Source organism: Haliotis rubra, unplaced genomic scaffold (assembly GCF_003918875.1).
Source record: "Haliotis rubra isolate DU_JTF1 unplaced genomic scaffold, ASM391887v1 Scf577, whole genome shotgun sequence".
Taxonomy (NCBI): domain Eukaryota; kingdom Metazoa; phylum Mollusca; class Gastropoda; order Lepetellida; family Haliotidae; genus Haliotis; species Haliotis rubra.
In genome coordinates this window covers 591,225-662,538 of record NW_025767276.1, presented here as the reverse complement: position 1 = coordinate 662,538, position 71,314 = coordinate 591,225, and the positions used below count along the sequence as shown (strand labels likewise).

General features: G+C 39.0%; 2 protein-coding genes across 2 annotated transcripts; one reads left to right on the top strand and one right to left on the bottom strand.

Annotated features, from left to right (window-relative positions):
* Positions 1 to 11,983: 11,983 nt before the first annotated feature.
* Positions 11,984 to 15,429, bottom strand: LOC124254596 (C-type lectin APL-like). Its single transcript, XM_046688429.1, has 3 exons — positions 15,168 to 15,429; positions 13,651 to 13,863; positions 11,984 to 12,949 (listed from the first exon to the last, which is right to left on the bottom strand). Exons 1-3 carry the CDS (start codon positions 15,397 to 15,399, stop codon positions 12,732 to 12,734), a joined length of 663 nt encoding a protein of 220 aa, XP_046544385.1. The 5' UTR covers positions 15,400 to 15,429; the 3' UTR covers positions 11,984 to 12,731.
* A 22,704-nt stretch (positions 15,430 to 38,133) lies between these two features.
* Positions 38,134 to 67,258, top strand: LOC124254592. The gene is made up of 6 exons (XM_046688425.1): positions 38,134 to 38,214; positions 40,440 to 40,548; positions 41,175 to 41,299; positions 41,774 to 41,861; positions 42,801 to 42,925; positions 67,171 to 67,258. Exons 1-6 carry the CDS (start codon positions 38,181 to 38,183, stop codon positions 67,239 to 67,241), a joined length of 552 nt encoding a protein of 183 aa, XP_046544381.1. The 5' UTR covers positions 38,134 to 38,180; the 3' UTR covers positions 67,242 to 67,258.
* The last annotated feature ends 4,056 nt before the right edge of the window (positions 67,259 to 71,314 follow it).

The following is a 71,314-nucleotide window of genomic DNA, read 5'->3' as shown; positions in this document are numbered from 1 at the left end:
AAAAACGAAACAGACTCACTCACTCACTCTCATGTTATTATTAATATTTTTTTGTTATTCATCATTTTGAGTTGACGGTAGTGATATGCATCAATTGTTCTCATCAGTGATCATATCCGTTCCGGGGCGGTGGGGTGGCCTAATGGTTAAAGCGTCCGCTCGTCACGCCGAAGACCCGGGTTCGAATCCCCACATGGGTACAATGTGTGAAGCCCATTTCTGGTGTCCCCCGCCGTGATGTTGCTGGAATATTGCTAAAAGCGGCGTAAAACCAAACTCAGTCAGTCAGTCATATCCGTTCCTGAATGCAAACTCGCCCAACCGTACGTCTTGCACCGCTCGTTTCGTTGAATCTTAAAACGGAAAATTAAAACCATCGATTGACCAGGAACAATAAATTAGATAATTATAAATTGTAATTTGACAAAAAGTTGTCAGCATTATCAGCCACTGTTTCGTATTGTTTCCACAGTCGGTGATGGCGCAGATATGGACTCCGATTAAGTGCTCGTTCGAATTCGGAATGACAAATATAATGAACATGGAGAAAATATATGGAGAAGACACGAAATATATGTTACACGTATATGTTGTTTTCATGGATTAGTCCCGTAAGTTCGACCTTTCGGTCGAGGTGAAAATCCTTTGATGTTTGATGTTGTGACAACAGTGTTGTTTTAAGGGATTAAGACACTGGCTTTCTACAAAATGTGAAATGTGTTCACTCAGGAAACGATATGGCATGTGTACCAGTGAGTGAGTGAGTGACAGAAATATTTTTTTATTATTTTAAAGTGTCACATGATATGTTACAGGTAAAACAGTATTTCAGATGCCTAGATAACATATATCACCCAGCCATAACATTGGCTTACGAGACACTATTAAAACACATTAACTAAAAAAATGTACAATATACAGTCTGGACGATTGTGTTCGATTATGTTGATTACTTGTTAGTTATTTACTTTCTTACATAAAATTGCACGTTATAAGAATGTTGGAAATGACAGTTTTCATCGTCATTTCCACAACTTCACTTATGGCAAATGTACAATTTGACTACAAGTGTCTTCCGACGTCTCGTGTCGGAAGATGCCTATGTGTAAATGGTTATATGTACATCGTGAACAAGAGGGAAAAGGGGAAAGAGAGCAGATCAAGAGTTTCAACAGTGAACGATATAATTTATACATATATTTTATTCATGAAATATATACATAACATGAATCTTGACACAACAAGCCAACGGCTTATGTTAGTGCCGCTCCATCAAACATAACACAATACAATACAATAATTAGTTTCAAAGTTACAAAGTACAGAAACAATTATTTCCACAAAGGCATGAAATGCATAATATATATAATTCTGTTGCTTGAAGTTGATTACCAATTTTCAGATCTCTACATATTGGCCCAGGGTTTGGGTGGATATCGCCGCAGCATAAGAGTAAAATGATTATGTAAATTGAAAAGGATGGATTGTACAAGCTGAGAGATGAAAATAGGATTTATAAATGGTAGAATATTCCTAAATCATTTGCATGCAATTTCAAATAGAAAACACCACCCGCCCGTCAGTAAGTTACAAGATCAACTGGCATCGAACATTGTTGGTGAAGTAAGAACTACGATGGTACAGAGGGCGGTTAAAAGGTAAAATACATCAAATAATCTTGTAAAAGGCTGCATGCCATTTGTGGAAAGAAAAGGGACGTGTTATGACAAGGGTATACACATCTTCTTAAAATATTACTAAACAACAAAAGAACTTTCAACTTTATTCATATTATTTATATGGAACAATCTTCCAGTCACCCTCAGACGAACTGAGTCCCAGTCTCTTTTCAAGAACTTACTCACAACCTACTTCTTCAAGATGGCTTCTGAAAAGAATTCTTTCACACTTACTGTGTTTTTAACGATGTATGCAGCGCCGTTGAGCATCTGTGATGGAAACTAGGCGCTATACAATTATTATCAGTATTATTATTATTGTGTTTAACATATTAAAGATGAAAATGCAGCAGAGAGGGTTCGGGTGAACCTGGCACAGTCAGGCTGGTAAGGCTCATCATCCGCTCAGCGTCCTCGCCCCCTCTACACGCAGCCCAGACAGCGAATGGGACTTCTCCCAGGAAACGCTGCCTAGTCGAACCCACCAAGAACTTTCCGGAGAATATGAAGGCTCCCCAACACTGCAGCCTTCAGCATTACCCAGAGTGTCAGAAGGGCTGTGCTCCCAATGGAGAACCCAGGCACTCTCCTGATCTGCGCCAAGAGATCAGGAGGTACCAAACCAAGGGCACCGAGAACAATGGGGAGCCTGACGACAGTGTACTTGGGATGCAAGCGAGACATTTCAAAGGCGAGGTCCGCATATTTATCATGCTTTTTCTGAATCTTGCCAATCACGTTGCTGTCAAAAGGGACAGAAAATTCAATGATATAAATAAATTCATTGGTTTTATCAAACAGGACAAGATCAGGTTTGTTGGCAGGAATTCTTCTGAGGCTGTATATGGGCCTATTCCACACAAGTGTGAAAGCATCATTTTCCATGACGCCCTGGACATGTTCAGGGTCGTACCATGGATGGACCTCGGAGTCAAAGCCACAGGCATGGCGGAGACGGTAGCAAAAGCAACGAGCCATGCCATCATGTCGTTTAAGATATGCTGTTTGTGCCAAAGAAGGGCATCCACTGACAAGATGTTGGACAGTCTCTGTAAATTCATTACATAGTCGACATTTCATATTGATATTTTCTTTAAGAATCACATTTTGGCGATTGTGAGTGGGAAGTGACTGGTCCTGAGCAGCAAAAGGGAAGCCGTCAGTTTCACATTTAAGACCAGCCGACTTCATCCAGGCGAAGGAGTCGGTGGGATTGCTATTCTGTTCTACACACTGCATGTACACACGATGCAGTGGCTTCTCAGAAAGCTTCTCCACAAAAGACCGACTCTGGGCAGACTTGGTGAAGGACTTCACCTGGTTTACTCCCATCACTGTACCGTCCAGCAGTACATCGCCATCAACAAAATCAACCTCAAATTCCTTGCTTTCATCATGAGTCTTCACATGCATCACCAGAGGATCATCCGATAAATAAATATGTGCAAAAGTACACAATAAAATTCTATCATGAAGAGCCTCCACATTAATCAAACCCCGACCTCCAGAATTGATTGGCATGTATAAACGGTTAAGAGAGGAACGAAGGTGGTGGGCTCTGTTATAAGACATGATCCTTCTGGTCCGACGGTCAAGACTCTGGATGTCTTGTTTTGTCCACATTCGTGACCAACTCGTGTTATTCCGGGACAAGCCGAATAGCGACTCGTGCCCCTCTGGAAGGATTTCATATTGGCGCATGAACATCGGAACTACTTTAAACAAGAACAATAACTCAATCCCTGTTTGATTCCAATGTTTCTTAATATCACCGAAGCACATGTACATTGTATTGCTAGGTTGTTGTTTTGGGGGTTTGTTTACTTATTTATTTTAAAGAATTAAACCTCTTTGATACAACTAAAAGAAGGAGAAAAACATATTTGTTAAAGACATATTCTCATGTAATTATTACCAGCTGTTAACCATATATTTCCAATTAGGGTTCACTATTACAACTGGGAATTGTTTTATTGAATATGCCAATAAAGTTTAATAATTTCAGCTACATTAAATCCCAAAGCACATACTCAAGAATGACTTTAATATATTTCTCAAACTGAACATTCGTGTAATCTTGCTGTCATACCCCTGGTGGAATTTTAAATGAATTCGCTGAAAAAATATGAATGACCAAAGAAATAGTCAGACTAAAATATCCCCAGAGATGTGAAATATAAGCCCAATGTTTGAGATTAAAGTTGATTAGTTACATGCAGATATATGTCTAATGTTATTGTTTTGAAACTCGTAGCGATTTATAATTACATTTCATAAAATTGTTGGAAGCGCACCAACAATCTCCATAACAAGCCCGCAAGATCGTCAGAAATACACTCAGTTGGACCAATGAGAGCCGTTATGTCAACATACGCACGTGCGTGCTTTTGAATCTCTCACCGTCAATCGCATGATTCTTATTAAAAACTTCATAATATGCAGCAAAATCCTGTTAGCTACGTTCTTTGTACTTTCAATATGGCGATATATACTGTTCATGATTTTTTAAACAATGACATAATGCCATAAACGATTTAAGTACTCGGGATTATTTTTATCAAAGCACCGCGTTTTGATTGGTTTGTCGTATTTTCGCACATAACAAGCATCGAGAGGGGGGCGAGTCTTCTTGGAGTTTACGGAAAGGGGCGAGTGGTGACGAATGGTTTTGTCCAATCAACTACCCCAAAGGAATAGGAAAGGACTGGCACAGCAAAAGTATTGGTGGCTTTGACCTTGTTTCGAGCATTTAGCTCTGAGCTCCAGATTTTCTTTAAGCTAGATTTATACTCGGCCCGAAGTTTTTCTTGAATCTGGGCATTTTGGAGCTTGTCTGGAACTTGCATTCCAAGATAGGTGTAGGCCTGATCTTCCACAAGATGCTCAATAACTCCTCACCCCTGTAACTTGACCGATCCATCATTAACTACCTTGCCACGTTTCAAATGAAGAGTATTACATTTGTCGAGCCCAAATGTCATGGCAATACCATTAGAAAAGGACTCGACAAGGAGAACCTGCTCTTTCAAATTGGTATCTCCTTTGGCAAGGAGCTCGATGTCATCTATGTAAAGGAGATGAGTAAGTGGTGTTGGGGATCTGTGCTGAGGAGGTCCGGGATGGTAACCCTCCTCTTTATTGAGCAGAAAGCTCAAAGGATTTAGAGACAAACAAAAAAGCGAAGGACTGAAGGAGTCCCCCTGGAAAATTCCCCTTCTGATTGGAATAGATTCCGAAGTCTGCACCTGCCCTTGTGAGTACATCTCAAGTTGAGTCGACCAGCAACTCATTAAAGACTTGAGTAAATCAAGTTGTCGCTCCGGGAGGTCAATACAATGAAGAGACTTCAGAATCCATTAATGAGGGACAGAGTCGTATGCTTTTTTGTAGTCAATCCAGCACATGGAGAGGTTGCGGTGATATGTTTTAGCCTCTTCCAAAATCATTTTCTGTACAAGAAGTTGATCCTTGCACCCCCAACATCCCTTTCTTTCTCCCTTCTGTTCCCTGTAAATTATATCATTGGAAGAGCAGTAAGATGACACGAGGTTTGGATAGGGCGGAAGTTTTGGGGATCAGTCAAGTCTCCTTTCTTGGGGAGAAGTATTGTGCGACCTTTGCAGAACCATGGAGGAACATCACCTGTGTCCACGAGAGTATTGAAACAGTGTAGTAATGGTGTTTGTTCTTTTCCCATTTTTTCTTTCTTTCAGTCCAAACTTATATTTTTGCCTTAAGAGAATCGACAATTTGGAGAAATACCTTTTCTTTTGTTGTCTTGTACTGTAATTTTAATTTTCTCCAAATTGACTTTTGCCGTTTTGACATTGGACTTCCTGATGATCTTCTTTTCAGGCACAACTCTATCCAGGAAATGTATTTTCTAGTTTCCGTTAGTTTTACTTGAAACCGGTTTTTCTTTGGTGTAGTCTTCTTAGTATTAGATGTTTTTTCTTTGGAAACTGTGTGAAGTTCCTCCAAGGTTCGAGCAGCAGCGTAGACACAACAATAAACTTCATGTAATGAACAGTCCGCAGAAAGTTTCATAGAAATAATGTCATTTAATAATTTAATTTCATGTTTGGGAAAAGATACATTTGTTTGTTGAATTGGCCTCTGTTTTTCTAAAGGTATATCAGATATTTCATCATAAATAGAACGAAACACAATATACACAGGATTTTCTGAAAGATCTGCAACTGCAGAAGAGGAAGAGTGAGGGTCCAACATTTCGGGGCCAATTGGCTCTATGCCAGAAGAGTTGCCATCAGAAAGAGGAAAGAGGTTGACACGGACATCCATTAGAAGTTTTGGGTCTGCTGCCACTTGAGCATTCTGCTCATGCAAAGGTTCCTGACGGGCACCAGTTGTGGGTTGAACTGGCTCACGGCGTATGAGATTTTTAAGACGCCAGAATTGGTCGCGGAGATTTTGCTCCGTCAGGTAAGCATACATGGGCATGGCATTGTCCCAATGCAGCTTAAGCGACTTGCCATTGATGCGTGGATTATCAGGCCACCCTGTCGCTTTCGCACTCAAGTAGTGTGGATTTGAGATGGTTTGACCAAGATATTCTTGGCCGGGTTCTGTGCCTTCCCCTGGGGCAAGTCCCATCTCCAATATGGTTTGTTTCTTTACCGGAGGAAGGCTGACTGGGATGCGGAAGTGAAAGATTGAATTCTTCGGGGGTTCAGCCCTAACTGGGTGATGTACGTTCAGTACAGGGAATTTAATTCCCCTATCTAGGCCCACCACGAAGAGGCGTACATCATCAGGCCCTTGTTATTATTATTATTATTCCCGCAATTTGGAAAAACTGAAATTTTTGCCGATTTTCACGATTTGACGGTGCCTGTCTTTGAAAAATCTTCTTCTCCAGAACGGCATAGAGTAGCATCATGTTCCGATACGTCGTTGGAAATCCGATACCCTGGACTACTTCTTGGTTTGCTCAAGGCATGTCGATATCTTGAATGGTTTTGGAGTTATCGCCCTGAAGTTGGTGATTTTTCTAAGACGCATTTTCATAGGGTTAAGAAAAAGGTCTCAACTCTGCGAAAAAATCTATGTATTCCATTTTCCTAGTACCATCCTCTAGGTAATTGGATGGGAAACATTTTGCTTCACATCATGGTTATGAAAAACGTCACATCATGGTTATGAAAAATCAATAATAACGTCACCATTACGACACAAACACAGCCTTCGCGATTTTGCACATTTCCACACTTTTTTTACGGTGCCCGTGTTTAACAATCTGCTGCTCCTGAACGGCAAATAGTACAATAGTGTTCTATACATGGTTTTAAAGCCCACACTCCGGACTACTTAGGTTGTTCAATGCATGTCGATATCTTGAATAGTGTCGGAGTTATTGCCCTTGGAAGTTGGTCAATTTTTGGCGAAACGCATTTTTATAGGGTTCACAGCTCTGCGAAGACACAATGGATTTTCTTTTTGAAGGTCCCAAACTGTAGACAATAAAATGTGGAACAATTTTGCTTCACACTATTATTATGTAAAGTCAATAGTTACGCCACAATTACGCCCCAAACAGTGAGGGACATGAGGATTTCGCATTTTTTCAGTTGGGAGAAAATCTAACTCAAGGAAGCATGAGAAGTGTTGCTAGATTTTAATGTCGCTTCCTTCAGTCAGTTAGTTTGTTACTCATATTATTATTATTATTATTATTATTATTATTATTATTATTATTATTATATGCATTATGCATCATGTAGAGAATGCAAATTACTACCCCTATGAATGCACAAATAAAAATGAGATTTTACAGCGTCCTTGTTCACTTATTTTCGGGTGAACATTTTAGCATTAACTGTGCCGTTGTAAAAACATTCACTGCCCTTTGTCTGGAACAAGTCGACCTAAACGACATACCCCTCCAAACCGACCAGTTTGTTTTTACACCCATCCAAAGGTCGAACTTACGGGACCTAACCGTTTTCATACCCTAAACAATACAGACAGATTTGAAGTCACGACTTCTGAGGGCTTCATTAGTCCTTGGACAATAGGAACGGAATCCTTTGTGAAATATCATTAACAACTATATTTTCTTATAACTCTTTTCAGTCGAAGTGTCTTACGAAATTAAATAAAATGCTAAAATATGTTTTATTGTTTGATCTGTATTCTTGAAGTTGGTGAGTCAATAATGAAGTATACGACTTTTTAGATAACAACTTCTTGTTTATTCCCTTACACCGTCATCAAGCTATAAATGTTATAGCCCACCCCAAGGGTTATCGTTTCCTGAGACCATTCGAAAACAATGAAAAGTTGTCTGTCACCGAAAGTAATACTGTCTCGCGAAGTGCCGTGACCTAATTACGAGCCCTGTTGCTTTCTCGCGGCCATAACTGAAAGCGAGCAAGCGATGTCTCTTGACAGGTCTACTTGACCACTACACTACAGCGATGTCCCCTCTTGGCTAAATAAAATGTCACAGCACACGCACGCACACACGCACGCACACACTCATGTAGTTTACTTATACCTGTGGCGATGATTAACAATGTCTCTTTGTGTGACGGCCATTGTTATACACGGTTCATTGTTATAAACTCAAACGCGTCCGGATTCTCTTGAGTGCAGTACATCTTATCCTTGGAGGCATCAATATATTCTGAGAGGATGCTGTGACGTTTAAGTGTATGTCAATAACGTTGTAACATTACTAGAGGGAATTTTCACAGAATTCGCTTTCTAAAGATTCATTTCAAGTGTTGTATGGGGAAAGAAAGATTATGAATGACAATGACAGTCGGTTGTTTGTTGCCAGCATGAAAGGTTGTCAAGTATACCTTCTCCCAATAGTGTTCATACTTAATCATTAAACTCGATTCCTTCCTTTCCGGGCCTTTGTCACATTTCAAAACATAATGGTACAGTCAAATGGAAGAATCTACACAAGTGTTTATGCATGACTTCAAATAATAAAGTTTGTAATGTTATATTCAATATTAAAGTGCTAGTATATTCAGCAATATTCAAGCAGCATCACGGCTGAGGACAACAGAAACGGGCTTCAATTACCTGGGGAATCAAACCCGGGTGGTTATCTTGACGAACTAACGCTTTAGCCACGAGGCTACCCACCGCCCCTTCAAAAATGATGACAGCAGATGTTTATGGAAATATAAGAAAGGCCTGTCATGCATAAAGCGTGATAAGGGTCAAAGTCATTGTATAATTTACTGAGAAATATTTATCATTTCAATAAGAAATTCTAGGATGCGGACATTATGATATGCCATATGATCATATTGGGAAGTGCAATGGGTTGACGTAGGTGTTATTCAAGTTATTCCAAGAATGTGATTCAGAATGGAGGTCGAAGCGCAGGGACCCCGTTGTCTGAGGGTTGTGATACGACTGTATGGCTAGTGAGTGAGTTTAGTTTTATGCTGCACTCAGCAATATCCCAGCTATATGGTGGCAATCTGTAAATAATCGAGTCTGGACCAGACAATTCATTACTTACATACCTATTGACGGACCCTAATGGATGCTATATTGTCCATAGCTGACACGTCAACCTATTTGAATAAAGCTTTGCATTTGAGATTCGCATTTCGTTTTCTGTGCTTGTGTAGCAGGGCGCAGAGTCATCCACATGACATCCTTACCATGTCAGCTTGCTGACGGGGTTAACCTCTTTGGTCATGTGGACAAGGCGTCCGACCTCGGATCAGAAGGTACGTGGTTCGAATACCAGCACAGGACTCGAACATTTTATGGCCGCTGCATTTGCGCTCAACCTGGTTCTGAACACGTACATATGAAATTTGAGCAAAGTAAGTCTTAGTACCCTGCTATGCGGCCCGGGACGGGCCTTCTGTTGACTGAGCAGTATGTAGCAAGGTGTGGAGTCGGACGAGGACATTTCACGGCCGTTACACATGGAACAAAGTACCCGACGCTCCCGTAATTGACTTCATGCTGTTATGATGATCAGATGAACCGTTATGATTCAGTGAACAAATAACCTTGTTGAGGCTGCATGGCCTCAGCTCATATTGAGAACCGGGTGTGAACATATTGATTTTATCATCGATCCTAGACGTACGTCTTTTGGGGGGTGCACGTTTAAATGACCTGTTTAGACAATGAAACGTGCCTTTTCATCCGCCAATGGACACACAGAGAAATTGTTTATCTACGTTTCACCAAGAACAATAGTTTAATCTGAGAGAATAGAACAATAGTTTACTGTAACAATGTGATAGAACAGAACAATAGTTTACTGTAACAATGTGATAGAACAGAACAATAGTTTACTGTAACAATGTGATAGAACAGAACAATAGTTTACTGTAACAATGTGATAGAACAGAACAATAGTTTACTGTAACAATGTGATAGAACAGAACAATAGTTTACTGTAACAATGTGATAGAACAGAACAATAGTTTACTGTAACAATGTGATAGAACAGAACAATAGTTTACTGTAACAATGTGATAGAACAGAACAATAGTTTAATGTTAATGATAGAGCAATAGTTTAATGTTACAATGTGATAGAACAGAACAATAGTTTAATGTTAATGATAGAGCAATAGTTTAATGTTACAATGTGGCAGATGTGAATAATAGTTTAATGTTACAGTATGACAGAAGAGAAGAATACCACAATTGTACATGTGTACTGACAGAATAGTGCATATTTCAATGTCAGATATTATAGTAAAACAGTGCAAATCGTTGTTGATACAGACACCATACTTTCTCGGAAAATGTCCCTTCCAGCTGGACCACACCATTTTCATTACCTTCCGGGACATTCAATACACAACCTTTGGATATTAAATACACAACCTTTGGACAAGGGAACAACAAATACGCAATAAGCGGAATACCTGATACTCTGATATTACATGGCTGAGAAGAGTTCCTGAACACACACGACTTAATCATATCATCCACATAATATACACGTTTAAACGAAATTTAAACATTTGAAGGAAATAACATCATTTTGTATTATCCAAAAATTCTATACATGCTCAAATTTTTTTGCATATCATTTGACATTGAGTCACATTTTGATAAGTGATAAAACGTACATTCAAATTAGATGTACCACTTGGACTTGAAAAAAAATGTTATACAAACTTCATGGTGACTATGTAAAGTAACATTTGCGATGATAACTGCCCCGAAGCTATAGACCCTTAATGTTACAATTTGATGCAACAGAACAATAGATTAATGCTACGATGTGTAACAAGAGAACAAGTAATATTTGTGACGACAACAGCCCCGTAGCTATAGACCCTCAATGCTACAATGTGACAGGATAGAACAATAGATTAATGTCACAATGTGTCAAAAGAGAACAAGTAATATTTGTGACAACAGCTCCATAGCTATAGATCCTCAATGCTACAATGTGACAGGATAGAACAATAGATTAATGTCACAATGTGTCAAAAGAGAACAAGTATTATTTGTGACGACAACAGCTCCATAGCTATAGACCCTCAATGCTACAATGTGACAGAATAGAACAATAGATTAATGTCACAATGTGTCAAAAGAGAACAAGTAATATTTGTGACCACAGCTCCATAGCTATAGATCCTCAATGCTACAATGTGACAGGATAGAACAATAGATTAATGTCACAATGTGTCAAAAGAGAACAAGTAATATTTGTGACAACGGCTCCACAGCTATAGACCCTTAATGCTACAATGTGACAGGATAGAACAATAGATTAATGTCACAATGTGTCAAAAGAGAACAAGTATTATTTGTGACGACAACAGCTCCATAGCTATAGACCCTCAATGCTACAATGTGACAGAATAGAACAATAGATTAATGTCACAATGTGTCAAAAGAGAACAAGTAATATTTGTGACCACAGCTCCATAGCTATAGATCCTCAATGCTACAATGTGACAGGATAGAACAATAGATTAATGTCACAATGTGTCAAAAGAGAACAAGTAATATTTGTGACAACGGCTCCACAGCTATAGACCCTTAATGCTACAATGTGACAGAATAGAAAAATAGCTTGATGTCACAATGTGTCAAAAGAGAACAAGTAATATTTGTGACAACAGCTCCATAGCTATAGACCTTCAATGATACAATGTGACAGAATAGAACAATAGCTTAAAGTCACAATGTGTCAAAAGAGAACAAGTAATATTTGTGACAACAGCTCCATAGCTATAAATCCTTAATGCTACAATGTGACAGAATAGAACAATAGATTAATGTCACAATGTGTCAAAAGAGAACAAGTAATATTTGTGACAACAGCTCCATAGCTATAGACCTTCAATGCTACAATGTGACAGAATAGAACAATAGATTAATGTCACAATGTGTCAAAAGAGAACAAGTAATATTTGTGACAACAGCTCCATAGCTATAGACCCTCAATGCAACAATGTGACAGAATAGAACAATAGATTAATGTTACAATGTGTCTGAAGAGAACAAGTTTTATTTGTGACAACAGCCCCGAAGCTATAGACCCTCAGTGCTATAATGTGACAGAATAGAACAATAGCTTAATGTTACAATGTGTCAAAAGAGAACAAGTAATATTTGTGACAAAGGACTCTTAATATTACATTTTCATAGGATAGAATAGAATAGCGATAATTAACTGTTAGTGTTGGCGTCTATTCAGTGCTAATATACTGTTAAGTGTTGACGTCCATTTGTCCTTTGCCAATCACACATCAACGCCAGTTAACTGTTAGCTTCCAATGTTTAGCTTCCATGTTTGTTGTCTTATTGCTTTATTATATGTGCTCTCTGCCTCATAGCATTCATTAACCTCATGAAGGAGTAAGGATATACTCCGAAACGTTGTGTTCCTCATGATAAAGAAGTTGACATCTCTTCCTTACCCCTCTCGTTGTTTATAAAACAGTGTCAGGTATACTTAAACACATTGATTCCTAAACACGAAGTCTTTATTTGGTCGGGATCTGTCAGCAGGAATTGATAAATAGCTGTGAGGAGCTTGTCCCTTTTATCATCTAATGTAATAGCATAACGCACATTATTCAAGCGCTGAAACTTCGCACAACGCACTCCATTTCAAATGACAGTAGTTATTATGCATGGTCCAACCCGTAGGCTTGTATATAACGGCACACAGCTCTACGCCTAATAGATTGGGTTCCGCACCATCCCATGGTTGAACCGCAGCAACCGTTCCATCATACCACTTCCACGTGCTGTCACTGTACTTCAGGCCTGTCCAAACCCCTGTGGCATCTGAAATATTTGGTGCACTCATTAATGCCCTTAAATGCATTTAAAATTCTGAATGTAACACTTTCATTAGAACGGTTATCTCCATTTCCGATGCAGAATATACATGCAGGTTACCTTCCGTTACTGTCCCCACTCTGCCTTCTTCTACTTTGTTGACTTAATCCAAACGAATGTGATAATAAACTATTTAGATATAAAGACTAACTGTAACTGTATCATATACATCAAACAAGCTTTGTCAGGCTGGGATTTGGTTTTAAAAAAGTTTGAATTTTTTATCGATCTTTGGTATCTTTAGTAAAGTTATCTATTTTTTATGTTTAGGAAAGAGAGATTTAATGCAGCAGCACCATTGCTGTTTGTTGTTTAACGCCGCACTCAGCAATATCCCTACCATATGGACGCAGTATGTAAATATCGAGTCTGGACCACACAATCCAGTGATCAGAATCATGAACATTGATCTATGCAATCGGGATGGATAATGACTGACTGACTGACTGATGAATGAATGAATGAATGAATGAATGAATGAATGAATAGAAATGAATTAAACTGAAGTGAGATAATTACCTGTAAATAACTATTTTCAGAAAGTCTCTGATAGGCATGTAGAGTGGAATTATGATAGTGATAACATCACAAAAAGTAATGATGTATTCAACGTTTCTGTCATTGGGGAACGTGCAATAAATGTTTACCTGTTCCTAGATACTGTTTTACTTCCATGTATTTTTCCTGGGTTTTGAAACTTATCATTCGGTAAGCTTTTCCATTGAATGACTGTCCGGCGCATTCATCATAAGCGTTCTGCCAAGACATTTTTGTTGTTGTCAAGGTAACACAAACTGTCTCTGTTGTGAACAAGGTGGATCCCGGTGGGCACTTTATTACAGGGGTTACCGGTATTAAAGCTGAAATAAATGAACGAGAACGTGTGTTGAAGGCACAATTTCACACATTTTCGACAACATTTTGGCCTATATTATATATATTGGGGCATATGCGCTCACTTTAACTTCCTTTTTGATGCAATAACAGACGTAGTATCCCTTACGACTTGCCTAAAATCAATAATTGAAACTTCGAAGCGAACAGCTTCCAAACAGAGAACACTTGCCAAATATGGCATGTAAACAATTGCTCCTTACATCGAAAAATGTCGCACGCAGTGTTGTCGGTGTTTGCCGAACTGGTTTCAATCACAAGTTGCGCGTGTGTTTTTGCGACAGACATTAATTAGCGTCTGGGACTGAGTTCTGTGTCCAAAGGCGTTATAGGATGGCGCTCCAAGGGACATAACTCGATGGGGTTCGCCTGAAATAATGTTCGGCCGGAAGAGGACGCGAGAGTTGATTTTATGCAACGTAACATCACATAACATATTAATATGAACCTCACTAACAGAACTTCTTTATATAACAATTGCCTTTTCAACTTTGAATATAATTTAATCTTGCTTGTTTATTTTAAAGATGCAGGGGCGGTTGGGTAGCCTAGTGGTTACAGCATTCCCTCGTCACGCCGAAGACCCGGGTTCGATTCCCCACATGGGTGCAATGTGCGAAACCCTATTCTGGTGACGCCCGCCGTGATATTGCGGGAACATTGCTAAATGCAGCGTGACACACTCACCGCTTAACTACCCTCATATTCACAGATTTCAAGTATTAACTATCAACGATTTTCGTCACTAAATATAAACGTTAACGCCGATATACAATGTAGATACTTTCCCAGGAGTCGTCTAGACCCATTCTCTCAAAAGTAGCCCAGGCGGGGTAGCCTAGTGGTTAAAGCGTTGTTTGACAACGGTATAAGAATCCATACCGAAACGTCGCACCATATATAATAAAAGAAGTTGTTATCCATAAACAATCTTACTTTCTTATTAGTCACCAACTTCTAAATGCCACTCAAACAGATCATCTTATATTGTATTTTGTATCTATATATACTATTTATTATTATGCATCTGTTTCCTTTTTTTGTACATAAAATAATTGTACTTGCACTTGTAATTACATTTTATTTGAGGACAATACGACTGATTGATTGATATTGATTGAATGATGCTACAAGCGGCGTAAAACTCACCCACCCACTGACCCACTCATTCACTCACTCACTCACCCACTTACCCACCCACCCACTCACTCACTCACTCACACACCCATACACCCACCCAAACACTCACTCACTCACGTAATGGACTCACCTGGCTGGACGAAGTAGAGCGTCCCGTCACTAGGCACGAGTGATGTGGAGTCCTGCGTGTACACCACCGTGCTTGGACAACACTGCTGACTGGCCTCGTGGTAGAACACTGAGTTGCAGGGTAGATGACTGTCCAGACAGCGCATGACGCACCAAGTGGAGGTAGATGCTGTCGTGTAGGAGGAACATGGCACGCTGAGGTTGGTGAAGACGAGTGCGAGAAACACATCCATGTTCCGTGTAACCGACCAGCACTCACTGTATCAACCTGCAATGAAAATTGAATGACTTAACAGATTAAATCCTAGGGCTTTAGTAACTCAGAGATGTAATCTGTTCATTCATTAAGGCCTGCGTTTTATTATAGAAATCGTACTCTGATATTCAATATAATTCAAATGTTTTAATGTAAATAGGCCAAGGCCCAAGTACAAAACTCAACAAAATAATAATGATAGTAACAAAATGGTTAGGTACACCTTTTAAATACTTCCTCGCCTTAATGATTCTTTTACAAATTTCGCTAAGTTAATTAAGATATTTACTTTATCACAACTCTGATATGAGCGTATATGAAGGTGTATACCTGTGACGTCTCCGGAATAGATATGAAGTATACTATATATTAGTGTGCCTTTACCTATTTCAATTTAACCTGCATCTACATAACAAAGTATACACTTAATCCACGATACTTTAATGTCATGCCCCAACTATGATTTAAATATTCATGTATATAATGTGGGATGGCTCAATCAATCTCCCAAGGTCAATCTGAGAGTACATTGTTCAGTCCTCATGCCTCCTGCAGGCCTTTGATGTTGGCGCACATGTGAGTCATTATGTCCGTGAAATACTGGATGAAGGTGCGATTAAGACTCGTGGCTCTCTGCTGCGTTATGGAGATGTGTTGCTGCTGGGGGTATCAGTTAAATACGTGCACGGTAGGCATGGCGATATCGTCATTAAAGACAATATGTTGACCAGGAAACGTCACAGCCCTTTACCTTTAGCCTATACCCACCAACATCAAGCTTTAGGCATCTTTAGTCTCCACCCATCCATATACATATGGGTACTTGGATAGTCTAGTGGTTAAAGCGTCCGCTCGTCACGCTGAAGACCCGACATTTAGTCTAGACCCATGTATAGCAACATACATTGACCATTAGTCTACACACATGTATATCAACACACAGCTACCTTTAGTCTAGACCCATGTATATCAACACACAGCAACCATTAGTCTAGACCCATGTGTATGAACACACAGCTACCATTAGTCTAGACCAATGTGTATCAACATACAGCAACCATTAGTTTAGACCCATGTATATCAACATATACATCGAGCATTAGTCTAGACCCATGTATATCAACATACAGCGACCTTTAGTCTAGACCAATGTATATCAACACACAGCTACCATTAGTCTAGACCAATGTATATCAACATACATTGACCATTAGTCTAGACCAATGTATATCAACACACAGCTACCATTAGTCTAGACCAATGTATATCAACATACATTGGCCATTAGTCTAGACCCATGTATATCAACATACAGCAACCATTAGTCTAGACCAATGTGTATCAACATACAGCAACCATTAGTCTAGACCAATGTAAATCAACATATACATCGACCATTAGTCTAGACCCATGTATATCAACATACAGCGACCTTTAGTCTAGACCAATGTGTATCAACACACAGCTACTATTAGTCTAGACCAATGTATATCAACATATACATCGACCATTAGTCTAGACCCATGTACATCAACATACAGCGACCTTTAGTCTAGACCCATGTATTTCAACATACATTGGCCATTAGTCCTGACCCATGTATATCAACACACAACGACCATTAGTCTAGACCCATGTATATCAACACACAACGACCATAAGTCTAGACCCATGTATATCAACACACAGCTACCATTAGTCTAGACCAATGTGTATCAACATACAGCAACCATTAGTCTAGACCAATGTATATCAACATACATTGACCATTAGTCTAGACCCATGTATATCAACATACAGCAACCATTAGTCTAGACCCATGCATATCAACACACAACGACCATTAGTCTAGACCCATGTATATCAACATACAGTGACTATAAGTCTAGACCCATGTATATCAACATACAGCAACCATTAGTCTAGACCCATGCATATCAACACACAACGACCATTAGTCTAGACCCATGTATATCAACATACATCAACCATTAGTCTACACACATGTATATCAACATACAGCGACATTTAGTCTAGACCCATACATATCAACATACAGCAACCATTAGTCTACACACATGTATATCAACATACATTGACCATTAGTCTACACACATGTATATCAACATACAGCAACCATTAGTCTACACACATGTATATCAACATACAGCGACATTTAGTCTAGACCCATGTATATCAACATACAGCTACCTATAGTCTAGACCCATGTATATCAACATACATTGACCAATAGTCTACACACATGTATATCAACACACAACGACCATTTGTCTAGACCCATGTATATCAATTCCCGATCTAGATATTTTCTCATCTCATCTATATACAACCTTTCATCATCTATCATGATGAAGCAATTAGCTTGTACCTGCTTTGTTTTTGCATTAAAATTACCAGTGCTTATAACGAAGTCTCATTTTGAGTCAAAGTGACATACAAATAATGTCAATATCTTGAAACCTTTCTTCTCTTTAATTTCTAGAATTTTAACAATTCCTAACTCGATTTGTGTTTTGAGAACATCGTCCATCTGTAATACTGCTGAAACAAATGTGTTCTATTGATTTAGTCAAAATTGTACAATTGACTCTTATCTGTTTTGGGCAGATATTCCTATAGGATGTGGAAAGAGCGTCCGCTCGTCACGCTGAAGACCCGACATTTAGTCTAGACCCATGTATAGCAACATACATTGACCATTAGTCTACACACATGTATATCAACACACAGCTACCTTTAGTCTAGACCCATGTATATCAACACACAGCAACCATTAGTCTAGACCCATGTGTATGAACACACAGCTACCATTAGTCTAGACCAATGTGTATCAACATACAGCAACCATTAGTTTAGACCCATGTATATCAACATATGCATCGAGCATTAGTCTAGACCCATGTATATCAACATACAGCGACCTTTAGTCTAGACCAATGTATATCAACACACAGCTACCATTAGTCTAGACCAATGTATATCAACATACATTGACCATTAGTCTAGACCAATGTATATCAACACACAGCTACCATTAGTCTAGACCAATGTATATCAACATACATTGGCCATTAGTCTAGACCCATGTATATCAACATACAGCAACCATTAGTCTAGACCAATGTATATCAACACACAGCTACCATTAGTCTAGACCAATGTGTATCAACATACAGCAACCATTAGTCTAGACCAATGTATATCAACATATACATCGACCATTAGTCTAGACCCATGTATATCAACATACAGCGACCTTTAGTCTAGACCAATGTGTATCAACACACAGCTACTATTAGTCTAGACCAATGTATATCAACATATACATCGACCATTAGTCTAGACCCATGTACATCAACATACAGCGACCTTTAGTCTAGACCCATGTATATCAACATACATTGGCCATTAGTCCTGACCCATGTATATCAACACACAACGACCATTAGTCTAGACCCATGTATATCAACACACAACGACCATTAGTCTAGACCCATGTATATCAACACACAGCTACCATTAGTCTAGACCAATGTGTATCAACATACAGCAACCATTAGTCTAGACCAATGTATATCAACATATACATCGACCATTAGTCTAGACCCATGTACATCAACATACAACGACCATTAGTCTAGACCCATGTATATCAACATACATTGACCATTAGTCCTGACCCATGTATATCAACACACAACGACCATTAGTCTAGACCCATGTATATCAACACACAACGACCATTAGTCTAGACCCATGTATATCAACACACAACGACCATTAGTCTAGACCCATGTATATCAACATACATTGACCATTAGTCTAGACCCATGTATATCAACATACAGCAACCATTAGTCTAGACCCATGCATATCAACACACAACGACCATTAGTCTAGACCCATGTATATCAACATACAGTGACTATAAGTCTAGACCCATGTATATCAACATACAGCAACCATTAGTCTAGACCCATGCATATCAACACACAACGACCATTAGTCTAGACCCATGTATATCAACATACATCAACCATTAGTCTACACACATGTATATCAACATACAGCGACATTTAGTCTAGACCCATGCATATCAACATACAGCAACCATTAGTCTAGACACACATGTATATCAACATACATTGACCATTAGTCTACACACATGTATATCAACATACAGCAACCATTAGTCTACACACATGTATATCAACATACAGCGACATTTAGTCTAGACCCATGTATATCAACATACAGCTACCTATAGTCTAGACCCATGTATATCAACATACATTGACCAATAGTCTACACACATGTATATCAACACACAACGACCATTTGTCTAGACCCATGTATATCAATTCCCGATCTAGATATTTTCTCATCTCATCTATATACAACCTTTCATCATCTATCATGATGAAGCAATTAGCTTGTACCTGCTTTGTTTTTGCATTAAAATTACCAGTGCTTATAACGAAGTCTCATTTTGAGTCAAAGTGACATACAAATAATGTCAATATCTTGAAACCTTTCTTCTCTTTAATTTCTAGAATTTTAACAATTCCTAACTCGATTTGTGTTTTGAGAACATCGTCCATCTGTAATACTGCTGAAACAAATGTGTTCTATTGATTTAGTCAAAATTGTACAATTGACTCTTATCTGTTTTGGGCAGATATTCCTATAGGATGTGGAAAGGGTTTTGTCGCTTCTATTTACCAGAAAATCTCAGATACAACGCACTATCGATGTCATACTCAACAAAACATATCACTATATCCTCCTTTGACGGCCGCACCTCTCCAACCAGATTTTCAAGCGAATAATTGTCTATTGTTCTCGTAAACATTTTAACAATTTATGTTCATGTCATCTGACATTATGCCAACATCGGTTTGGAGGTGTATGTCCCCAATCCACTCAGATGTTTCAAGTTTCATTATTTCCAGAATTTCACCCACCTTGTGAAGAAACCTGGAAAAGAATAAAGGAACACTTGTACTTTCAAGTGTTCCCTTATTCGTTTCCACGAGTATATTTGGAGATGGCTCCAAATCGTGCCATCGATCTGATGTTTGTCACCGGAGAAGGACACTCGCACACAGGCTGCTCAGCAGGAATAAAATGTGCAAATAAAAACATCAGCATCTAACTTCATCAAGGTTATATCATGGGTGGCAAAACCAATAAAAAATACTAAAAATAAACCTTGAAAAATCATCTCGTTTCATGAGGCAAAGAAACTTGTTGAAAATCAACATTAAACAATGTCACATTATCTGCAGTTGTTCCTCATTCTGTTTTTCAATGCACATCAGTTTCTGTTAGAACTGATTTGACATGTATCAAATCAAATGAGTCTTTTAGCACAATTTCCATCCGTGATTCGCATTCGTCATTAACCCAAACTGTGAATCAATCTCAATTTGATGCTGATGAACCTGTCCCCAATTTACCAGAGACTACAGACCAGAATGAAAGATAAAAACTAAATAGAAAACAGACAACCAGGAAAAGTTCACCTTCAGAGATAATTGTCCATAACTCTTATGACGCCCTTGATCTGAACATAACCCGTTCGTCGGAGAGCAGTAGGAATCCTTCCTCCTCAAGACGAGAACGTTCACCTATTGAGCCAACATAACTCAATCGTCCCACATAAACCACTGGAATTGTAGAGGAATTGCTTAGGAATACCTTTAACGATTTACAGATTTTATTTTAAGATTTAAGAGATTTTACAGCTATGCGTCTACAGGAAACTTATCTTAGAGACAAAGACAAATCAAATGTGATATCAGAAAACATAATTTGTTGAACCACTTTTCCCATGGTTTAGCGATGATTGCAAACAGGCTAGAACATGTAGGGGAAATGCAGAAAACCTATTTCCGCCGACACCCAACAGTTTTAAAATTTCAAAATTGTAAAAATAAATAGTGTAAGGGCTGGACGGGCATTCAAACAAACTAAAGTTCTTGGAGACATTAAGTATCTAAAATATATTCATGCACACCAATAACAAATGTGTGGAATATATTTCAAAGAATTAAAGGTAAGGCCTCCAAAGCGATCATTCACAATCTCAAAGATTGTCATGATATATTAACAGATAAATCTGATATCGAAAATAGATTAGGTGAACCTTTAACCAAACATTCTTCATCATCGAATTATTATCCCAATTTTCAAATTTTTTTAACAATATCAGGAAAGGAAAATAAAATCAACATCAATTCAGATGATGGTGAAGATTACAATCTAGTACATGTATTTTCACTTCATGAGCTTAATATCACCCTTGAGAGGGCTCATATTACTGAAACTGGAGCCGATGTTATACATTATCCACTTCTGAAACACTTGCCTGAATCATGCCTCCAGGCACTTTTGGCTGCTTTGGATGATATTTGGACATCAGGGAATTGTCCGCCTCCGTGGTGAAACACAATTACCATTTCTATACCAAACCCCGGCCGATCATACAGATCCATCAAATTACCGTCATATATATTTCACTAGCTGCGTATGGTGAACAATCGATTAGTTTGGTGCTTGGAAATCTATCATCTCATTACTGATATGTGGTTTTCGAAAAAAAAAATAGAAGTTCCATTGATCACCTTGTGCGTTTAGACAGATTTATAAGAAATTCATTATAAATGAACAGCATCCCTTTTTATCACAGCTTGTGATACAACATGGCATTTTAAGAAATCTTAATGATTCCGGATTGATAGGTCGTTAGCCTCAGTTTGTATACTGCTTTATAACTGACGGACAATTTCAAGTCCATGTTTGATCAACCCTGTCAGATCATTGTAATAATGATCAGGGTGTTCCATAAGGCAGTATATTGTCTGTCACATTATCACATGTGATGCAAGATGATTGTCAAAATTAATGGTCTACAGTGATTTATCGATCTTCTTAAAAACCGTCAAAGTCAAAATAAATGACACCCCATTCACGTGCATGGGGCTACTGCGTTGTGCACGTGCATCCCATGCGTTGTGTTTTAGGGGCGGTAAAGAGAAATGGTGGCTTGTTCATAACATGTCTGTGTTTGAAAAGTTTGTTATTGCTTATATTTCCTATCAAAATTGAAAGATCAGGTACCCCTTCTTTTTGTAACAGTATATAATATCACCCAACTATCTTCAGTCTAATCCTCCTTGGCAAATAGTCAGACCTGAAGTAGATCTTCACTTACTACGCTAAGCAACTCTGACACAAATTAGTTTATCTATAAACAGCAATGTGTACAATTACGAGCTAAATAAGACACTCATCGTTCATTTTTTACAGACGGATCCAAGGATGGTTGCAAGGTTTCAAGTGCCACTGTCACTGGATCTAAAATCATGTCTTCCAGCATTCCTGATAACAGTTCTAACTCAGTTCAACTGCTGAAGACAAAGCGATCCAAATAGCCTTGAACTACATTCAGCTCCAATCTAAATATATGCAGTTTATAATCGACAAAGCCATCGACAGATCTGCTTTCTATTCCGCCTTTGCTTTTGTGTTAGCAATAATGCCGACATTACTTGGTAACCAACAAAAGATATTGTCGAATTGTTCATACACGTTTTACTCATGAATATTTATTAAAAGTAGATGATCTGAATTGTGTGTCTCTTGTGATGAAAGAAACACATTCAAGCACATTTTGCTTGACTGTATGGATTTCTCTCACAAGGGATATCTATTACCAATCATCTTCTTTGAAGGATCATTTTGTAAAGATCAGTCTTCATTTAGTTCTTGGTTTCTTAAAAGAAGTAAAATTATTTCATAAATCTTGAATTGTTATAAAAAAAATGTGTGATGTTATCACAAAAAGAAATAACTATTGATGGCAGTGACAATCAGGGGAGTAAGTAAGCGTAAAATTCCTTCTCCCTGACAGAGGCATTTTATTTCTCGATTGTAGTTAAGTTGTTAATATTGGGTAGTTTTGGATACAACCACTGAAGGCCAAAATGATGATATACATTCTCCCTGGAATGATGCAGGACGGTGAGGTACCGGAAGTCCCCTTGATCCGTTGTGGTCTTTGGTCGTTAATGGTCTCTAGCCTAGTTTTAAATTATGCTAAATAATAGTCTGAGAAAGTTATATTCTTAACATAGAATTGGTTTGTGTTATACCCAAACTGTGATACTGAACATACTCTTTTCCTGTCCTTTGTAGACAGGTTATCGACCCCGTCAGTATGTTTATTTACTTATCCCACCTTTCATGCCGATCGCCTCTACCTCTTTTATAAACATAAACCAGAAAGATTATTAGCATAAACGGAACCAGTTTCATTAAAATCTTTACCCGAATGCGCCAAACATTCAGAAACATGTATAAGGAACCATTTTGAGCATTGACATCACCAAGCACTAACCCACTAACTTCCTGTAACTACTTTAAAAGTGAGTGAGTGAGTTTAGTTTTACGACGCACTCAGCAATATTCCAGCTATATAGCAGCGGTCTGTAATAATCGAGTCTGGACTAGACAATCCAGAGATCGATCTGCGCAATTGGGAACCGATGACATGTGTCAACCAAGTCAGCTCACCTGACCACCCGGTCCCGTTAGTCGCCTCAGATTACGACAAGCATGGGTTACTGAAGACCAATTCTCACTTGGATCTTCACGCGTCAGCTACTTCAACAACAACTGTATCATGGCACTTGGTTTAAAAGCTTGTCGGTTACTTTGACTATCGTCAGAAACAGATATTGAATGACTACTGAAATTAAGTGAACATAAGAGCTGTGTGCCAAAAGAATAAAATAGGCAAGGTCTACTCCACCGGCACTCCACCCGCTTTTCACAACGTTAGGCTATTAGTAACCTAACCAAATGTACAAATTAAAACGTCAGCATCTAACTTCAGCAAGGTTATGTCCGGTTATGACCGAACCAATCACTATACTAAAGATTACACACGAAAAAAAAACATTTCGTTTTACGAGGCATAGAAACGTGTCGAAAACCAATCTCGAACAATGCGTCTCAATAAAATTTATTCTGCAAATCCCAATATACCAGAGACTTACTTTTGACCAGAAATGAAAGAAAAAGAAATAAATAAAAAACAGACCAGGAAAATTTCATCTTCAGAGATAGTTGTCCATAACTTCTTTAAAGCTATTGATATAGATATAACCCCATCCTCGCGGAGCAGTAGGAATCCTTCCTCCTCCCGACGAGAACGTTCACCTATTGAACCAACATGACTCAATCGTCCCACATAATCAGTTCGCATTGCAGAAGAATTAGGAATAACTTGAACAATTTACAGATTTTAATACAACATTTTACATCACCAGCAATGTGTCTTCAAGAAATGTATCTTAGCTACAAATGTGCTATGAGAAAACATAATTGGTTTAACTACTTTTCGCCTCCGGGTACACAACTCACTGACGGTTCTTCCATCTTGGTGAGACAGGACGTAATCCATAGCATTGTTCCAATTACTACCAATCTTCAAGCTGTTGCAGTCCGACTAACATTTCGCATTACTTTAACACCCTGCTCTTCGTTAATGAATTTGACTGGTCTATCTGTGATGACCTAGGTGGAAGTGACCATTTCCCTACTATGCGTAAGGCGACCATCCCTACCACCCCTCAATTGGAATTTTACCAAAGAAAACCGGCCATTATTTCAAACCCTTTGTTCTGAAACACTGAATAGGGACAGACATATTCCAGTCCCTATTCAGTTACTCTAAGAACAACTGAAAAGTATGGCTGATGAACTATTCCTATTTCTTCTATGAACCATCACATGGTTTCGTGATGATTGCAAACAGGCTAGTGGAAAGGCAGAAACGTATTTCCGCCGAAACCCAACAGTTAAAAATTTCAAAACTGTAAACATAAATGGTTCCAAGGCAAAATGAGCTGCTAAACAAAATAAACGCCAGTCCTCGACACATTAAAATCTAAAATAAATTCATGTAAACCAATATCAAAGGTGTGGAAAATGGTTCAAAGAGTTAAAGATAAGGGCTCCAAAACAAGCATTCACGTTATCAAAGATGGTTTTGATATATTAACAGATAAATCTGATGAATCGATAATTAGGTGAAACTTTAGCCAAACATTTTTCATCATCAAATTATTATCCTTATTTTCAGAAATTTCAACAAAATCATTAACGGAAGAAATCAACTTCTGTTGATGGTGAAGATTACAATGAAGTATTTTCACCTCATGAGCTCAATATCGCTCTTGAGCAATGTCATGATACTGAAACTGGAGACGATAATATACATAATCAACTCTTAAAACACTTGCCTGAAGAATGTCTCAAGACACTTGATGATATTTGGACATCAGGAAATTGTCCTCCTTCGTGATACGCAGTTGTCATGTCCATACCGAAAACCGACCGAATTCATACTGATCAAACAATCAAAAATAGAAAACAATAGATGTACCATTGACCACCTTGTGTGTATAGAAGTGTTTATAAAATATTCATCGTGAAGAAACAGCATACTGTATCTCATGTTTTCGACCTATTAAAAGCTCATGATTCAGCCTGGAAGCATGGCATTTTAGGAGCTATTCGGATTGAGGGGTCGTTCGCGTAAGTCTATATATCGTCCTATAACTGACAGACAATTTCCATGTTGGATCAATCCTATGATCATAATCAGGGTGTTCCACAAGGCAGTATCTCGTCGGTCCCATCATTCACCATTAAAATCAACAGCCTTTGCAAAGTATTGAACAACTCCTTTGATGTTCACTGTTTGTAGATGACTTCAACGTATCCCGTCAAGGCAAATATATACACACAATAGAAAGACAACTGTGCTTTGTCTCCATAAAATTAAAAAGTGGTCACTCGATAATGGTTTTACCTGGTCCATGGCGAAGACATATATTTTTGTACGAATTATAGATCACATAAAGTCCCCAACTGTCGTTAAAGGGTACTCCTATCAAAGTTTATGAGGAGACCAAGTTCTTGGATCTTATTTGTGACCGACATTTGAGGTTTTTACCCCGCATTAAACATCTTAACCTAGGTGCTTGACGGCTCTTGATCTCCTAAAGATTGTTGATAATTCGAAATCGGGGTGGGGACCAAACAACCCTTCTCCGGTTGTGTCCATCCCTCATTTGTTCTAAGTCATATTACGGTTCAATTGTATGCGGCATTTACAAAACTTAAACAGTAAACACCACCAAGAACTGAGGCTCTGTCTTGGTGCATTTAGAACATCTCCAATAGAGAATCTGTACGTTGAGGCCCTCACTTAAACAGCGCCGTTCTGTATTTAACTAAGTTACGTTCAAACCCATCCAGACCAGCATATAACTGGGTCTTTCATCCTCCTTATGAGGAACTATTTCTAAACAAACTCAAACTTGTACCTCCACTTGGGATTTGGATCAAACCTCATATTACAAAATGTAGTATCGACATGAATATAATTGAATATAATTTCTGAATCTACTCCCCTTGGCAAATAGTCAGACCTGAAGTAGATCTTCCACTTACTTAGGTTGAATTGTGTCAGATTTTTAAGACTATCTCTAAACAGGAACATGTACAATTGTGAGCTAAATATGACACACATCGTTCAAGTTTTACATATGGTGGCAAGGTTTCAAATGTCACTGGATCTAAAATCATATCTTTCAGCATTCCTGAGAACAGTTCTATATTTACTGCTGAAGCTAAAGCGATCCAAATAGCATTAGAATACATTCAGCTCCAATCTAGATATAAGCAGTTTATGATCTTCTCCGACTCTCTCGTCTGTCTTCAGGCACTTAATGGTTCATCTTCAAAACATCCTTTCATACTTGATATTTTAGAACTGTACAATGAACTCTTCACTGGTCAGTACTTTGTACGACTTTCTATACCAATATAAATACAGACATCGACAGATTGATTTCTCAAGACCTGCTTTCGATTCCGCCTTTGCTTTTGTGTCAGCAATAATGCCGACATGACTTGGTTACCAACAAAAGACATTGTCGAATTGGTTATACACGTTTTACTCGTGGATATTTATTAAAAGATGAAGATCTTCCAGTGTGTATGTCTTGTGATGAGAGAAACACATTCAAGAACATTTTGCTTGACTGTATAGATTTCTCTCGCAAGGGATATCTATTATCAACCACCTTCTTTGAAGGATCATTTTATGACTATCAGTCCTCATTTAATTCTTGGTTTCTTAACAGAAGTAAAAATATATAGCGCCTGTTTGTCTTCATCCATCCATATCAATATACACCATATGTGTGTGTGTGTAAAAGTCACATACTGCCCTACTGGTATCACCCGCAATTCACACAGTTGACCTAACGAAATTAAATCCAGCAATACTCTAGCCACATAAAGACTCACAATACAAACCTACACCATCTCGTATTCCTGTTCTCAGCTCCTATCCGGTTTACAGTTACATCATACGGAAGAAACCTGGTTACCGGACATACTGAATATATTCATACAGCAAAGTCTTTATATGCATTGAAATGTTTCACCAAACATTAGTCTTGGTAGACTTACCTGTTAACCTCCTCATTGACGCTTACCGCTCTACCTTACACTGACGTGGCAGTAACCTGTCTGTACTCCGTTCAACCAAATATGGCACTCAATGCACAAACACAAATGGCTCCGTTGAGATTTAATCTTTCGAGAATTACGGAACCACAACATCGATTGTCGTGGTAGTTTGTTTTGTCGCTCTTTTGCAATGCATGACATTAACTTGGTAAAAATGGTCTGTACATGTGTACGTGCGACGCAATCAGCCATTGGTAAACCTGCAGTGTATAGACTTTTACAATGAAACAAGACAGGAATGACAATGGTATGAAAGGAAGCCGACTGAGTTCATCAAAAGCTTACCTTAATTCGATATATACAGTGTTTTTCATACTAAGAGATGTTAGATCACAGAGTGTCATCTTCACGGGTGAGTTGGACCCTCCCACGGGTATCTACACTAAACCAAGGTTTGAAGTGACTCGGTTAAAATTACCCTTTCACTATTGTGAAGCTTCACGTCCAGATCATCAACTCACTTGTCATCTCTGTTTGATATCGCATTGTGAAACACCACATCATCAACCAACTTTTGATTATTCTAAATTAGTCCTTTAGAGCTTGTAATTTCAAAACAACCCACAGATAATAACCAACTTATCTATTGTAGGCGAGGCCACACAATGTTTTGGTAACGTTTGTTTTTCACAAACACTAGTTCACGGCAGCGCCTCTTGCGGTACATTATCAACATTAGTGTATTAATTGTTGCTTCAGAAAATAGAAATATTCGGCACGTAAAACGTCATTAATGTTATCACAAAGAAAATAAATGGCTGTCCATATATATATTGCCAAATTATGAAGCAGCCGTCTAGAAATCTTTTCCAATTATCCATGAAATAATGGGCAACATCCTCTTCAAGAATTTGACTGATTTTATGCTTGAACTTTTCCTTCAGATAGCCTAAGACAAGCGTCGCATAAGTCGGCGCCATTTTGGTTTCCATGGCTGTTCCTTTAATCTGTTTATAGTACTTATCGTAAAAGAAAATATTGTTACTGTGGTAATGGTTCTGTCACTATAGTTTACAATGACATACTGTTTACAAATAGTGAGAGTTACGGGTGCCATCGACCAACTTGCTGCTCTTCATATAATCGTATCTTTCTACTGCGAACGACATCGTACAATGTGTGAGTAAAAGCATATGGACACTCATTAGACTGATGGAGTGATAGCTATAGCGGATAATCGAGCCAAGACCTAAAGATTGTGATAGCATTGCCCGTTGGTAGGTTTTAAAATTGTTAAAAATGTAAACATGCCAAAGCTTTTGTCAGTAAGAACTACATATACCTTTCTTCTGGTTATCGTAATCGTGTTGTTTCATGTTAAAAGTATTTTATGTTGTTTGTTGAATATACAGTTTGTGTAGTTTGTTTTTAAAAATGTTTGTACTGTTAGTTTTTAAATGTAGTTTTTTAGTTTGATGATAATATTTGTGTAGTTTGCTCTTAAATATGTTTGGGGCGGTGGGGTAGCCTAGTGGTTAAAGCGTTGGCTCGTCACGCCGAAGACCCGAGTTCGATTCCCCACATGGGCACAATGTGTTAAGCCCATTTCTGGTGTCCCCCGCCGTGATATTGCTGGAATATTGCTAAAAGCGGCGTAAAACTAAACTCAGTCAGTCAGTCAGTAAATACGTTTGTATTGTTCGTTGTTAAATATATTTGTGCTGTTTGTTCTTACACTGTGCATGATTGCAACTATATGTGTAGGAACATTATCAAGTCTGTACAAGACACACCAGTGATTAATATCATGAGCAACGTCCTCGCGATCAGAACACTTAAAATGACCACCCGTTCCACTGCGTCGCCTCTTACAGCCAGATGACGTGTTAACAGCAATGTATGTTAATCAACAAAAAACAACGCTGGGTTGCTAAAAAATAATTTATTATAACATTTCTGAATATTAATTTCAGAAAGTACACATGCTTCTCCATTATCCCCATCATTGATCCAAGATTCTGTACATTCAAGGGAAGGGAATCCTTCGTTCATCAGTATAGCAATCTGTGCACATGTATTTTGTGTATATATCTGATATATCTGTGAAACTTATTGTGTTTGAGAGTGAAAGTTATTTGTTTTCTATTTAATAACACTACTGTATTCAAACTTTCTAACTTATACCATTGAAAAAGGCGATGTCATCTGATCTTTGGGGTCTTTTTGAAGGTTTGAATTTGTAAAACGGTACACTTGTTGTTCAAATTGTCATTTTCCAAATTTGGATATTGTTGTTTACTATCTGTTTTTGTGGCTTTTGTTGCAAAAACTGTTTACTTTCCTAGCAAGCTTAAAATGTGTCGGTTTTATTTGTGAAATATTCAGCTGTTGTCAAAGGCCTTTGGAATCTGTATATCACATATGTAATTTGTTTTTCTGTACTTTATGAACCCATTAAGATGTTATAAGCAATGCTGTGAAAAATAATCCATCGCCACCTTGGTCCATCTTAAAGGCACTATATCACACCACACTTCTTTAAAAATAAAGAATACATTTCTCACAATAATACTATCAGACCTCAGGAAAGCTACCTTATAATTTCTTTAAAACAAGTATTAGGTATTTAGTTTGAATCGGCTCTCGCGCCCTCTACCGACCGAACATTACTTCAAGCAAACCCCATCGACTTGAGTGGCATTTTAGAAGTTGGGAAAGTACAATGTTGAACAAACTTTATGGATAACAACTTCTTTTATTTCGTGAGGACGACGTTCCAATATTGAACCCCATAGAGTTATGTCCCTTGGAGCGCTCTTTACGAATATAATACAAACGACTTGTGATTGAAACCAGTTCGGCAAACACTGACAACACCGCATGCGACATTTTTCGATGTACGGAGCAATTGTTTACATTCCATATGTGGCAAGTGTTCTCTGTTGGAAGCTGTTCGCCTCGAAGGTTCAATTATCAATTTCAGGCAAGTCGTAAGGGATAATAAGTCTTTTATTGCATCAATAGGAAGCTAAAGTGAGTGCACATGCCCCATTATATATCATATAGGCCAAAATATTGTCGAAAGTGTGTGACATTGTGCCTTTAAGCATGCTTCTTATGCTTCTCGCAAGAGGTAATACTCCTCCCCAACAGTCATGGTTTGTGTCTGACAATACACACGTTGCTAGATACACAAACTTGTTTAACACCTCATTAATGAGAGATTGTGAGCGATCATATTGGCCTCAATACAAAACAAATATGTCCAAAAAAATACTCTGGCATAATCAGATTATTTGTGTGGAAATACATAAACTGCTCTCCAAATGATGAGCAAAATTATTACTAATTGTTATCATTTTGGTAAGAAATTGAATTGCTATTGTGACCTTATTACACTAAGTCGTCCTACAGGTTTTCTACCTGGTTCGGATGTGATATTCCCAATGGCGTGCATCATAATAAATGTTACAATGTCAGCGTTTGGACAACAGTCAGACCAATGGCAATCGATCCTGGCTTTAGTTCCAACAGGTTACAAAGATGGATCCTATTATCAGCCACAGTAGTGCGGGAGACAATGTAGTTCCTGAAATGTCAAATTGAACATACTGAATACCTTCAGAACGACATGTACAAATAAACTGTTGCAGCAATATTATTGTTATGTTGCTATGTGGGTGTGTTTATATTGGCTTTGTTATAGGTCCGCGGTCATTTCATATTTCGGGGCGGTAGGGTAGCCTAGTGGTTAAAGTGTCCGCTCGTCAAGCCGAAGATTCGGGTTCGATTCCCCACATGGGTACAATGTGAGAAGCCCCCTCTGTGATATTGCTGGAATATTGCTAAAAGCGGTGTAAAACCATACTCACTCAATCACTTGGCTCGATGATTCCCTATAGCTATCAGCCCACCAGTCTTATGAGTGTGTTGGCCTTTTAGAGCTTATTGCCAGAGCTCATATCTAGAACTGACCTGCTACACCCTAGACTTGCACAAGTCTAGAAATGATTAATAGTTTATATAGTAATTTCTAAAAAAATATAAATATTAAATTATCACATTGTCCCTCTAAGAGAGACTGTCGTCCTAAGGTGCATTGTCCGTTTATCTTGACTAGCCTCTTTAAAGCATAGCATTACTGTACATCCATGGGCTTAGAATTCAGTTCAACCTTAGGACAAGAATAGCTACACACATGTTGACCTGGGGCTTCATGTATGACGCGGGTGGACTTTGCAGTCAATGGACGATATGTTCCGCTTAATGCTTATACAATACTGAATGAGTCACTAAATCTAGGTCTCATTTTCGCAGTATGTTTTAAACATACAACGGAGAAGCCGATATTTTTATGTGATGACATGTTTATTTTGTTGCATTACCACACATGAATCTTACACAAAGTATCTTAAAGACTTCCATAGGAATACCTTGACCATTTGAAAATTTCAAGCATTTGAAGTTTAAAAATGAAGCATACAACTCTATGGATGAAAACTTCTTTATTGCATAGGGCGACGCTTGGATGTAGATTCCTACACCGTTGTCAAGCTAGCTTTGGATCCCAGTTCTTGTTCATTGCATAGTTTAGCTTGCTAAAGGAGTAAAAATTTACATCCAGACGTCTCTACGCAATAAACAAGTTGTCATCCATAAAATTGTATGCTTCATTTTTAACTCACTAGCTTCTAAAATGCCGATCAAAAAATTTGGATTTTATTTAGCATTGTCGTCAATTGTACATCATCAACATGTTATGATACTAGCGTAAAAGGGCTCTTGATTCCTATATGGTTTTGTTTTTCAATATGTGAGGTCCCATTAAACCATACTGCTTGTTTAAGACTTCCACTAACCTACCTCTACAGACGGCGTGGGTCTTCATTCTGTCCGCCGCTATCTGGAGCTCAGCGATGCCCAGTGTGGTGCAGTCGTTGGTGGCCTGACCCACACAGTCCACGTAGTCTTCCACAGCACTGCCAAAACCAAGCGGATGTTTGATATATACTCATGCCAATAATGGTTGTCACCGCCAGCCTATTAATATAATTCAACCACTATTGGCATGAGTATATTTGCAAGACCGATCTTTATGGGTAGAGTGAATGAGAGAGTATGGTTTAACGCCGCTTTTAACAATATTCCAGCAATATCACGACGGGGACACCAGAAATGGGCTTCACACATTACACATGTGGAATCGAACTCGGGTCTTCGGCGAACGCTTTAACCACTAGGCGACCCCACCTCCCCTATATCGGTAGAGGAATAAACTGCTGGAGAGTCTGTCTTGTGTAAAGCTGTTGCCTTTGTGAAATGGATAGAACATCACTTTCTGGTCTGACAATTATTCAATGTTTGACAATCGTGACATCTCATGAAGCTTAGGACTTCGTCCTTCCTGAGGTGTACTAAGTCCTCATGTCGTATGGTCACTGTCAGTTGTCAGTTGGTAGTTCTTAAGATGTCTTGGCTTTGTCTATTTTGTTCAAATAATGTTACTTCGTCGACAGATCGGCTGAAACAGCTGGCCAGAGAAGTAGAGGAATGATCTGTTGTGTCATAGCATCACTGACGATTTGGAGGAAGTGATGTCGCCTGCACTTGATATGACACCAATGGCATAATAGCATAACGGCGGCGGACTTACCATTACTATTAGTGACTACAGTTTTGATGACTTCACACTCTTATGGCGAATCGACATCGAGATTCGGGGCAACGAGCAATCGACTAAACTTGTGGACTGCTCAATCACACCAGCCCCTAAAGCAGAATTCACTGGTAGACTATGTTCCCCTGTGCTAATCTCCTAACTCATTTTCTGTGTCAGGAGAAGTCCTCATTAACCAAGATCTATGCCATCGGGACCCGTGAAGATCCGGGTTAGAATTGATCTTCAGTAACCAATGCTTGTCGTAAGAGGAAACTAACAGGATCGGGTGGTCAGGCTCGCTGACTTTGTTGACACATATCATCGTATCCCAGTTGCGTAGATAAATATATATTCATGATGTTGATCACTGGATTGTGTGGTCCAGACTCGATTATTTACTGACCATATAGCTGGAATATTGCTGAGTGTGGCGTAAAACTAAACTCACTCACTATGTCATCGGCGTTCTCTGGTCTTTACGGGTATCTAAGTCACATCAAATTGTAGTCATCAGTCCCTGTTTCATGCTGACTTAGGGCCCTTCGTCAAGTCAGGATTCGCTGATAATCAGTTCAAAGCCGTATTCGCCTTTGGTAATAGACCCTGCTTTGTCAGCAGCATATCCTTTCTGTGATCATGGGTTTCACCAAAGAGGTGACCGCCTTCCATCTGCATCATCTCGCGGTTTCATCCAACATTAAAGCGAGACAATTAAAGGGAGACAACTCACAAATTCACTCACTCTTACCTACATGCTGCCGTCTTGTTTTCTGCTGCGGTGATAAATTCGTCGTGAAATATTCTTAGACAGAGAAACGTGTCACAATCCTGAGTTCGACCAATGTCAGAAAATACAATTAAATATCACAAGATACAAGTACATTAGATAATAATGAGGACAACATACCCGCTATTTTAAAACAACACATATCATTGTGGTACGTAACAATTCCTTTAAATGTAAAAATAATTCCAGCAAATGGCGTAAGTGTAAGCCAATTATTAAGCTTTTTCATTACCGGTTTCTCATTTTGAATGGGGCAAGGGGGTATTGTAGAGGTTAAAGCGTTTGCTCGTCACGGATTAACTCTCTCTCAGTCTGGCTGGGAAAACCCTACTGGTTAAAGTGTTTGCTTTTCAAATATTTAGTACTCAGTTTGCGTAAAAGTATTTCATTATGTATTGAAAAAAAGTTGAAGAATTAAGAAATTGTTTGATAATGTATCCCTAATATATTTAGGGGTGGTGGCGTAGCCCATTGGTTAAATCATTCGCTTGTCACGCCGAAGGCACATGGGCTCAATGTATAAAGCCCATTTCTGGTGTCCCGGCCATTATATTGCGTGATATTTAAAACCCAACACTTAACATATTTAATACTTTTACTTTAATACTTTATTGCCCAACAAAGGGATTCGTTTTACAACAGAGAGACATACAGCATGATTAAAAGATATTAAGCACAGAAGCACGATCACCTTAAATACACAAATAACAGGATGAGAAGAATAACCAGTGTAAACTGTAAGAGACTAGTAGACAAATGCATTTCAAATTGTGGCTAAGTCTAACATTCATTTAAAAGTTTAATGCTAACAGGTGTAAAAGATGTTTTGGACCTTTTTGTGCGAACTTTAGGGACGAGGAATCTACGTCCAGATGGTAAAAGATGGTAACAAGAATGTAATTCATGAGACCGGTTGGATAAAATTTTGTTCGCAGACATTAAAACACGATTCTCATACATATGACAAAGGCGGTTAAAATTCATGCCGACAATTTTTGAACTGGTGGTTACAACTTTTGGAGTTAGTTTTTGTTTTGGAGAGAAAGGCACCAAACCATCATTGAACAGAGAACAGTAAAATAGATACACCAGTTACCGAAAACATTTGAGCTGAAGGATGTTTCTGCTACACCATGTTGTGAATTTGTTGACTTCAGACCGAAAACCTTCTTCAGAGTCTGTCAGGAGAGCGACTAGTGCAGTATCATCAGCAAACTTTACTGTTGAACAGTTATCCTCGGTGCTCGTTTGGTGTACAGAATGAACAATACCGGGGAGAGGACATATCCTTGTGGGGCGCCAGTGTTGATAGGAGTGATGCCGGAAAGCACGTTGTTGATTTTAACACAGTGGGTTCTATGGGAAAGGAAGCTCGAGATCCACCTGATTATAGATCCCTGTCTCACTTTGTCGATTCTCTTGATGGACTGTATACATAAAGTACATAATGACAAAAAGCCTTCGTTTATATTGACATAGTCGTGTGTATTGTCAAGTGAAGTGTCCTTCCTTACACCGAATTTACAACTTCAAATTGTAACACGCCATTCAAACTGAATAAAATCGAGAAATCCAAATGTCATTCGATCGAGCCCTTCCTATAAAGACTTCATTCCTGGGTATTTAGGGGTAAAATAGGTCTTCATCACACCCTGCTTGCACCGACTAATGGTTGCAACGTGTGACCAGACTAATTTTATTTCAACGAGTTCAGATGCCATGGGTGCTCATGCTGTCAGCCTTTGGTTTACTTGAGTGAGTGAGTTTAGTTTTACGCCTTTTTGGAAACATTCCAGCAATATCACGGAGGGGGGGACACCAGAAATGGGCTTCACACATTGTACCCTTCTGGGGCATCGAACCCGGATCTTCGGCGTGACAAGCGAACGATTTAACCGATAGGCTACCCCACCACCCCTAAATATGTTAGGGATACGTTATCAAACAGTGTCTTAATTCTTCAACTTTTCTTCAATACATAATGAAATGTTTTTACTCAACCTGAGTAATAAATATGTGCACTCACGTGTAAAGAAAAGCACCATCAAGGCCACGCGAAGCATAATTGCCACACAATCAACAAGAACGTATTCTTCAGCAAATATCAACACTATGGTCGAACGTTACATGTAAATGATAGTGCTTAGACACACGTCGTTATTCTATTCCGGTATCAGTAGGGCGTTTATTACATGATGAGATTCAATCCACTCTCTCAGCGCCAAGGTCTACAGATTAACCGTGTTGATTATGAGATTGTATGGCGAAGTTCAGATTCACTTACACATTTTCACCTCACATTATGTCAAAATATAACCCGGAGTTGTGGGGTAGCCTACAAGATGTTCGGGAGACACAGTGTTCGATTCCCCACATGAGTACAATGTGGGAAGCCCATGTCTGGTGTCCCCCGGCTCTATTTTGTCGGGACTCGAAGTGGCGTTAAACCATACTCACTCACTCACTCATACCATATCCCATATAGTCCTTGGGGAATACACCTATGTTTTTTAGTGTGGCTCCAGAGGAGACGGTCGCTGACTGTGCGGAGAGAGGAACGGTACTGCCTTTGTAACATACTCTCAGAGGATTGTATACGAATTATTTACTTATAACCCACCAGAGAAGAAAGTTATCGACTAAATGTTATTGTACATATTTTCAAATGAATATTTGTTTCTGTCAATACTATATATTTAAAAATAGGAACACAAAGTAAATACTGTGGCGGATCCAGAGAGGGGGTGGTAGTGGTGTGTTCGGACCGCCCCACCCCACCCTCCCCTTGAAAATGACTTAAGATCACATTGAAGAATGTTTTTTGCGTTGGCGGAGCCAATGGGGAGTTGCTTTCAAAATTGCTGGATCCGCCCATGAAATACTACCTATATCCATTATTAAATCGGCAAGCTTGGTGCTCTGGTGCTCTTTCCTGATACGCGATACCCCGTAATACCAACGGACATTGAGGATAGGCTTTAAACAAGGAATAACACGGCCAACGTTGACGATTTCCAGCCACAACGTGCTTGTATAAAGGCCCACGGTCTACCCGATGCGTCAGGACCTGAGATGAAACAACACGATAAACTCATAGTGAAGTAACCGATATGTACTGAGGGTATTAAGCATAGCGTGTCTGGGTACAGATTTCCTTGGTTGCCATTGACTGACGCTGTAGTGTTGGTTCATGTTTACTCCGAATACTCGACAATAAGGCAGACTCGGTGACAGTTTGTTTCTAGGACTGACGTTTTATCTTTAATGAACCTTCAGTGAGCGAGGGAATGAGTGAGTTTAGTTTTACGCCGCACTCTGCAATATTCCCGCTGCATGGAGGCTGGCTGTAAATCATCGAGTCTGAACCAGACAATCCAGTGAGCATCGATCTATGCAGTTGGGAAGCGATGACATGTGTCAACCAAGTCAGCTAGTCTGATCACCCAATCCCGTTAATCGCTTCTAACGACAAGCATATGGGTTACTGAAGATTAATTCTAACCCGGATCTTCAAGGGTCTAAAGGATTTTTAAAATATCAGAGCATAAAGTTTGTACTTACAGTGCTTGCATGTACATATTTAATTCGTGGGACGATCTGTGAGTGAGTAAGCATAGTTCACGCCCAATTAGGATCCATAATATACCCGGATAGATACAGATTCGCGAATGAAATAATGTGCGCGGCCTTAACGGTATACAGTCTACCACATGGACATGTAACAGAAGGGAGGGTCGAAATGAATAACATTTGTCTTGCTGCCGTTTTATCAGGTATGTCGTTTATTATATGAATAATGTTGAGTAAATATTTTTACTGATGCAATTAGTTGTCAAGTTCCCTACAATAATATTCCGAAGGGTTGTCATAACACGCCATGTTGTATTGTAATCAACTGTTACACTCCCCTTATACAGAAAACCAGTCTTCGAATTCGATCTCTTACACTTGCACATCTGCACACGCGACATAATTCACAAAACTTCAAAATTAGGATAATATGTGTACAAGCATAGACCCGAGAAGATCCGGGTTAGAATTGATCTTCAGTAACCCATGCATGTCGTAATCGGCGACTGAAGGGATCGGGTGGTCAGGTTCGCTGACTTGATTGACACATGTCATCGGTTCCAATTGCGCAGATCGATGGTCATGCTGTTGATCACTGGATTGTTTGGTCCAGACTTGATTATTTACAGACCGCCGCTGGAATATTGCTGAGTGCGGCGTCAAACTAAACTCACTCACTCACTGCGCTATCACATTCAGCGATCAGCCTGTGTATAACATGCCGGTCCTATGGAGATAACACAGTTATGGGCAAACAGAATGACTCACTCCCGCAAACAGTAATGTCTGCCTGCATGGTAATATCATATGGGCGACTTAACTCAACCCAACAAAAGTACTAGAATCTGTACTTCACTGAGAAAGTGTAATCCCAAATATAACATATGATACATTTGACAACTTTCTTAATGGCATTGTGTATTCAAAGCTTTCGGCCGTGGGAACTGTGCCAATTTACACTTATCAGAGGGATACACAAATTCCGTGGTCTGAAGTACCCTGCAGGTGTCCGACTTCCATTTTTGTGGAAGCCGCGGTGGCTGACTTGCTTAGACGGCTGACTTGGTGTGATGGCGATTAGGTGCCCGACACTGAGGGTGTGGGTTCGAATCCCCCGGATGGGACTCAACCCAACAAAACTACAAGACTGTACTTTACTAAGTGTAATCCCAAACATAACAAATGTTACATTTGACCACATTCTAAATGGCAATGTGGATTCATCAACACATTAAGTGGAAATAACTGGACAATATCAACACTGTGTCTAGCTGTGTCCTCAAACTTTTGCACCACTTTTCTATATTTGTGAATGTGACTATTTTCCCACTTTCTTGTATCAACTGTAAATGCATTGTATGTCTTTTCGTAATCATCCTTAAATTCAGTTTTAAGGGGCAGTTGTGTTATGGAATTGAAACTTCTAAGAGCGGACCAAACCGAAACATGAGTCTCACTAACCTATTCAGACAATGACCTACTTTTCAGCCGATCCAAATTTTCTCGTGTGAAAGTGAAAATATTCACCACAAACAACTATGGTTACACTGAATTCCAATTTCTTATTTCATAAGAAAATTGTATTTAGAAGCTAATGTTAATTTTAATCTTTAATAACATTGTATTACGATATTTTATGGCGAGGTATAGGCAGCATTACCTTAACTAAGACGTCACAGACTGCCCCTGTTTGGTGAGGTCGTAAAATGATTCACAATTCATCTGGCTCACTGGATACACCTGTTATGTATTTTTTACGCTTATTCAGTGTAGTTTTGTAACGCGCAATGTGATTGATATAATATCAAGTACGTACCATACCGCCAAACGTTTCTAGCGCCAGAGCCTCGTTTTGAGATTTCCACGATTTCCAGATTTCCGTTTGTCAGAGCACGCTGTACGACAGAGCACGCAGCACGACGTGTTTGCAGGGATTAGAATGACGTAGTGTTGCAATATGCAAGTGCTTTGATGTATCAAATAATACTGATTAATATTTATGTATCCAGTTGAATGAACTGGTCTCAAAATTCTGGACTGGTTATTGTACTAATGTGCGCAATAGGACGGAACCCAGTCAGCAGGAAACGATACTGTTGTGTAATCAACGTTTTGACTTGCCAAGTGAAATGGTCTGATTAACGAGTTTTTAGATTAGCAGATCACACAAACGTGAGCTGAAACCATAATTTAAGGAAGCTCCTAATGGTAATGGTTTTGAACAAGGTCCCGACAAACAGAGTTCAACTTTATCGAGGTATAATGAATGGATGCCCTTGGTGTATAAACAGATTAACGCCTCCCTTAATTAAGTTAGTAACTGGATGTTAGTATTGCATGTTACAGATATTGACACTATTGTCAATTTGTTCATACTGTGTATTTGTGCATTAATATCTATCTAAAATGTCCTTGTCCATTTGATTAGTGGTGACTACTCCCAGCAGCCATGGCACGTGCCTGTCCAGCGAGTGCGTGCCCAGCGAAGCACTGTCCACTGTCCAACTGTTTGGAAGTTACACCGCAGCAGTGTGTGAGTGAGTAAAACTTGTGCAGGTAGTGTGCTTGTATTCCATAGTGAGTGAATTTAGTTTTACGCCGCTTTTAGCAATATTCCAGCAATAACACGGCGGGAGACACTAGAAATGGACTTCTCACATTGTACCCATGTCATTTTCGAATAACAGTGTATATCTTATTAATGTAATTCAGATGTGTAATTTCACTTGAATATTTTCATTTCACTTGGTTTGGTAAATGAAGCGTCTGCGCGTCACACCGAAGACCAGTGTTCGATTCCCCACATGGGTACAATGTTTGATGTGCCCCCCGCCGTGATATTGCTGGAATTTTGCAAAAAAGCTGGGTAAAACTAAACTCGCTCACTTGTGAAGAGCGCATGTCATGTGCATGATTCCTGCTCCAAGTAGAACAGGAATGCATATTTTGCACAACTAGACCAAGGGGGACAACTCCTACCAGCACATGACCACCTACAATCAGTATTGCTTTAATAGTTTTTCAAATAGTAGAAAACGTCTTTTATTGAACATGTCACCCGAAATGTCCTGCATTTTCCTTCTAGTTTTCTCACTTCTGTGTTCTTTAAATTAAACTGTAAAGTAGAAATGCATACAGAAACCCGTGTCTCGTTCTGATGCAGAGACTTGAAGACTTATGTCCACTGTCTGTCGACGGAGTTGCACGGGTGTGTTGGGGAGAGCAAGGAACGAACGACGCTGCAAGAGTTGGCAGATAAAAACTACGTCACGATACTGTATAGATGTGGTAGGTTCGTTCGTTCGTTCGTTCGTCAACGTCGGGCTAACAAAATCGTGTTTGGATCAGTGTTTGATTTCAGTGTTTGATAGGATGCAGCAGCGATCCACATTTATAATCGTTTTTTCGACTACAGTCACGGTTATCGGAAAATGATGTGTAAAACAAATAAAAGTAGTTTTGATAAATGCCGCGTGTCTCATTGAATCTGGCATCTTGTACAGGGACATTAGTTATTGACTGAGTGAGTGAGTTTAGTTTTACGCCGCTTTTAGCAACATTCCAGTAATATCACGGCGGGGACACCAGAAAAGGACTTCACACATTGAACCCATGTGGGGAATCGAACCTGGGTCTTCGGCGTGACGAGCAGACGCTTTAACCACTAGGCTACCCCACCGCCCGAGTTAGTTATTGAGTGAGGGACGCTGGCGTCGAGGCTTTCATTCCAGTACATATCAACTGCTTGTGTTAATATTGCAGACTACTTTGGTGCGAATGGCATCTGCGATGTGGCGGACTGCACTTTCGTGGCAGATGTCAGTAAAGGATACACCAAGAAGACTTGTGAGTAAGTAACTCAACAAACTAAGTGTGTGAGGTACTGGTTACTGAGGTGTGGGAGAGTTCACCGACAACAGTAACTGACGAAGGAAACCTAATCATTGTATTGGGCAGGAGTGGCCAACGTTTTAATCAATTTATTTATTTATTTATTTATTTATTTATTTATTTATTTATTTATTTATTTATTTATTTATTTATTTATTTATTTATTTATTATTTATTTATTTATTTATTTATTTATTTATTTATTTATTTATTTATTTATTTATTTATTTATTTATTTATTTAGAACTTAGTCTATCGAATAATGACATCTGTGTTAACTGATCCTTAATAGGTTATAGTCTATTAACGGAACACATCCATCTTATATTATATATAAGCTTCGTGTATAATTTTGGAGAAGAAATGAATCATTCTACTGAAGATATTTTAAATATTTCTGTAGATTATTGTTTGTGCGAACCAATCAGTGTTATCTCTGTCGACAGATGACATGACATGGAAAATTAAATTAATGGTGCAATTTGTGAAATGACGATGCAATTTGAGAAAAATTGTGTAGTTCGACGAGAAACCCTTACGGAATAATTATTTACCGTTTTGAGTCTTTTTGATTGATGCCATAATGTCATTACGTTGTATTAGTCCTGAACCCGTGAAGATCTGGGTTAGAATTTGTCTTCAGTAACCCTTACTTGTCGTAAGAGGCGACTTGGGTGGTCAGGATCGCTGACTTGGTTGACACATCATATCCCAATTGCGTAGATCGATTCTCATGCTGTTGATCACTGGGTTGTCTGACTCGACTCAATTATTTACAGACTGCCACCGTGTAACTGGAATATTGCTGAGTGGAGCATAAAACTAAACTCACTCACTCACACATGTATAAGTCCTGTCAACACTACTGTAGGCGTCATTTGGTATTTTGTTTTATCAGCGAGATGGCGATGTACATCAACTGTCTGAACATAGAGCTGTGGGAATGTGGACCGAAGACTCTCTATGGGACTATGGTGGAGTCCCAAGTGGACTCACTGATGTTAGACTCGGAGCTGCACTGCGGTAAGTGCTCATAAAATCTACGGGCTTGACCACCCGAGCAATTTTAACGCCGCTTTGGACCAGCGAGAGTTTGACCCTCGTTATTTCGGTGAGATGAAATGCTTAACGTCGTACTTGAGAATATTTCGCTCATATGACGACGTGCATGCGTGTGTATGTGAGGCTGCTTGTACTAGCCCAGATTTAAGCTGGTTTTATAGTGCTAGCTCACTGAGATACCATGCCTCAGTTAAGCATGAATACCCCACTCAGACACATTATGCGGACTCCGAGCCGACCAGTCCTTGTTTTACCCATTAATGCCGAGCGGGGACCAACAAGTACCATACTTTAACGTCAAGATTTTAAGGTTCATAATATTGACACAAACGTACCCACAAATGATAATATCCAGAAACCTAAGCATTATGACATAAATTCAGCTAAATTATTTGCAGATAATATCAACATCAATAATGTCTCCAGATGTTCACACATATTGCAATCGATAACAGGTCACGATGACATAGCGCGTGCAATCAATGAATTTGCCTCTGGAGTAGCGAATCTACTTACCGATGCTGCACGTGCCACGTTCGGTGTGAAACGCCCGTTCAAAAATGAATCAAGCGCACGACGTGATCACAAACCTTGGTTTTGCAAAGAATGCAGAGGTAAACGTGATAACTTTCAGAAATCCAAACGCAAATACTTTAATTGCAAAACATCTACATTGTATTAATAAAGTACCGCCGATGTGCAATGTTCCAAAGAGTATAAGAAGTGTATGAATAAGCATATCAAGCAGCATAAAAATGAATTTTATAAATTAATTTGAGAAAAACAAAAGCATAAGCCTTAAGAATTCAGGAATATGCTTACAAAGAGTAAAAGAAATATTTCTAAAGATGCACCTGATATTAATAATTTTTTTGAACATTTTAAAGATATAAATTGGAAACATATTTCAGATTACCCCGAAAGAGACCGCGAAATAATCGAGAAAGGCTACGATGACTACTTGCTTAATGAAGATATATCATTTGAAGAAATAGCTTTTGCAATTAAAAATCTTAAACGCAATAAAGCCTCTGGAACTGATTGTATTGAAAATGATTATCTTATAGATTCATTCGATCAACTTGGTGCTACATATGTTGAATACTTTAATTTGATTTTATCAACCGGAATATAATACCAGAAGCATGGCTGACGGGCTCTATCAGCCCCATCTACAAAGGAAAGGAGATAAATCTGACCCAAACGCATACCGACCAACGTCGCCCTAAAACTATAAAACCAACCAACCAACCATACCGACCAATTTCGATACTCAGCCGTTTCGGTAAACTGTTCACAAGTATACAGAATAACAGTCTCAACACTTTTCTTGAAATAAATAGTTTATTAACCCCTGCCCAGGCGGGTTTTAGGAATGATCATTCAACTTTGTAATGAATATGTTCAACCAATTATTAAAAACTGTTCTGTGTTTTTATTGACTTTTCGAAAGCGTTTGATAATGTATGAAGGGTTGGACTCTGGCATAAGCTACTCAACAATGGAATTAATGGCAGATTTTTAACTCTTGTTCAAAATATGTATGCTAACATTAAATCTTGTGTACTATCAAACAATAATATGTCGGATTACTTCCCATGCTACTCTGGCGTGCGCCAAGGTGAAAACCTGGCCCGTCTTTTGTTCTGTTTATTCATAAATGACCTGGACTAATTCCTTACTAATGATGGATGTACATCTGTGAGACTTCGTAACTTCCCAGATATTGATATGAACCTATGTATTTCAGTTATGATACAGTCCTATTTGCTGACTCAGCTCCTGAACTTCAACGGACTCTTAACTCAATCTATACATATTGTAACATGTGGCATTTTGAAGTAAACCTAGATAAAACAAAGGTACTTATATTTGGGAGCGGTCCAGCAAAATACTCTGAGATGAAGTTCCATTATGGAAATACTTTGATTGACATTGTAGATGATTACATTTATCTTATCTTCAACAGAAACGGAAAATTCAGTAAAGCAATAAAAAAAACTTTCAGACAGCGCATCTAAAGCTAAGTTTTGCCTTTTAAGAAAATCAAAAACTTTAACACACCTATAGATTGTTTACTGAAAGCATTTGATGTTATGATTTCACCGATCTTGCTTTATGGTTGTGAAACATAGGCATATGTACATTTACAAGATATTGAGAAGACTCATATGAGATTTCTTAAATTAGCAATTGGTTTGCGCAATTCTACCCCAAATTATATGGTATATGGAGGGCTAGGGAGAGTTCCCCTTTATATATTAGCCGCTAAATGGGTAATCTGTTACTGGTATAAGCTACATTCTGGTGAAACTACTCCAAAACTATCAACATTTATTTATAATTATGCTCTTATCCAAGGCGCTAGAGAAAACAAATATGATATTTGGACCAGATATGTAAAATGCATACTTGATAAATGTGGTCTATCTTATATATACTCTCCCATAATGGAAACGGATATAGGAATTTCAACTGAATTTTTATGTTTATTTTGAAACATCTTGTAGGCTTTATGAGTCAATGAAATATAGCGAAATTGCACACTGGGAATGCAGACTTATCCGTCTTTGGCACCAACTCGAGGAAAGTCAGTTTGAGTGTCACATGGAGACGTGTGGTGGCGCTGGAAGTCAATACCTCGTGTGACCACCGTGAGCATCCAGAACTGCACGGCATCGCCTCGGCATCGAACGAATAAGTCTCAGAATCTCGAGTTGCCCAATCGCAGCCCACTCTGCCTGTAGTGCCTGTAGTGCCGAGTTGCTGAAGTGTCTGGGGCTGAGGGTTACGGCGTCGCACCCGTCTGTCCAGGGCATCCCACAGATGTTCGATCGGGTTTAAGTCCGGTGATCTTGAGGGCCAGGGGAGCACATTGATGTTGTGGTTCTGGAGGAAGTCTCCAGTGTGACGTGCTGTGTGGGGCCTGGCATTGTCCTTTTGCAACAACTCCCTCTGGCGATCAATGATTTGAAGGAGGTGTGGGCGTAGGATTTCGTCACAGTACCGTCGAGCTGTCAGGTTGCCCTGGATCATCACCAAATCACTTCCTCTACGGCAGGTGATCGCTCCCCACATCATAACACTTTCCCGGCCGAATCTGTCCACCTGGGGAACGCAAGCGTCGGCGAAACGTTCACGTCGACCTCTGTACACCCGCATTCTTCCATCGCGTCGTTCTAATAGAAATCGTGATTCATCACTGAACCAGATTCTACGCCAATTCGGTAGGTTCCAGGCCTGAACGTTGGTGCACTATTGAACTCGATGTCGACGATGTTGTTGTCGAAGCACAGGGCCACAATAAGGTCTTCTGGCACGTTAACCAGCCTCTCTCAACCTGTTCCTGACGGTCTGTACAGAAAGCCTTCTCAATCCGGGTATTTGTCGAGCGGTACTGGTTGCCGTAGCTGTTCGATGACGCAGGTGATGTACCCGGATGTAGCGATCCTGCGCCGCAGTGGTCGCTCGAGGTCGCCCTGTTACGACGTAAATTGTAATAAAAACGCAAATTGTAATACTTGCAGCAAATTGTAATAAACTTGACGTAAATTGTAATAAAAACGTAAATTGTAATAAAAATTGACGTAAATTGTAATACGCAAATTGTAATAAAAATTGACGTAAATTGTAATAACTTTCGTTGCGGTAAAATGTAATAAATGTTTACGTAAATTGTAATAACAGTTTTAATCACTCGTAAATACGCGGGTGTTTGTTTTTCGTTGCATTTCATACATCAAATAAGCTTGTTAGGGCGATAACTCAAGAAAGAAATGATGGATTTTGTTCAAATTTGGTACCAAGGTATATTGGCGAGATTCACCGACACAAGTGAAATGGAGTGACCTTGAGATAATTTTCAAGGTCACAGCAAAATCTGAGGGTTTTGCCAATATAAAGATTGTTAGCGCGATAACCCAAGAAAGAAATGACGAAAATGATATTCGTCCTGATATATAATCGATATAAACTGCCCTCTGTATCATGTCTTTTCGCAAATATCTTTTGAGGTTTTGATTTGTATAAATATAAAGTGGGGTGGGGTGGGGGTGGGTTTTCTAACAGGTATATCAAATCAAATCAAATCAAATCAAATCAAATTAGACATTTGTATAGCGCTACATATCCAGAGTCCTGCTCATGTGCGCTTAGTCGAATGCTCGTTTGAAGAGGATGATTTTGCGACAAGATCGGAAACTGTTGATATTTTCCGATTTTCTGACATTTTCAGGTAATCAATTCCAGAGTACAGCGTCCGGTCTGCTAAATGATCTGTCCCCGTATGTTGTGGTTCGGACAAATGGAATAGCCTAGCTGACTAGCAATGAAATGCATCACAAATTAAACTTCAGGAAACAAAATATATATGCAAGAAACATTTTTGTATGTTTGAGATTGGTAGAGGTCGGCTAGAATCAAACTTAGATATTAAACTGCACAAAAGGGCAATTTGAAACTACAATCGCTTGTTCAAATGACTCCCCCTTCTGTTTACTGAAAGAACTCGAGAAAGAAATGATGGATTTTGTTCAAATTTGGTACCAAGGTTTATTGACGAGATTTACCGACACCACTTGAATTTAGTGACCTTGAGGTCATTTTAAAGGTAACAGCGAAGGTGTGACAGTTTTGCACATGCCAAGCTTGGTAGCCGCGAACTTAGGAAAGAATTAATAGATTTTGATCCAATTTTATAACAAGGTGTATTGGCGGGAATCCCAATTGAAACAAAATATGCAAAAAACATGTTGTATGTTGGTAAAAGTCAAACATAGATATTAAACTGCACAAAAAAGCAATTTTAAACTATAATCGCTTGTTTAAGTGACTCCACCTTCATGTTTACTGAAAGGGCTTGTTTTGGAGACACTACCCACCCCCTTTCAGTTGACATCATCATAAGGATATAACTCATCCTAAAGTTTTCACTTATTCCTACATGGTGTCAAGGGTTCAAACTAAATACTGAATGGTCACACAAGTGTCAGCTCTCAATATGTTGTATATCTGGACACAATGTTTTTGAAAATTTAAAATGAGGGTGTCCTAAAAAACAGTCCCCGTCTAAATGTAAATCCAGCAATCCAAATATTTGAATGTTGATGATGACGGGAAGTCATCCAATACTATGCTGAACATATTTTATATGATACTATCTGAGGGTATACCATTATCCAAGAGATAGCGCAATAGTGCAGTTGTAAGGCGTCTGCCTATCACGCTGAAGGCCCTGTTTCGAGGAGGCACCGAGGTTCGGTTCCCAAGATGGGCACATTTGCGTAGTATCCTTTGACAAGATACTTAGATCTACACTGTCTCAGTTGACCCAGCTGTAAAATGGGTACCCGTGAGTATGTGCTGGCAATGTGAGTGTTTAGTTCATTGCAGGCAGCCTAACAGGCAGCATGGCTGTACAGTCCCCAGGGAGGTGAAAAAGTATCGGAAACTACGATAATGTCCTATGATCGGGGATAGTAATGTACGTAGCGCCGTGAGCAGGCAATGTGCCTGGATGTGAGCGCCATATAAGCGGACTATTACTATTACTAGATACCAAATGGGATATTGTTTTCCATTTTCTGCAAATTTGCAAGAAACATAATACCCCAATGTTGTGATGACTAATATCTCGTTAACCACATTACCCACATGAAATTTTGGATATGACTTTGCTAATGATTCCTTCAAAATAAAATGGAAGCTTTTTTTCAAACATTGGACATCGAGAATATAGTTAGTTTGACTACTTTTGCAACGCCCCTCGTAACATACTTAAAAGAAATGAGAACGTCTAAGGAAAAAGCATTTCGATCTCTGAATACTTCTGAGCTATTTAAATACAAAAGCAAAGGAATAAAGTAAATAATCTAAAAAGAATAGCCAAGGGAAACTTTTAATCTATTTTTGATAACTATTTATCACTTCAGTCTACTCAATCAGGTGGTTACTACTTCATCGGGACCCACTCCCCTTCTTGTAACTGATGATTCTGGGATACCTTCAGTTTTTACAGATTTGGATAAAGCTCAAACATTAAATGAATATTTTGTATCTGTTTCAAATGTTACTGATGGCGGCAAGACTTTGCCACCTGTTAGCCATCGCTGTGTTAACAGTATAACAAATGTCATTGTAACCGAAAAGGAGGTATCTGATAAGACCTTACCAGCAAATAAATCTAGTGGACCTGATGGCATTAACATGAGAGTGTTAAAACGAATTTGTACATCTATAGCTGAACCTCTTTGTTTGTTGTATAATATATCACTGAGTGACTGTATTTCCTACATTGTGGAAAACGGGTAATGTTACTCCTATTTTGAAAGAAGGAAATGCATCCCTCCAAACTAATTACAGACCTATTAGTTTAATACCTATCCTTTGGAAAATCCTTGAAAGAATAATGGTAAAGCATGTGCACGACCACTTCCATGAACATAACATTTTAAGTAAATTCCAGTCAGGTTTTACTGCTAGTCATTCTACTACATCTCATCATAGACATTTATCATAATATATGCTCAGTCCTCGATAATCACCACCTTTACTGTATGCTGTTTTGTGATATTTCAAAAGCTTTTTACAGGGCATGGCATAAAGGTTTATTGCACAAATTAGAAAATGATGGTGTTCGTGGAAACGTACTTAGTTGGTTAACTAACTATCTATCTGGGCCCGGTTGTTCAATACTCGGTTATATTAACCGCCGGTTAACTCCTAACGGCCGGGTAAATCCTTAACCGGCCGTTAGGTAACCGAACGTTAAATATGCGTTGTTCAAAACATGGTTAGTCATGCCGTTAGCTAACGTCGCCATCAAAGTTTAACAGTGTGGTTAACGTCACTGGTTAGCTTCCATATATCCCATAGTTCCGTTTACTTCCGGTTTACCAAAAATGGAAACGCAAAATGTCGCCTGCACCCCAAGGAAATTGAGAAGTCGAAATTTCTCTGCTGACGAAGAGAATGTTATCCAGTCAATGGTTGAGGCCAACTCAATAGTTTATCATAGGCATGCGAATGTCGTAGCGTTACGAACATTTTGTATTGGAACAAAAGGTTCCAGCCGTTTGCATAATTTATATTTCAAAGACATATGATCCCAGCTCTGTGTGGGACTTACTTCAATTCCAGCAACAGAAAAGACATTTTAATGAAAAACTATAGCACAGCTATAGATAAAATATGATGAATCCATGAAAATAATATTAATATTAGAAGCATGTTGTCCGTGGATAGAAAATTATAAATATTACACACAGAGTTACGCTTAGACGGCTACAGTCTTAATGAATCTTTGAATTCCCACAAGACCTATCGCTCACTTTTCACTCCTTAAATTGTCATGACTGTATGGCCAAGTCGTGAAGATGCTATCAATATCATTTATTAATTATTTGCCAAGTCTGTCAAAAATTGTAATGTATGAACACACATTGCCAAATCTTTTAACATCAAACAATATAGATGTTGGGTAATTAATACCATAACTTTTATCTGAAATATGCATTCAATACCAATAGAAACTTAATATGTTACTAGCACCACGTGCAAGTAATCAAACTGTAATCGTTCTATAGGCCCCAGGGCCAACACTGCTGAATAAAATCCATCTATTATCCGACCTTACTTTTGTCAAGAATCTCATGAATAATACTGTGCAATATCGTCATTATCTGAACGCCTCCACAGACGCATATTCCGGAAAGATGTCTTGAAAAACATGAAGCTGCGTCTAATTTATAGATGAACATAATTTCCTCGATACTCATTAATCAGATGAACCTTCATTTAGTTCAATTCACAAGTGACTGCAGGAAATGCATAGTTCTTGTTAATGACTTCAAGGACGGAAAACATGTATTATATTTCATAAGTGTATTATAGAACGCTGCAACGATTCGGCAGAGAAATACTATTGTGCCATAGTATTCCTTATATGAACCCATCGATGTATAACATTAGCATTCAGATATTGTTATAAAATAAGTTAAAAATTCCAAATATTATCGTGTAATATGACAAGAGATAGTGTTGTGTTCGCTGTGACAAAAAGGTTTCGATATTCAAATACATGTGTAACATTTAATCAAAGTGACTACGAAGTAGGCCTGCATATCACTCACTCACTGAAATGATAAGTAAAAATATAATTAAAATCGATCTATGGGAAGGGATGCCAGACGGACATCGGATAATTACTTGGAGTATAGACTTTCAAAAATAGCATATTAATTAACAATGATATCAGTTTTTAAAAAAACCACTAATAATTCTGAAACGTTGCCGATAAGCCTGGAATCGTGTTCAGATGTTTTCATAAATACACTCACACGAACGCCCATGTGCACTTTGCGCCCTATTGGATAGTGTTTACAAAATCAAGTTTCGCGAAGGCCGGTATTGAAACGCCAATTACATCACTTGTATTTCATATTCAGCGACGACAAATGATCACTGCATTCTAAGGCTGGGACGGGTACTCGGGTACTCGAATTCGGGTCGGGTACAGCTGGAATCGAGTCCTATATCTAGGAATCGAGTATCCGGAAAGGGAGAGAGCTCTGTAATGACAAAGGCAGACAATAGCTTGTCTTTTTCATTTTTGACGTAACACACATGTACATCATTGAGTGAGTGAGTGAGTGAGTTTAGTTTTACGCCGCACTCAGCAATATTCCAGCTATATGTTGGCGGTCTGTAAATAATCGAGTCTGGACCAGACAATCAAGTGATCAACAACATGAGCATCGATGTGCGCAATTGGGAACCGATGACATATGTCAACCAAGTCAGCGAGTCTGACCACCCGATCCCGTTAGTCGCCTCTTACGACAAGCATGGGTTACTGAAGATCCATATTCTAACCCGGAAATTCACGGGTTTTACATCATTGGTATTGTCCGATTAATGGAGCATAGTTTTAATTACTGTAATTTATCTGTGCATGAGCAGTGAATAGTTAAGTTACAGTAGCAGCAGGAACAAAACGTTCGTTGTTATAACGAGGAATGTAAGTAATGGTGTTACTCTCTATATTGGTTAAACAGACGTAAATTAAATAGCTTGAGGTCAGTTTTAATGTTCAAGTTTTTCTACAATAATCTCTGTCAAATCGTGATTGAATATTCAGAAAGTTGACCCGAACGTATTTCTTACATTTCCGGGTACTCGATTCCGATTCGGGTACGTACATGCGGGTACTAAATTCCATTGTTTCCTACTCGTCCCAGTCCTACTGAATTCCTAATACATCTTAGAATCTAATTAAAACTGGGTTTTTTGGCACCAATACCCAGTGTCTAGATAAAGTGAAACGAAAGATATTGGGGGTGGAAACAACTGCTGTGCTCGAAAGACAACACCTGTTTGAAATGTAAACAAAGAAAATTTCAGACGTTATACTGTGTAGCATTTTCTCAAATTTTCAGACACCCATTTGCATGGAAAGAGCATAGTAGCAAGAAATAAGAAATTAAAAATAGATACAATACAGGAATGTGATTTAGTTACACGAAACTGTCAAGTTTCTGTGCTGCGTGACGCCATGACTGACGCAAAATCACGCAGAACGACAACGGTAATAATCGGCATTTCTGGCTTCTTCTCTATCTTAAAATGGGAGTGTATTTGGCAATTTCTCTGAGGTGAAGGTCGGTAGAATATACAATCACCACATCCCGCCGATTACACTTTCAGTATCATAATATAATCGTTCGGATATTTTTTCATGAAACTAATTTAATTATCTACATGTAGCCTTGTTCAATATCATATCATACGTGGGTATAGGGTGTACTTGTTATATTCTTTGAAAGTGTTTGTTTGAATAATATTTACAGAAGAAATTCACACATTTAGTGTAGTAAAGCATATATAAACCTTTCCACAAGTGTTAAAAGATTAAACGTAGGCATCATGTACTTGTACAACATGTATTTTAGTTCCTATGATGTGCATAGTTACAGTTTCGTATGTAACTCTTCGTCAGAATAATTTCCAATATCGAAGTCAAGTCCACGATACACCCTATCCTTTCTTTGCTGAACTGGCGTCATGAAAGCAGTGTTAGCCATAAACGCCATTTGCGAGTTATGTTAGCGGCGGTCCTTAGGTGTGTTAACTTAACGTCACGTTAACAGCCTGTTAAAAGTTAACAGAGTTTTGAACAACAAGATAACCCTCTGTTATTAGGTAACACTCGGTTAAATGTACTTAACGGCTGGTTTAAATATAACCGAGTTTTGAACAACCGGGCCCTGATAGACGACAGTGTGTCTCTGTTAATGGAACATTATGAAAAACTAAATGTTACTGCAGGGGTTCCTCACGGATCTGCCCTTGGTTAATTTGTGTTCCTTGTATATATCAATGATTTACCTGGAAATTTACAAAATATCACAATAATGTTGGCCGATGACACATCAATCGTCGTTGCGGGAAAGTATGTAAAATCCATAGAAGAAACTCTCAACTATGATTTAGCCCAATTGAATAAATGGGCAGAAAAGTGGTGTGGTGTGTTCTAACGGTTATATCTAGCATACTTTAAGACAGAGGGGGTGGTGGTGGTTCTAACGGTTATATCTCAACTACATGTAGAGGCGGGAGGCCTAACGGGTATGAACAACAATAAAAACTTTCATGCATTTATGACCCAAATTTTCGAACTTTTTATCAGTCTCTAAAAGGGAGCTGGCAATAGATTTTAATGAGCTTCGTCCTTCAAGCCTGAACACCTTTTAATGTGGTTGATTCATCCTTTGTCATTTGTCAAAAAAAGTAGTGAGGTTGTGCTTTATTGTTATAGATATCTAAAATATATGGACACTATTTGTTGGTAACTGTCATCAGACATTATTTGACGACATTTCTCATGGTTTGAATATAGCCGACTTTATAGAAGATAAATATCAGTTTACAACGCAACTGCCTAACTCTTGGTATTTTCGAAACCAGAGATGGGATATGCCAATATTTAGGTCGTTAACCTAGCATATTATGGTCACGAATATAATTTTCTATTTATTACCGAAGTCTTTAATTGCGGAAATTACGCGATAATCTACTTTCCAACAAATGCAGGCTCTCCGTCATCGTTGTATTTAGAAGGCGGCTTCTTGGAAGCAACGTGACGTCTTAACATTGTGGGGCGGTGGGGTAGCCTAGTGGTTAAAGCGTTGGCTCGTCACGCCGAAGACCCGGGTTCGATTCCCCACATGGGCACAATGTGTTAAGCCCATTTCTGGTGTCCCCCGCCGTGATATTGCTGGAATATTGTTAAAAGCGGCGTAAACCTAAACTCAGTCAGTCAGTCTTAACATTGTTCATGATGTCATGTCACCATGACAAAGGGATATTTTACCCGGTGCATATTGCATGAAAACAAATTATCCCCGATATGTTTGCCCTCGTATGTTATAAGCATTAACTTGTTTGAGTGGCATTTTAGAAGTTAAGACGTACAATATGGAACAAGTTTTTATGGATAACAACTTCTTTATTTCGTGAGTGCGACGTTTCGATACAGATTCTTGTACCGTTGTCAAGCAAGAGTGATACATGAAGTGGAGGAGCTGCATATTTATACTGTGTATAACAATGAAACTACATACATTGTAATTGACAAAGGAAACAACATAATTGCCATAATTGGTAAAGCAGTAAGCTGATGAAGCCAGTGAGTACACAAAGGATAGTGAATGGAAGCCAGAGATGTATAAATACAGGAGTGGTACAATGAAGGAGATGTTTATACAATAGGTGCGATGTTTATACAATAGATTGGGCTTGGTGGAGGAGTGGATCATAAGCTGATGGAATGAAGTATCCTTGGTCACGGTTGATGGTGGGCTTATGGCGTTTGATGTGAATGGCTTCGGTGAGCTTGCGTTTAGTGAAGTCCGTTTGGTTGTTGGCGAGAATGGTGAAGTCGGACCACTCTATTTGATGATTGGGGTTTGCTTTGATGTGGTCAGAGATAGCTGATTTGGTGTCGGAGTTAGCAACAGAGGTGCGATGTTCTTTGACTCGGGTGTTGATGGGTCGGGATGTTTCACCTATGTAGCTTTGTCCACAATCACAGTTTATTTTATAAATAACACATTTCGGGTTGTTGTTGTTGACGGTGGGTTGTTTTCTTCCGTTGGCATGGAGGAGGTTGTTGAGGCTGGAGGACGCTGAGAAGGTTGTGTCTATGCCTGCCTGTTGTTTCAGGAGTCGGCTGATTTGATGTGATGGTTTACCTATGTAGGGAATGGATATCTTGATGGGGGCTGATTCTGGTTTAGATCTTTTGGCAGGAGGTGAAAGCGTTGCTTCGATGGTTCTGTTGACTATTTCAGGTGGGTAGTGGTTGCGTTCTACAAAGACTTTCCTTAGGTGTTCAATTTCTTCTTGTAGGTTTGTTGAGCAGATGTTTTGGCTCTTCTGGTCAATGTAGAGATGACGCCGGTCTTGACTTTAGGGGGGTGGTTGGAGTTTTAGTGGATGTATTGATCCGTATGGAAAACTGAATGTATGATCGAAACATAAATCATAATAAATCACATATGTCACGAATAATTTCACAGCTGGTAGAATTAACATGAAATTATAGAAACCATATGCTAACAAAAATGAGTAAATTAGTAATGACAAAGCGTTTGTCACAAACATATAGCTATTACCCCCGCCACATGTCGATATCTGAATGTCGCAATTATCCTCTGTCTGACCCTGAAAATTATGTAAACGTTACCGAAACTGTCATCTTATGCCTTGATACAACATGCGAACAAATTCCATCCATTAGGTTTGGAGATATCGCAAGAATACTCGCTGTGACCTTGAAAATAATCCGAAGGTCACTGAATTCGACTGGCGTTAGACGATACTCCCAACGCATGTTGGTACTACCTTTAAGCAAAACATATTAATTCTGTCTTGTGTTTTCGCACTAAAAAGTTAGACATGTGCAAAACACTAAATTCAAGTGGTGTCGGTAAATCTCAAATGTCCAGTCAATAAACCTTGGTACCAAATTTGAACAAAATCCTTCATTTCCTTCTCGAGTTCTTTCAGTAAACAGAATGGGTGGTCATTTGAACAAGCGATTGTAGTTTCGAAATTGCCTTTTTGTGCAATTTAATATCTAAGTTTGATTCTAGCCGACTTCTACCAATATCAAACATCGCATATTTTGTTTCCTGAAGTTTGTGATGCATTTTATTGCAGATTTTACGTTTTTTGGGAGTACCAAGCCAAGATACAAAGTCTCACAAAATGGGGATCGTGAGGCTGCAACATAGCAAAACCAATTTGCTTGAGGCTGACAGATAATATGTAGAAAAATAAAACATAAAAACAGCTGCATTTGTATCATATTCTAGGCTGACTACTATTTGAACGTCCCTCGTAGTTATACCCATTAGAAAACCCACCCACCTCTCCGACTCTACATGCATGCAAGTGTGTTAGATATACCCGTTTGAAACCCACCCCTACCCCACCCCCACTTTATATGTATACATATCAAAACCTCAAAAGATATTTGCGAAAAGACATGATACAGAGGACAGTTTATATCGATTATATATCAGGACGAATATCATTTTCGTCATTTAGCTAAGATTTGTCAATTCATTCTTGGGTTATCGCACTAATAATCTTTATATTGGCAAAACCCTCAGATTTTTGCTGTGACCTTGAAAATTATCTCAAGGTCACTCCATTTCACTTGTGTCGGTGAATCTCGCCAATATACCTTGGTACCAAATTTGAACAAAATCCATCATTTCTTTCTCGAGTTATCGCCCTAACAAGCTTATTTGATGTATGAAATGCAACGAAAAACAAACACCCGCGAATTTACGAGTGATTAAAACTGTTATTACAATTTACGTAAACATAAATTACATTTTACCGCAACGAAAATTATTACAATTTACGTCAATTTTTATTACAATTTGCGTATTACAATTTACGTCAATTTTTATTACAATTTACGTTTTTATTACAATTTACGTCAAGTTTATTACAATTTGCTGCAAGTATTACAATTTGCGTTTTTATTACAATTTACGTCGTAACACGCCCACTATGAGGGGCATCTGCTACCGCATTCTGCCGACGATATCTCTCCCAGAGCCGTGAAATGGTGCTTTGGTGAACATTCATGCGTCGGGCAACTGCACGTGGAGACTGGCCAGCTTCAAGCAAACCAATGGCGATATGACGGTTGGCTTCACTTAGACGTAGCATTTTGCGTTCGTCAACAATATTCCAAATACAGTGAATAATCGACAGACAGCGATCAACCTTTTCTACCCATCATTGAGACTATCTGATCCCCAACTTTCACGTGCATTGTGAATTGTGTATTCTGTGACACTACACGCCGAACTTGAAAATCATGCTGTTAAATACGGGTGTTTTACGGATGGTGCGTTTTGTTGTGATGTTTCAAAACATAAACACCATAGGACTCATAAACAGAGCAAAAACCTTTTGTAAAATGAATCACGTTTTAATTCATTTCTACATGAAATTGCTATTTTCATGATGCGTTTCTTTTTGGGAGAGTATATATATTTCATAACCACGTAAATGTTTCATGCCAGTGGTTAACTTCTCAGGTAGAATCAATCCTGAAAGATCAATTTTACCAAAGTTGGAAAGTTTAGATAGCAAATGGCCCAAACTGTTTCTATTACAAATACATTAAAAATCTGTCGGCTTATGTACACTTACCAATCTTAAAATACAGAACCTGTAACCACAACCAACCCGTTGAAGTTGGCCGTTGGCATGGCATTGATCGTGAAAATAGAACCGGTAGCAGATGATTTTCATTATATATTTAAATGCCAAGCTTTTACTGAATAAAGAAAGAAATACATTCCCATTAAATACTTATCTTTCCCTAATCTAATGGAATAAAAGAGTTTGAGTTGACTTTGGTATGACGCAGCCGGGCATCGAACCCGCGACTTCCCGCTCTCCGGGCGGACCCTCTCGCTACTACACCACGGAGGCGGCCCTCGTTATGTCGAGGTTTTTGAATGCTTGTCAACGTTATCTGAATGTATCGATGTTCATCAACCTCTGGTTGTCAGATTCGAACAATGACAGACCAGCCATCACTGACAGAACATGTATAAATATAGTCGGCACTGTGTCAAATGACCTTCTCACATAATAAAAAGGATGGTTTGAAAATCATCAAACTACAAGACTCGTAGAACTTAACGGGAGACACGAAATTTTCTGTGTCTTGATACCATAGAATATTATTTTTCATAAAGCTAAAGTGCTAAAATGATCTTTCATAATAGGCTTCATTGAAAATGTCGCCATTTTTGACACACTACGAAATGTCGATTCACAACGTTATTTACTGTATGTTTTATGCAAGTACCGGATATTTACTCGGAGTATTGAGTTTTAAAAATGTCCTATCAATGATCACTGATATCAATCTTTCACCAAATCACCAATGATAACAATGAAACGTTGCCCAAAAACGTAGAATCGGTTTGGATGTTTTCGAAAATACACGAACACAAACGCCGAAGTGAGCTTTGATTAGGAGATAAACATCATGTGTTGGCCAATTTCTGGGTGTTATTGAGTATTTGAAGCACGGGAATTCATTTGGAACCGACGGTAGAGATAAAGATCATGTGTTGGCCAATTTCTGGGTGTTATTGAGTATTTGAAGCACGGGAATTCATTTGGAACCGACGGCGTCGGCCGGTGATGAGACGCCTATTACATTACGTACATTTCACATTCAGCTGCGACAACAACATCGATTAATATGTTGCGTATCTTTGAGGTATTTTTGTTAGATTACTAACATAATTTTCTACATTCATCTCTGGATAATATCATATCATAGATACCCGTGAAGGTCCGGGTTAGAATATTGACCTTCAGTAACCCATGCTTGTCGTAAGAGGCGACTAACGGGATCGGGTGGTCAGGCTCGCTGAATTGCTTGACACATGTCATCGGTTCCCAATTTGCGCTGATCGATGCTCATCCTGTTGATCACTGGATTGTCTGGTCCAGGCTTGATTATTTACAGACCGCCGCCATATAGCTGGAATATTGCTGAGTGCGGCGTAAACCTAAAGTCACTCACTCATATCATAGATGACGGTTGAAGTTAAGTCTATCATTTGAAAGTTATTGCTAGTTTGAACAATATGTAGATAAGAAAATGACCCATTTAGCGTTATCATATTCTTAACCTTCACACAGTTGTTAGTAGTTAAAACATAAGCATAAACGGAACATGCACATATGCCACGTGCCTATTCAAAGTTATAATTTCACATTAACAGGTCACATAAACCCTAGGGGTACAAATACATAAATCACTAACTGGCATCGTTATAAATGAAACCCCGTCATTAAAACTACTCATTTCGACCTTTAATTGACTTAAATCGACCTTTTTGACAACAGTGCACAATTCTCACCCGCGAACGAAATTTCAACCAATCAGAGCGGCGCGCCTCTGTGACGTCATATGAGGAATAGCTTTGAGAGCCGATGCAGAATTCATCTACATTTTAGGGGGTAAATTATCGTGTTTACAGGTTTGTATAAACCTGAAATCGTGACAATTGTTGTGGAAAATGAAAGCTATATGTTCTCACAATCTACTGTTATTTATTTTTGTCTCCTGCTTTGCCTAGTTTCCGAGTTACAACTTGTTTTCATAGACGATTCTGTCAAAATCGATTGGTGTCGTTAGGCCCTATTTGTATAATGACTGATCCAAATTGATCCCATTTCTGTGTTTTTTTACCTCGATATTTAATAATGTCATGTAAAAGTCTGTTTGTATTCTCAAAACAGTGTCGGCCCATAAGTTTTCACATGCAATACAGCAATTAATACTCCCTCGTTGTAACCCGTGTTAGGTGGTATAAACCTACACATGTTATTTGTCATCATTCACTTGATGGTCACTTAATGAATTTATAACAGGTATAATTAGTGGTAACACACTTAGATTACCTCGACAAAGGTTCCCATTTGGCATTTCTTGTGTCTGGAGTAAATATTCAACATTATAAACATCGATCAAAGGATTAAGCGATAACACGCTGATTGATTAATTACTTTATCTTACACAGCGTTGTCAAAGGTAGATGTTTATGTAAACGCTATACTGAGAATACCTCTGTCGTGTCGGTGTCTGCGTAAAACAACGATGCTTTAACCGGCAATACATTGATTGATTGCCCATTATTAACTAACTAAATTACTGTTATTTTAAAGAAGAGGCGGACCGAATTAGTTTGCCAGTATTGCTAGCTAGGTGACCGGTAAAGGACTATACACCAATAGAAAAGGTTTATCACTTTTCGTATATTAAACTGTTAAAAGACACATCATTTGGAACAGTTTTGTGGATATTGATGGATACATTTCATGAACAAGGTAATGGCCTGATATTGTTCTATGGCTTTAATCTGTTTTAATTTTAATTGCATTTTGTTTTATTCATTTGTCGTAGCATTCAACAGAATCATTGTTTTCTCCGTGAAGTGCTTAATGAGACAGACAACATGCACTAGGAGTGCTAATGTGCGAATTAGCAATTCACATTGGCAAACTATAAAAAAGATATTACAGTTCCTGTTATCACAAATTCACTATGTATCAACCCAGATCGTCTGCTTTTTATTTAGATTTCAAAATGCATACAAAAGTGTGTGATAATAAACTAGTGGGATTATAAGACCAAATAATATAAAGACGCACATTGACTGAGTATCCCTACATACTGGTGATGGACATTAACCGTGGAATGTAGCAAAAGTTTATCAGCGCAGTATTGTGACTTCGACCCCAAACTTCCGTGGAAAGTCTTTATAGTATAAGTTGTGTCATGCAAAATGATTTATGATTCGCATATTTAACAACGAGTAGAAAGTAGTCTTGATTTCTAACTTGATGAAAACAAACTATGAATCCTCATTATTCTAACAGATTTTTTATTTTTGAAATGGCGGCGCCCTGTCAGAACATCCGCCAGTCTGAGGAATTAAATGGTATTTAGGTTTGTTTTCACCGGAAGTTAAAATCAAAACTACTTTCTACTGGTAGTAAAATATGTATTTTAAATGATAATAATAGGATTTTGCATGACTACTAACGTATCATCAACGAATTTCTCTCTAAGCAGCGAAGGTGGAGTGTCAATAATACTACTTATATTATTGTTACTTCGACTGATTACTTAACATAATTTGTGCTTCCCGAAGAAACATGGTCATCTGCTGGAATGGATAATATCATATCAAGTAGATATCGTTTCCGTGAAGGTCAGTTGCGGGTTAACAGGTTAGTGCACAGCGATTTCATTTGATCTAATAAGCAAAGCTGAATATATTAGGTGTGATGTAATCTTTTGCATTAAATGTATATGCATACATATCTGTGAGTAATAATTTTGCTCATGGAATCTTCGTTATATGGACTGTTAAACTGTGATTTGCCAGGTGCGCGTTTAACGTTTAACTATTTATTCTCGTGTTTTCCTGTTATTTTCTTAATATAATCAATATATATTTACATAAATGGTATATTATGATGAAAGAATATTAAACTCTTAACTGTATTTTAAAAGAATTGCACAAAACATATTTACCATGCTATGCCCTCCTTAGGTCAAACCGTACAGTATTGTTCTTATAGGTGAGTGAGTGAGTTTAGTTTTACGCCGCGCTCAGCAATATTCCAGCTATATGGCGCCGGTGTGTAAATAATCGAGTCTGGACCAGACAATCCAGTAATCAACAGCATGTGCATATGGGAACCGATGGCATGTGTCAACTAAGACAGCGAGCCTGACCACCCGATCCCGTTAGTCGCCTCTGACGATAAACATGTGTTACTGAAGGTTCATTCTAACCCGGACCTTCACGGGTAATGACTTTAGAAAATATCTTTCCTGAAACTTCCAAAAATGTAATGGGTCTATAGTTGGAAAATATATACACTGCCCTTTTTATGTAGAGGAATGATAACACCTAAGGTCAAGGCTGAATGGTATACCCCTGAAGATAATATGGCATTGAACAAATATTGTAACATTTGGAAGCAACTGATTGGAGCATGTTTGAAGAACTCTATACTTATACTGCAAAAACCCGGCGCTTTACCTGACTGTATACCCTTCACAGCGTCGACAACTTCCTGCATGGACATTTCCCTGTCAAGGTATTCTTGGTCTACGGTAGGGGTAATGAGATTAACATCGATAGAATCTATAAACGTTAGAACTTGTTCATAAAACTCTGCCTCAACATTTGACGTGCACACACCTCTAAACTGACTGGCTGACTGAGTTTGGTTTTACCCGCTTTTAGCAATATTCCAGTAACATCACGGCGGGGGCACCAGAAATGGGCTTCACACATTGTACCCATGTGAGGATTCGAACCCGGGTCTTCGGCGTGACGAGCCAACGCTTTAACCACTAGGCTACCCCACCGCCCAACACCTCTAAACAACGTTTCAAAGTAGTCAACCTACTCATAAGTCTTTATTTTGTTAAATGTAAAAGTACGACATGACTGCAGCTTGTTCAGCTTGACCTGAGCTACTCTACATATGCATGACCCGGGAGGTCAAATGGCACAAACGGCAGGTCGAGTTAACTTCATTAAATAGGGGAGTAAAGAATGTTATTAATGTTGGTGCTCGCTGCCTAAAAGCTCGAATCGGAAACAATAAACCATCTAAAGCTTCTTTTTAAAAGAAAGTTAGGACATTGCTGACGATTTCTCGACACTGAGGTGTCAAACGGCGACCTTGTCTCGACTGTTCGGACATGTTGACAATCAATGCACCCCTTCACAATAATAGACCCAACCAGTTGTGACACGGTCACGCAATTCATTAGTATTCACTTGATCAGGTCAAGCTGAACGAGCTGTAGTACTCTGTTTAATGGCGCACAATTAGTCAAAATACATGTACAGTACAGTACAGAATGTAGGATTCTAAGAACTAATTTATATATTGGATAGACCAATCTAATTCGCTGTTACATGCTTTTTTCATGTAATACAATGTCATCATTTCTTATGAATTGTTATACAGCCAAATGTATCCAGTTGCAATGTGGATCTTTGGATTGGAATAGTTTGGTTCACCGTGAAAAACGCATCACGAAAATATAGTGTGCGTGTGCACAGCAAATTCTCTTCAAATGAACTGAGTTACAATGACCTACTGTTATCCATAGTGAAGTTATGCCACCTTTTCTTTATACCTGCGTTAACTCTCTGTCGTCGTTTGACGTCATAGAGGAAAATACATTTTCGTCATTTATTGCAAGCCATCGTGTAGATTTAGTGTATAACGTTATACATAAGCAAACAAACCCATTTCATATATACGTATGTCGTTCAGGTATCGGGCAGTATTTTGTTCGCTCAAACTTTCCGTACAGATGCCAAATTAAAAAAATTAAAAAATCGTCGCAAATTGCTTTTATCGATATCGATAAAGGCGGGGAAGTTTAATGCTTTTCAACTCATAACAAAATTTCGGACAACACTTAACAGTGTCTATTACTGCCGAAGTAACTGCACTTGAGCGTACGCCAATAGGGTAGGAAATTTAACATCTATATTCGTGTGTAATTTTAGAGCCGTAGGTAGATCTAGTGCCCCGCGAACTAAATTCTCGCGCAAAGTTCATTTTCAAAACTGAAAATATGCGTCAGATAAAAAATACCCTCGGCATCAAGGGGTTAACGTCGCAATATTCAAGCTTTATTACCCATATGGTGAAACATAACCAGTGTCATATATATCATGAACAATATTGAACGCGAATTCAAAGAAGAATGACGCCACACTTGCTTACCGTGTTTTACTGCACACATGTACATTAATAAAATTGATAATAAAGAAATTATTACACTTGAGCAAGTGTGTCATATGACACCGCTCTATATATGGCAGCGGTCTGTAAATAATCCAGTCTGGACCAGACAGTCAAGTGATCAGCATCAATGGCATCGATCTACGAAATTGGGATACAATGGCATGTGTCAACCAAGTCAGCGAGTCTGACCACCCGATCCTGTTAGTCGCCTCTTACGACAAGCATGGGTTGCTTAAGATCAATTCTGACCCGGATCTTCACGGGTACTTGGTGTGGGTGGAACGTCCAAGGTAATGTATGTCATTTCGTGACCCAGGCAGTGTTATAGTTGGAATGTTCCTATACGCGTTGCTACACAAACGTACACCATGTAATGGGCAACAATGCAGGATAAATGCCTTATAAACCCGAAAGTAGGTCACGGCACCTTAGTACTTCCGATCACAAACAACGTACACTTGTTCCGGTCTAGTAAAGTCATGTTTGGCGGTCGCGCAATTTCGAACCAGAACTGGTTCTTGAATATACGCTTGTCACCGGAAATCTGGTACCAGAAGTATGCTGGGCCCCGTCTCGCATATCGCAAGTTGGCGCGCACAAAGGGAGCCGTGAATCAGCTTAGTACCGGAAATAGCGCCTCGCGAGACTTACAGGCCCTATAGCCTTTTGCTGTGATGACTGTTGGGGGGTATTCAAGCAAACCGAAACATGAGTCTCATTAACCTGTGACAGTGAAAATAGACATCACAAACAACTATGGTTACGCTGAATTTCAATTCCTTGTTTCATAAGAAAATTTTAATTATAACTTTAATAACATTGAATTTATATATTTTAAGGCGAGGTGTAGGCAGCATGACCTTAACTAAAGCCCTGTTTATACGGCGACATTTGCACATGTGTATATTTTTTGCATATGTGTAAATTTACTTACGTGAGTATATTTGGTCGTATAAACGCAATTACACGTATGCAAATTTTACTTCCCCAAGCAAAAATACTCCTGGCCTGGACCAGGTGCAAATGTTTTACTACCGGTGAGTATTTTTTGCTACCCTAAGCAAATGTGGTCGTATGAACGCATAGCAAATTTACTTAGGGTGAGTATTTTTTTTAGCAACCCTTTTCTTTACATCCAGTGGTTCCTCAACTGTATGGTCAGAGGGAGGGAGCTCATCTTTTAGTCGAATGCAGATAAATTCATTTGTTTCTCGTCGCATTCTAAATTTTTCCAACCATTCGGCGTCAGTAATATGAGTACCAACAACTTCAGTATACCAATGACTTGATCTTTGCTTTCTTTTAGAATTTCGGTCATGGGAATATCCAAGCATCACACCAACACTGATGTAATATGGGAAATGCCGGTGTCCTCCCATTAGTCAGACAACCCATTAGTTAGACACTTGATAAACCCTAATTACACGCTTGAGTGAACACATTTTGGAAGGCTGTTATCCATTGGGGAAATGGACTACTCCAGCTTTTACCCCATTAGTCAGACATGAAGAGAAGATTGAGATCAGATTAGACCACTTTTATTATATTTTATACATTATTTACTCACATTCAACATCTTTTGTAATTTTCATTATATTTACCACTGTCATAATATCACATGCATATAAGTAAAATCGTCACATTCACAAGCACTACAGGCATAGTATGGAGCTTCAAAGTCAAGTTCAGCCAAGCATCACGAGCTTTCCAACATCATCCACATACTGCATTGGAGTCTTGCTTCCTTGCTCCAGCTGCTCGCTCATTCGGCTAAGTCGGTGGTTGATCTCCCTGTAAACCTTCTTACGTGGCGGAGGAACTGCACCGAAGTCAATCTGGGTGATCTTCAACTTGTCGGCCTTCTCAATCTTCTTGAGAATCTCCATCAGTCTGAAGACATTCGGGTGACGACTCGAGAGGCTGGCATTCAGACGGCTGTTAAATCCCTCAAAGCAGTTGTTGGTCCTCGGGCCGAAGGTCTCATACTGGTTCCATAAGGACAGCCTAAACAGAGAGTCATCATCCACCAACGTAGAGACCATGTAGTTGTTGAAGGGCAGGTGTCCATTACGTCAATCCAGACTTCCTGGACGATTGCAAGAGGAAGCAGAAGCAAGGTAGATGCACGACAAATCCACTTCTCAACTTCGGGGTGGTCGCAGTGGCCTTGAACGCGTCCGAGGGCTTGCACCTTGCCATACTCACTGAGCAAGATGAAAATGCATCTGCAGTGCACACAAGTCGTCCTCGTCTTGTTCTTGTTGTATAGATGGCGATCAAAGAGCACCTGAATCGATGTGATGAACTCTACTTTCTGCAAACCTGCCATTAATTTGTGCAGTACAGACATTTTGAGAATCCTGAGTTGAGAAGTTCTGTCTCAAGTTTTGGTGTGTTTATTATTTACTCACAATAATAATTAAGCCACACTAACAACTATGCACCAGAAGACTTTTAATATTATGTGAGTATATCAATTAAAAGGGATTACACTTTAACAGTCAAGGCTGACCTATGGGAGTTTGATCGTATTGTGCAAGAGTCCACCCCAACTCTACTGTCTAACTTGTGGGGTGTCTGACTATTGAAGTATCACCGGGAAATACTAATACCTTCTTGATATCCCACATCTTACTCCATCCAATTCTAGGGCAGAATAATCTATCATCAAGATTTACTACCACTTTGCTTACAGAACTTAAAGTCCGTATGAACGCACAGCAATTTGCACACCCTAGCAAATTGCACACCCTATGTAGATTTGCTCATGTATGCAAATTTGCACATGTGTATATTTTCGCCTTATAAACAGGCCTTAAGACGTCACAGACTGCCATTGTTTGATGAGGTCGTAAAATGATTCACAATGCATCTGGCTCGCTGGTTGCACCTGTTATGTATGTTTTGCGCTTATTCAGTGTAGTTCTGTAACGCACAATGTGATTGATATAATATCAATTCCGTACCAGACCGCCGAACTTTTCTAGCGACAGAGCCTTGTTTTGAGATTTCCACCATAACCAGATTTCTCTTTGTCAGAAATAATACTGATTAATATTTATGTAGTATTAAGTTAAATGAATTGGTCTTAAAATTCTGGACTGGTTATTATACTATGTTGCGCAATAGGACGGAACCCAGTCAACAGGAAACGAGACTGTTGTGCAATCAATGTTTTGACTTGGCTTGTGATAAACTTTTATAACCGGATGTTACATATAATGTTGATTACAGCAACCTCACAATATTATAAAAAGGAAAGGTCGACGTAATGTATGAAATGTAATTTTAACATTTGTTTTCAGGGTCTACTAAAGCAGGCGTGATTCCAGTCATGGTGTTAATTCTTATCTCCTCAGCCGTTTCTGTCACATAAAGGTGGATATCAATATCTTAAATTGTTATATTTTCTGTGCGTAAAGACATATCACAACATGTCATTTAAAAACGGATCTCCTAATTTTGCTCTCGGCAAAACATGCACTTGATACCGGCATAAATGTGAATCAACGCAACACATGCCAAGAACCAGTCCAAGGAAACCCTCATAGTATAGAATAAATATACGTTAGTCTTTTGTAATGTTGTGTGAGCTTGTGGGAGAATTTACACAGCTGTCCAAAATAGAGACATAACTCGTTCCACGTTTGTTTTATTGCAGCATAAAACTCTACATCTACCTTAGTATAGCCATTTATCATGAATCGTATTATTCATGATAATGTATCGGTAATTACTGCCACACGTATTGTGCATAAATTCATTTCATGTTTTATTAGGAACATATTAAGAATACAAGATGAACCAGATGTCTGCGGTCTGTGATCATGGCCTTATAGTGGCATGTCGTGGCACGATAACTCTTTTGTGTTCACGTAGATTCTCCAACATATATTCATCTATACTGAATTGTTAATACATGTGCTGCACTGGCAATAACACGCAATCTGCCATATTTACCATTCTAACTATGGCAGGTTGCTGGTGATACAATGACATGCATTCAGCCATATCTACCAGTGTGACTATGGCAGGTTGCTGGTGGTACAATGACACGCAGTCAGTCATATCTACCAGTGTGACTATGGCAGGTTGCTGGTGGTACAATGACATGCATTCAGTCATATCTAACAGTGTGACTATGGCAGGTTGCTGGTGGTACAATGACATGCAGTCAGTCATATCTACCAGTGTGACTATGGCAGGTTGCTGGTGGTACAATGACATGCAGTCAGCCATATCTACCAGTGTGACTATGGCAGGTTGCTGGTGGTACAATGACACGCAGTCAGCCATATCTACCAGTGTGACTATGGCAGGTTGCTGGTGGTACAATGACATGCAGTCAGTCATATCTACCAGTGTGACTATGGCAGGTTGCTGGTGGTACAATGACACGCAGTCAGCCATATCTACCAGTGTGACTATATGGCAGGTTGCTGGAGGTACAATGACAGCCATATCGCAACAGTGGCCATATCGAGTGCAGGTTGCTGGTGGTGCAATGACTCACGCAGATATGGCAGTGGGTTGCTGGTGGTACAATGACACGCAGTCAGTCATATCTACCAGTGTGACTATGCGAAGTTGCTGGTGGACAATGGCACGTAGTCAGTCATATTGACCATCCTGACTTGAGCAGGTTGCTGGTGGTACAATGACACGTTTATTATTCAGTCAATAATAATTAACACAGTAACAACTATGCACCAGAAGACTTTTAATATTATGTGAGTATATCAATTAAACGGATTACACTTTAACAGTCAAGGCTGACCTATGGGAGTTTGCTGGTCGTATTGTGCAAGAGTCCACCCCAACTCTACTGTCTAACTTGTGGGGTGTCTGACTATTGAAGTATCACCGGGAAATACTAATACCTTCTTGATATCCCACATCTTACTCCATCCAATTCTAGGGCAGAATAATCTATCATCAAGATTTACTACCACTTTGCTTACAGAACTTAAAGTCCGTATGAACGCACAGCAATTTGCACACCCTAGCAAATTGCACACCCTATGTAGATTTGCTCATGTATGCAAATTTGCACATGTGTATATTTTCGCCTTATAAACAGGCCTTAAGACGTCACAGACTGCCATTGTTTGATGAGGTCGTAAAATGATTCACAATGCATCTGGCTCGCTGGTTGCACCTGTTATGTATGTTTTGCGCTTATTCAGTGTAGTTCTGTAACGCACAATGTGATTGATATAATATCAATTCCGTACCAGACCGCCGAACTTTTCTAGCGACAGAGCCTTGTTTTGAGATTTCCACCATAACCAGATTTCTCTTTGTCAGAAATAATACTGATTAATATTTATGTAGTATTAAGTTAAATGAATTGGTCTTAAAATTCTGGACTGGTTATTATACTATGTTGCGCAATAGGACGGAACCCAGTCAACAGGAAACGAGACTGTTGTGCAATCAATGTTTTGACTTGGCTTGTGATAAACTTTTATAACCGGATGTTACATATAATGTTGATTACAGCAACCTCACAATATTATAAAAAGGAAAGGTCGACGTAATGTATGAAATGTAATTTTAACATTTGTTTTCAGGGTCTACTAAAGCAGGCGTGATTCCAGTCATGGTGTTAATTCTTCTCTCCTCAGCCGTTTCTGTCACATAAAGGTGGATATCAATATCTTAAATTGTTATATTTTCTGTGCGTAAAGACATATCACAACATGTCATTTAAAAACGGATCTCCTAATTTTGCTCTCGGCAAAACATGCACTTGATACCGGCATAAATGTGAATCAACGCAACACATGCCAAGAACCAGTCTAAGGAAACCCTCATAGTATAGAATAAATATACGTTAGTCTTTTGTAATGTTGTGTGAGCTTGTGGGAGAATTTACACAGCTGTCCAAAATAGAGACATAACTCGTTCCACGTTTGTTTTATTGCAGCATAAAACTCTACATCTACCTTAGTATAGCCATTTTATCATGAATCGTATTATTCATGATAATGTATCGGCCAATTACTGCCACACGTATTGTGCATAAATTCATTTCATGTTTTATTAGGAACATATTAAGAATACAAGATGAACCAGATGTCTGCGGTCTGTGATCATGGCCTTATAGTGGCATGTCGTGGCACGATAACTCTTTTGTGTTCACGTAGATTCTCCAACAAACTCACTACAACATATATTCATCTATACTGAATTGTTAATACATGTGCTGCACTGGCAATAACACGCAGTCTGCCATATTTACCATTCTAACTATGGCAGGTTGCTGGTGATACAATGACATGCAGTCAGCCATATCTAACAGTGTGACTATGGCAGGTTGCTGGTGGTACAATGACACGCAGTCAGTCATATCTACCAGTGTGACTATGGCAGGTTGCTGGTGGTACAATGACACGCAGTCAGTCATATCTAACAGTGTGACTATGGCAGGTTGCTGGTGGTACAATGACACGCAGTCAGTCATATCTAACAGTGTGACTATGGCAGGTTGCTGGTGGTACAATGACACGCAGTCAGTCATATCTACCAGTGTGACTATGGCAGGTTGCTGGTGGTACAATGACATGCAGTCAGCCATATCTACCAGTGTGACTATGGCAGGTTGCTGGTGGTACAATGACACGCAGTCAGTCATATCTAACAGTATGACTATGGCAGGTTGCTGGTGGTACAAATGACATGGAGTCAGTCATATCTAACAGTGTGACTATGGCAGGTTGCTGGTGGTACAATGACATGCAGTCAGCCATATCTAACAGTGTGACTATGGCAGGTTGCTGGTGGTAGTAGTGACTATGGCAGGTTGCTGGTGGTACAATGACACGCAGTCAGCCATATCTAACAGTGTGACTATGGCAGGTTGCTGGTGGTACAATGACATGCAGTCAGCCATATCTAACAGTGTGACTATGGCAGGTTGCTGGAGGTACAATGACACGCAATCAGTCACATCTACCAGTGTGACTATGGCAGGTTGCTGGTGGTACAATGACACGCAGTCAGTCATATCTACCAGTGTGACTATGGCAGGTTGCTGGTGGTACAATGACACGCAGACAGTCATATCTAACAGTGTGACTATGGCAGGTTGCTGGTGGTACAATGACACGCAGACAGCCATATCTAACAGTGTGACTATGGCAGGTTGCTGGTGGTACAATGAAACACATTCAGCCATATCTAACAGTGTAGTTATGACAGGTTGCTGGAGGTACAATGAAACACAGTCAGCCATATCTAACAGTGTAGTTATGACAGGTTGCTGGAGGTACAACGACATGCAGTCAGCCATATCTATTATGTAATTAGCTGAATAAATATTGGATGAACCTGGTACAGCTATAATTGTTTTTGTATATGTATTATCATGGTGGGACAGTCTACCTGATGGAAGGGAGGGAGCTAGTAATTAAAAACCATTGACACGCAGACAGCCATATCTTCAGT

Coding starts and splice junctions, on each gene's coding strand:
- LOC124254596 (XM_046688429.1), bottom strand. CDS start 15,399: ATGGATGTGTTTCTCGCACTCGTCTTCACCAACCTCAGCGTGCCATGT. Junction 13,864..15,167: donor GCTCTACTTCGTCCAGCCAG/GTGAGTCCATTA, acceptor CATTTATTTCAG/CTTTAATACCGGTAACCCCT. Junction 12,950..13,650: donor AAAACAGTATCTAGGAACAG/GTAAACATTTAT, acceptor CAAATATTTCAG/ATGCCACAGGGGTTTGGACA.
- LOC124254592 (XM_046688425.1), top strand. CDS start 38,181: ATGAATAACATTTGTCTTGCTGCCGTTTTATCAG. Junction 38,215..40,439: donor TCTTGCTGCCGTTTTATCAG/GTATGTCGTTTA, acceptor CCATTTGATTAG/TGGTGACTACTCCCAGCAGC. Junction 41,300..41,773: donor CACGATACTGTATAGATGTG/GTAGGTTCGTTC, acceptor TTAATATTGCAG/ACTACTTTGGTGCGAATGGC.